The sequence below is a fragment of the Etheostoma spectabile genome, chromosome 16 (assembly GCF_008692095.1).
Source record: "Etheostoma spectabile isolate EspeVRDwgs_2016 chromosome 16, UIUC_Espe_1.0, whole genome shotgun sequence".
NCBI classification, from domain to species: Eukaryota; Metazoa; Chordata; class Actinopteri; order Perciformes; family Percidae; genus Etheostoma; species Etheostoma spectabile.
This window is the reverse complement of record NC_045748.1, coordinates 25,728,990-25,801,078: the sequence shown is the minus strand read 5'-3', so window position 1 is coordinate 25,801,078 and position 72,089 is coordinate 25,728,990. Positions and strand designations below refer to the sequence as shown.

The window sequence follows — 72,089 nt, the reverse complement described above, 5'->3', positions numbered from 1 at the left end:
TGTGAAGTCCACATCGTCACCCCAAAACACAATGAACACTGAAGCGAAACTGAAGCTCTGTGAACCGTATCTAATGATTTTAATTAACTGTAAACTGATGAGCTTGTCACAAGAGAGAATGTAGCCAGAGCAAACATTTAGCCTGTGTGAAATGAAGCAGTCGCTACCATCTTTGAGTTATTCTTAGTAATGAAGACGAGTAGTGTGTGTGTGTGTGTGAGTGAGTGTGTCTCATGACACGCTAGGAACCTCAGAGGAAACGAAAGGACATGCTGCTGCGTGTCCTTTCATTTCCTCTGAGGTTCTCAGTGGCTCACAACTGAATGCACAAAGTCCTCTAAACCACACGACGCTATATCGGCCGTGTATTCTTATCCTCTAACACAGCCCACAGGAGCAGTTTCATAAATTGGCACCCCCTAGAGGACGCAGGACATATGACCCACAGGACTTCTATTCGTCACTCATGTTGTCCTTGGGTCAAATTGACCCTTTATCTTACATCAATGGATGAATTCCCACAGGAGGAGACTCCTTAAACCTGCTTTCTATCTGAATTCCTGCAGGGGGAGACTCCTTAAACCTGCTTTCTATCTGAATTCCTGCAGGGGGAGACTCCTTAAACCTGCTTTCTATCTGGTCTCCTGCAGGGGGGGACTCCTTAAACCTGCTTTCTATCTGAATTTCTGCAGGGGGAGACTCCTCAAACTTGCTTTCTATCTGAATTCCCATTAGGGGGGGGGACTCCTTAAACCTGCTTTCTATCTGAATTCCCATTAGGGGGGGACTCCTTAAACCTGCTTTCTATCTGAATTCCAGCAGGGGGAGACTCCTTAAACCTGCTTTCTATCTGAATTCCTGCAGGGGGAGCACCTTAAACCTGCTTTCTATCTGATCTCAAGCAGGGGGGGACTCCTTAAACCTGCTTTCTATCTGAATTCCTGCAGGGGGAGACTCCTTAAACCTGCTTTCTATCTGGTCTCCTGCAGGGGGAGACTCCTTAAACCTGCTTTCTATCTGAATTCCTGCAGGGGGAGCACCTTAAACCTGCTTTCTATCTGGTCTCCTGCAGGGGGGGACTCCTTAAACCTGCTTTCTATCTGAATTCCTGCAGGGGGAGACTCCTTAAACCTGCTTTCTATCTGGTCTCCTGCAGGGGGAGACTCCTTAAACCTGCTTTCTATCTGGTCTCCTGCAGGGGGAGACTCCTTAAACCTGCTTTCTATCTGGTCTCCTGCAGGGGGAGACTCCTTAAACCTGCTTTCTATCTGGTCTCCTGCAGGGGGAGACTCCTCAAACTTGCTTTCTATCTGAATTCCCATTAGGGGGGGGGACTCCTTAAACCTGCTTTCTATCTGAATTCCAGCAGGGGGAGCACCTTAAACCTGCTTTCTATCTGAATTCCCATTAGGGGGGGAGACTCCTTAAACCTGCTTTCTATCTGGTCTCCTGCAGGGGGAGACTCCTCAAACTTGCTTTCTATCTGAATTCCCATTAGGGGGGGGACTCCTTAAACCTGCTTTCTATCTGAATTCCTACAGGGGGAGACTCCTTAAACCTGCTTTCTATCTGAATCCCAGCAAGGGGCGAGACATGCTGTTGTAAAGGAGGTCTGTTTCTGTGAAAGTCTTTGAGAAACACTTGAATTTATTACCTCAGTCAACATTTTCATGAGTTCATGGTCTCAATCGCTGGTTTGAAGTTTTCTGCAACACAGAATGACGTTCCTTTTTTTGAATATATGGTCTCATTAATTTTAAAATCGGCAACAAAGCAAGAGGTGTTTCAGGGCGTGGCTATGATGGGATTGCCAGTGAAAGCTTCTGTACCTCATCCTTATGACAGGGTGAAAAGCTTGCAGAGATCAGTGAGGAGGGCCAGAGCTATAGGTTAAGTCGTCTGGCTTTTGTGTCAAGTTTTAATTTTAGTTGATTGCATGTTTTCTGTTTGTTTTCATGGACTTCCTGTTTTATTTTGAAATCCACTGTTTGTCTTCATTCTCTTCACTTGTCTTCCTGCCTTTGTCTACTTCTCGGCTGTGTGATTACCCCCCAGCTCCTTATGTGCCTCACCTGTGTGTGATCATCATCACCTGTTCCCCTAGTAGAACTACTCACCACATTCACTTACCTTCCCAGTGTTTTCTCGACTGTTTTGCCACAATCCTGCCGATGATTTCGCCTGCCGACTTTGTACCGTTGCCTCATTGTTCTTTGAATAATAAACTTCACTAACCTGTTTACCTGTTTCTCAAACACAGGAGCACTTTCAGAGCAACGCTTATTCCCCCAGAATGCACCACAGAGCGCCACAGGAAGTCATTCCTGCCTGTGGCCATCAAACTTTATAACTCCTCCCTCTAAGTGTCTGACACACACACACACTTAGTGAGTTTGAAATATTGACAATAATACCTGTCTTGTGCAATAGCACCGGCTTAAAATTTGTGCAATACTCTGCTGCTACTATTTATTCATTATTACTGTTCACCATTACAACTCCTCAAATAAGTAAATACTGTATCATAAAAATTCCTTTAACTATGTAAATCCTATACATAGCCCCACTGCTTATTTATATTTCTACTCTGATACATAAATACTTCTTGCAACTGTAACACCGAATTTCCCTTCGGGGATCAATAAAGTATTTCTGATTCTGATTCGGATCTTAAGTCCTGAGTCGAGCCTTTGAGTCCGCCTGTTGTACCCTGACGCCGCCCCTCTCTGCCATTCGTCATGTTGCCACTGAGCAGTGCAATACATGGAGGGGTGTCCCTCTTTTGATGATGTATTTCAAAGACGGAGGCGCAACCTGGCAGAATACAAAAGAGAAAGTTGTCCCTTTTGTATTCTGAATGATTCTGAATGGCAGATTCCACACTTGGTGAGAATACTTTGATTAGTTGGTGGAAGTAATTACACATGAATGTGTATGTTTGTGCATATTTCTGAAAAAAACAAAAAAGGTTTTTCTTAAGAATGAACTCAAACAATCAAACAATGCAGCGTTAAGATTTTTCCTGTAACCTTTTTTTCATTCGTCAGTGTAATCTGCTTGTCTGTTGTGAGATTTTTCATAAGTGAACGTCATTTCATGTTTATGGCTCTGTCTTTCTGTCCTCCAGCAGAAGAACCGTGCAACAATACTGTAGTTGCCTGGCCTTTAAAAACCGTCTCTGTCTCTTTTTCACTTCTCCTCCTCACTCCGTCCCACTTAGCAGTGCAGTATAAAGATGTGTCCTTGTGTGTGTAATAAATGTGTCAGTCAGCAGCATTTGGTCCAACAAAAAAACTCATGAAGCCTGCAGACTCTGCTCCGTTGCTGACTCTTCTTTCTTTCTGTGCCTTTACGTTGTATAGTCGTTCATTTGTCATTCATTCCTTCCGCTCCTTGCTAAAATATGATCTCTCATCATCTCTCTCTCTCTCTGTCTTTGCAGGGAGGCTTTTAATAAGGTCAATTCAGAAAAAGCTCAAAGCTTAGACGAAGAAATGGGAAATAAATATCTCATCTACACACACATACAAACACACACAAAAATGCAAATGCAGGAGCCATTTAAGCTCAATTTGACCCCATTGTCCTGCTGCTTTAATATTCAGTAATCCTCTCAGAAAGATGCTTGAAATCCTGAAAGCTTGTTCATACCCAGCCTCCGTTCTGTCCAAATAACTCACACACACACACACACACACACACACACACACACACAGAGTTCGGTTTGTCCTGGAGAACCGATCGCGTTAAAATCTCATTATTTCACCAGAGGTTTGTGGCTGGTGGGCACCGAGGTTTTTAAAAAGTTACGATTTTCTACTAAAGGCAGACTCTCACATGTGTGGGGTGATAGCTAATCCACGTCATTCCTGGTGTTTAAAAGAAAAACTTCTGCCAACAATTGGCAAATTAAAACAATAGCATTTGCCAACGAGCCAATCAAATTGCAGCGAGGCATCAGGCAATCCGCTCCACTTGGCATCAAATTTGCGCCGTTCACTTTTATGGCAAAAGCCTTTGAGCATGCATATTGTTATTTTCTCACACTCGGCGCATGGGGAGAGCCAAATGCATTTAAAACACCATTTCAAAACTCTTCTATCAGCACTGACCTTAAACTGTTGAGGAATGATAAATAAAAGCAGCAGACATTTTTTAAACATCATGCATTAATCCAGAGTTATAGCCCTACGAAGACAATGGTACAGAAGGGACTGGGCTCACCGTTATGAGCAAAACCATTTCACATTGCACACAATTATTTGATCCATTGTTGATTTAAAAATATCTTTCAGCACAAACCTGCCCCGAAGCCAGATGACGATATTTTCACCTCAAACTGTGTGTTGCACTGATTTGGACAAAAATAGACTTGAAGGATAAAACGATGTTAGTCGCTGCTATGTTCATAAATGCCGAGGATACACTGATTAAAACTGAGTAAGAGCTAAAACAGCTGGAATTCACTGTACCCATCAGCCAGTCTGCTGCCCCACTGCAACACCGGGATGGACTTTGTGTTCATTCAAACTCAAAGAAGTGATTTATGTCCTTTCTCTGACAGTTTAGAGTAAGAAAAGATATACACTTTGTTATTGTTGATGGGAAACTTGTGTTGGACACAGCGTAACTATTCCTTTTCAAACAGGTACTGGCTTCTTTTTCTCCCATCTTTTTAAGACACTCACATTTACACAGAAAAAAAAGTTAAGAGTGACAAAAATAATTAACACAATGACCAAATCAATTTATTTTTGCATGTGCGACAGCTTAGTGACTCACAGACGCACACACACACACACAATGGTCGGAGCTGAAATAACACAACGCTAAGCTTCCCAAAACTCCGGATGTGGTTGTGTGCACGCTGCGTGGGCTTTACTCAAATCCCTGTTTAAACCTCAGCTCTCCCTGGGAATTAAAAAATTAATAAGCTTTATTACTGAGCTGGCAAATAGAATGCAGGGCTTAATATCAATATCATCGAGCTTAAGCAAGAATTCAATAAAGAAAGAAGTAACTCAGCTCAAATTCAGTGTCCGAGGAAAGTAAGGAAAGGATGTACAAACTAACAAACAGCAGTACTGAGACTATAGAGGAATATGGGTGCTGCGTTACCTGGGCGCTTGTAAAGGGCTGTTTCAAAGTTTGTGTTGATCACTCAATGAATTCTCATGATTGGGTTCATAAGATCTTGTATGAAATCTTATGCACACCAATTCATATGATATCTGTTATGACCCTGGGGTCATTTTGTGTTATGTCTCTCACCCTGCTATAGAAGGTGATCTCCTACCACAGATAATAGAGAACAGATGCGCACATTTGCGTAATTCTAGTGTTTTTTAACGGTTAAATTCAGCCGCCAGTCGGGAGTTGGGTATAGAGCACCAGGAGGCCCCGCTAGTTTGAGCGGCCGTTATAGTAAAGGTGACCGCCATGCGACGATGATAGTTAAAGAACCCCTATTGTGCTTCTTTGGATTTTTCATTTGGACGCCCGGGTAGCTCGGTTGGTGGAGTGGGCGCCCGTGTGGTGTTTAGAGATTTGCTCCTCAACGGGGCGCGCCTGGGTTCGACTCCAACCTGCGGCCCTTTGCTACATGTTGTTCCCCCCCTCTCTCTTCCCTTTCAGCTGTCCTGTCAATGAAAAAAGGCCTAAAAATGCCCCAAAAAAAAATTTAAAAAGCCTGTCATTTCCTTGCTAGGCTCTTTAAGAAAGGTGCTCCCCTGGTATGTTGAGGAACAACACCAACTCATACAGCGGATTATGTAGGTAGCTGTTAGTAGTCCTGGTTTGGAGTACGAATGGCCGTTGAGATGTGTGTTATGTGGAAGAAAATGGTGAAAGTGAATGTCTATATCATTCTCATGTACTCTGGATTAGTGAGCATTTGGTCTCCTTAATTCACAAAGTTACAAAAAATCCTACTTTGAGAGTTCCTTCCTGGTGACCTCAATAACAATGAGGATGTGTTTTTTGTTATCTAAGTTACATATAAATGTGTAATAAGAACATGCCTCACACTGAAATGAAGCCGTTTTAACCTGGTAAATCACCAAAACAGTGCTTACTGGGAGCTTTAAAGGGGAACAACGCAGTTTTTTAAGCTTAATTTACCTTAAGTGAACAGCTTCAAAATCATTGGAATAGTTATATGACTTTTTTCGGGTTGAATAGTGGTCGTCTTGCTCCCCTCTAGCATGGACGGGAGCGGAAAAACCACCCACCACAACTTTCCCAACACTGCAAACATACACACCCCCATTCAGGAACCGGCTAATAAGGTAGAGATGGAGTTTTTCACACTATCGTCACGGCTGAGCCAGCAAAAAAGAAACGGAAAGCTAGGAAAGCAGCAGACTGACCGAGGACGGGTCAACACAAGTAAACATAGAGCTGTAGGGGGCTCAATAGAAACCTGTAGGGGGGCTCTGTAGAAACCTCTAGGGGGCTCTATAGAGAAACCTGTAGGGGGGGCTCTAGGAGAAACCTGTAGGGGGCTCTGTAGAGAAACCTGTAGGGGGGCTCTAAGAAACCTCAAGGGGGGCTATAGAGAACTGTAGTGGGGTCTTATGGAAACCTGTAGGTGGGGCTCTGTAGAGAAACTGTAGGGGGGGCTCATATAGAAACCTATAGGAGGGGCTCTATGAGAAACCTGTAGGGGGGTCTGTAGAAAACTATAGGGTCTCTGTAGAGAAACCTGTAGGGGGGCTCTGTAGAGAAACCTGTAGGGGGCTCTGTAGAGAAACCTATAGGGGGGCTCTGTAGAGAAACCTGTAGGGGAGGCTCTATGGAGAAACCTGTAGTGGGGGGCTCTAAAGAGAAACCTGTAGTGGGGGCTCTAAGAGAAACCTGTAGGGGGGGCTCTATAGAGAAACCTGTAGGGGGGCTCTATGAGAAACCTGTAGGGGGGCTCTGTAGAGAAACCTGTAGGGGGGCTCTTAGAGAAACCTGTAGGGGGCTCTTGGAGAAACCTGTAGGGGGGACTCTAAAGAGAAACCTGTAGGGGGGCGCTAAAGAGAAACCTGTAGTGGGGGGCTCTAAGAGAAACCTGTAGGGGGGCTCTAAAGAGAAACCTGTAGAGGGGGCTCTAAAAAGAAACCTGCCAGCAAAAAGAGAAAACTCCAAAGAAATGACTGCATAGCGCCCCTATAAAACACATTCTTGGGAGAGCGTCCTGTAATCTCAGATACTTTACCGCAGGTTTTTAATGAAGCCGAAGACAGGCTTCTCCTTCCCTACTCTCAAAGGAATTTACTTTGCTTTGAAATCCTCAATTATGCTGAGTCTACACACTGAGACCCTTCTCACCAGGCGGGCATATGAGGAAACTAAGACATGCAAATATAATTCAGAATAAATGAATGGAATGGACATGGCAGGACAGTACAGGCAGAAACAACAGGCTTATGAAACACTGAAAGATTTGCAGGGACCCCATGAGGCCTAAAATAATATCCAGGGATGAGCAAGACTTATTTGATTTCCTCCTTCCATCTTTCACCTTGTTCTCTGCTCCTGCATGGCTGGAGCTGATATTCCGGCTGGACAATGAGCGCCATGCAAGGCTTTTAATCTTCACGCAGAGTTATAGAAAAATGTTCATCTTCAGGTTTAAGACCCAAACACCAACTCCAGACGTGCTGTCAGTCGCAATGCTCTGGCAAAATCATTTGTCAGGCATCTGGTGGACATTGGAGGCTATTAGGGGTATATATTTCACTTCTAAGGGCTTTTGGTGTGTCCTGTTTATGTGTTTGTGCGTTACATCATATCCTGGTTGTAGATACCTGAGTAAGGTTTGAGAGGTGGCAGTAGCTCAGTCCATAGGGAGCTGGGTTGGGAACTGGAGGGTTGCTGGTTCAAGTATCTGTAAGGACCAAACCCCAGGGTGGGGATTGGTAGCTGGAGAGATGCCAGTTCACCTCCTAGGCCAAGCAAGGCACCTGTTCAGCAGTCCCAGCCCACTCACTCTGATATCTCTCAATTGCATGTATAGGACCTGAGCATGTGTGTGTATTTCAGGCCTGTGTGTGGTTTGTAATAAAAAATTGTAACCCTCCTGTGTCCTGGGGTCAAATTTACCCAGTTTCTAAAAGTTTCTACATACATCAGAAATTTGAGATTCTTTCATCCAAAAGGTCCAAATATCACATGTATCACAAATATCTATTTTACAAAAGACAAAAAAATGATTTCCTTTCATATAAATGAGGTTTCTTGACCATGAATTTGAAAAAGAAAATAGTGTAAAACTAGTGGTGATATATTGGTGTTAGTGATGTGTACAGTATACTGATGGCAATGTTACAAAAATGTTGAAAAAAAGCTTCAAAAGTGATAAAACCGATCTCAAAAGCATCAAAAAAGCATCAAAAAGTGTTGAAAAAGCATAAAAAGTTTTGACCTGGGAGGACAACACAAGGGTTAACCCCCTTTATAAAAAAGGGACTCTTTGGTGTGTGTTTTCTGTATTTTCATACTGACTAGAAAAGATCAGTATGGAGGAGAAAAGCTTGGCAACTGCATTGGGAAACAGTCATCTGCTGCGTGAATGTTGCCTTTGAGATCAGGACAGTCCACGTCTCTTACGAGGGATCCCCTGTAATTTCCCACCCTGTATGCACACAGACAAAAAGCTCAAATGAGCCAATTTCTCAAGAATAGCCAACAATGAAAGTGGGAATTAAACTCTTAAATGTGTCACTGTCCATGGCACAGAGAGAATAGGACATTAGACCACAGGGAGTTGAAGAGACTGTGAGTACCTCACAGGGACTCTAAAGTTAGGGCCAGACCACACAGGGAGTGACTGATGAGGGTCTGGAACTACCAGAGGAACTGCAAAAAAGCTCTTCTCTAAAGGGCTCAGGAGGTTATGGTATGACACATCAGGATCTGGTCTGGGTTCGGGAGATGAATCATTGCTGCCGTACTCTGCAGGGCATGAGAACACAGCGCTGCACAGTGGGAAGGTTAGCCTTTAGTTTAGAGGCCTCGGAGCGTGGTTGATAACTTTCTTTCCTCTGGTTTTTACATTTTTCTAGGTCCCATCGGGGAAGTAAAGGCACATGTCTGGTGCTCTGTTGGCCAACTGTGCAGCTACTGTTGTCTCATTCTTTACAGGTGCTTCTGCAGTTCAAGTGTCCCTTGTGAAATGTTGCATTAAAGCTTCAGTGCGTAACTTTTTCATATTAATGAACGTCCGTTTCATACAAGCCATTGCCAAATGTATTGATACAAAGCTAATTACGACTATCAGCTACACAAAACTTGTGTTTTTTTTTTAAACCTCCGTGTCCTCCTTGGCTACTAGCAACTGCGTGGTGGAGGGGTGGGTGTGGTGCGCAATCACGGAAGGCTTGTATCATGTGGATGCGCCAACACTTATGTTGTCATTACTTAGTATTTCTCATTTTTGTATTCCCAACTTGGATATATTCAAATATTTGTTCTTGTATTGTATCCTATTATTTAATGTATATTGCATGTATGTACTGTATGTTGTAGCCTAGTATTTCATTTACTGCAACACCGTAATTTCCCATTTTATTGGGATCAATATCTATCTATCTATCTATCTATCTATCTATCTATCTATCTATCTATCTATCTATCTATGGGGGAGACAAAAACTACGCACTATAGCTTTAAGTCATGTCTAAACCACGGACGTGGACGTGGCATTAGCAATGTCACCTTTTCGCTTGCAGACTATGGTTTCAAAGCCCCCGAGTTTGCCAATATGGACGTTGCCATCATCGGGTTTTTTCGACGAATTTTGCCAAGACGAGAGGGTGGAGCTGGGGACTATGACACGGCCAAGTCAGTGTTGTTTAAGGTTGCAATGACGCTAAGCTAAGCTAAATGAGGGAAAGTTGCCACATCTGCATGTATGAAAGTAAAGAAATGTGGCAACCTTCCCCTTAAGTTACCAGCTAAGGCTATTGCTAGCTAACTAGCTTGGCTGGCAGAATGCAGAACAAAACATTTATCGGCATCCAAAACGTTTTAATTAACTTTGATGAATAACTTACTCTCACTTTTGCAGCACCCCAAAACAAGTTCCCGGCCATTTTAATGTACACAGTGTCATGGTTAGTGTCACGTCCCTAAATTATCCCCTGCTTTATCATTTATTTCAAAATAAATGGCTTATATATGTACAAAATGAACATCCTGCTGTATTGTAGAAGACTTGAGACTAGCGATTGAGACCATGAAATCATTGTGAAAATGTTTACTGAGGTAATTAAGTTGGCTCATTTTCTTTTAGATTTGTATAGAAACAGACCGTTCTTTTTGCAAACAGTGGAGTCGCCGCCTGCTGGGAATTAGATAGAATACAGGCAAGTTCAAATGGTTTTAGGAGCTAAAAGGTCTATGAGGGGCTGTCCTATTTCATGTTTCTGTTTCCTGTTTTATTTTAAAAGTTCTCTGTTTTCCCTTGTGTTGTCTTGTTTTACTTCCTGTTATTGGTGTCCCCACCCTAATGTGTTTCACCCGTGTCTCATTGCCTCCCATGTCCAGTGTATTTAAGTTCCACTTACCCCAGTGTGAGATGGTGTTCTGAGTTCCTGGTTTCCCTGGATTTTGTCCATTGCCTGTTTTTTTCTGGATTTCCCTGTTGCTGGAGTTCATTAGCTTGCTAATAAAACCATTGCATTTTACGTACATGAGTTGTGTATCTGTGGGTCCATTTCCCTGTGTGCGTGATAGGGGCCCTGTGGTCTCGGAGTCAAACAAGCCTTTAACCGCTTCCGTTAAACCACTTGCTCCCCAGGTTTCATCAGCCACCTATTCATGTGCACAAGCTGTTGAAAACCCCATTTAAAACCACAAGGTTCCCTCTGCTATTCATTCATGTATTCATATCTCCTGTTAAACTCATTTACACATCAAGCGGGCTGAGTGAAGCAATCTAATTGGCCAAAGACTCATTCCAACCATGCTGATAACCCCTCTTAAGCATTCACAGCTACGGTTATTATTTTTTTGTTGTTTCGTCTGGTGCTAAGTAATGAGCTGATTAGCAGTTTTTTCCTGCTCTCTCCTGCTGCGTATTATTATTATTATTCATGTGTGCTGCCTTGAGGAAAGTCAGTACACACATTTTGATGGCTGTTGAATGAAAGCCGTTCAGAAAAACCTTGAGGAATGATCATTGGGACTTTCTTTCTGCTCACGGTACGAGCAGAAAGGAAAGAAAGTGACTAACCGAGAGCACTGATACAACATTTTACCCATTTTAAGGTGCTGGTTTGGTTCCCATCCCACTTTAACCATACTGTTTTCTGCAATCAGTTAATTAAGGGGTCTAAAAAAGGTGGTTGTCATCAATGTTTTTGCTTCATATTGAATGACTTTTCCTCATTTTATGGGGACTCGTAAAAGGTAAACATCAAATTTACATGATGTATTTTCAATGTCCTGTCTGCATTTTGTACACAGTGGGCTCCTCGGGCTCAATGTGACCCCAGGCTGTTGTAGCTTTAGAAAAAATATAGGAAATATGACATTTTACACACATTTTTGTATGTTGTTTTGGCTGACATTTAGGTCGCTATAACATGCAACTTCATAATGTTTAACCTGAGATACCTGTAGTAGTGTGAGAAGCCCTGATGTGTCCCACACTGTGAGGGTGGGGAAATCTGGTTCTTGGGAGGACATCGATGAATTCACGCATACACACAACATAGGGGGGGGGGTCAAACTCAACTGTACTGCAGCCTTCCTAACCATCTTTCTTGATGCTTTGTGTGCTTTCTCTTCATACTCTCTCCATTGAGAGTGAGGAACGTTGATGAGTGTTGCAATTATGTGGCATACTCCTCTGAGAATCCCTTAAGAAACGCGTCAAGGAAAAATTTCTTCATATTGTTGATAATTTTGTAAATGCTACAATTTGTGCTGGGATTGTTTATTTGTTGTTTGGGTTTTGTTCGTTTTGTTTGTCAAAGGTAAATTGAGTTTTGGAGTTTTGTTAATTATTGTATGTTTTATTGTTTTCGGGCCCCCTCTGAAAAGCTTTTAGTAGCTTATTTGGGGTTCCCCATTTCATGCGTCCTGTATGTGATTGTTGTGCCTCATGGAATTGTGTTTGAATGTACAGTGATGACGTGTGAAATAAAAACGAAACGAAACGAGAATGAGACTGTTGGGTGTCCAACCCTCCTGTGTTGCGTTTTATGTCTTGGCAGCCCACTTTACAGGCCACAAGTTGTAAAATTGTTGAATCTGTATTCATAATTGGTGTCTGTTAAATTGCAAAACGTCCGGCTGTCTTGGCCATGATACTTTAATGTTTCTTGAGCAATCCCCCTGGTGACTAAGCAAAAGAGCTGATGAACCGAAGGCGTCACTATCATCAAAGAACAATCTGGAGTCTGTCTGCAGCTGCAATCTGGGGAACCCCTCGACAGTTAAAAATAAAAGGCCCCTTTTCATTTTTAAAGTTTGGAAGGACAGTGTTGCATCAGAGCAATGAAGAAAGTCTTTCAAGGGTCTCATGCCACGCATAATAAAAGCTGTGTTTCAATAATTCAACATTTAGCTTCTAGCACTTATACAGCATCTCAGGGGACTACATCTGTGAGATCAGTGGCCGCATGATCGTCTATTTGTGTCAAAACTCGATCTTGGAATAACCTTCGCCGTGAAATACCACTGTGTCCCGTTTCATGCATTAAGCGTGGCCCCAGTCGGTGCCAAGCCCAACATGTCTGCTGGTTAGAGAATTAATGGGGAAACCATGTCTGTGTGGGCTCAGAGCTGCTGGTGTTCAGGGCTCCGTGACTGTGGGGGTCATCAGGAACATGTTGGAGCAGCTCGGAGGGGCTTCTCTGTGGACCACAGTCTCTTAGCTGACTAATACAACATGACTATTTGGTCTTCCTCACATCTCTGTCTGCCTCTCTGTATTTCTATTTCTTTTTTTATATATACATGTCTCTTGGGGGGCAACAGACACCAGCATATTTAAAAAAAATCATAATTTAAGGCCCGTAGCACATACTGGACGAGTCATACACAGAGTGGTCTCGCATCGTGGAGGAGGGTCTGAGGGTCTGAGCTTGTACATGTGAAAGGAGCAACCAGTCTTTTTATCCTGTTTTTGGAATTATGTCCTAATTGCCGTCAATATTCACCTTACCCTGATTAGCGAGTTAACTGTAAAGTCCAAACGACAGCAGCACCACAACACAGGTGCGTCATGTGTTATGTGGCACATATTAAAAGAAAAATGAATCAGGAAACAGTCAGAAATTCTATTTCCTCTCTGTTTTGAGTGTCAGACAGCCGAACACAGCTGATGAGGTTGTCCACACAGTTAGAGGAACATTTCCCCCTTTAAGAATCAGAAGAACATGGTATTTCTAAAAAGGGAAAATCGGGACGCCCAGATAGCTCAGTTGGTAGAGTGGGTGTCAATATATAGAGGTTTACACCTCAACGCAGAAGGTTCAACTCCCCCTTTGTTGCATATCATTCCCTCCTCTCTCTCCGCTTTCATATCTTCATCTGTCCTGTCAAAATAAAGGCCAAAAATCTTTAAAAAAGGGAAAATCGGACAGAGCAGAATTTCCCAAAAACACAACCATAAATTGGACAATTCAGGCAAAAAGCTTTTCAAATATATCATCAGGACTGATACAAACCTCCAAGTGTGTGTGTTTGTGTGTGCGCATGCGTGCGTGCGTGCGTTTGTGTGTGTGTGTCTCTGTCGGACTCAGTGGGTGTATTCATTACCTTCACCAAGGAGGTTGTGTGTTCGGTTAGCTTTCTTTTGTTTCTTTATCAGCATGATTACGGACAGACTATACCTGATTTCTATAATATTTAGTGGATGGGTGTCGCACGGTCCAAGTGAGATCCCTAAACAGATTGTTTTGAGGTGTTTTTTTTTTTGGTTCTTGTTGTTAGTGCATGCAATTCTAAATGATTGTGTACCTCTCTCATCTCTCTGCACGTCCTTCCCCTGGCAGCTGTTTGATGTCATGACCCAACATACAATTATGTGTAAGGATAGAGATGTCAGAGGGCCTGCAATTCCCACAACCAGACACACACACACACACACACACACACACACACACACACACACACACACACACACACACACACACACACACACACACACACACACCAGGAGGGTGATATGACAAGATAATTGGGAAAGGGAGGTAACTCTGCAGAGATGGAAAATGAAATGAAGACAGGGAAAGGGAGACATGCGGGAGGGGTGTGTGCGCGTGGGTGGGGGGGGGGGGGAGTGCTGCCATTAGGGCGGCACAATATATATATTTTTTAATCGTCACTGCAATACCAACTGCCGCAATGAGTACATCGCGAAAGGCTGCGACACATCACGAAAGACACTTTTTTTAGATTTTGTTAGTTGAAAGAAAATCTAAGTAGATTCAGGGAACAGATAGTAGTCTTAGTAGATCTCCAGTTTAACAAGCCATTTGTTGTATTATTACAGACTACTGAAAGCAGCAGCAACGCAGAACTGAGTACACTTTAACATCTGTTTATTTCTCACGCAAGTAATATCGTTTTTGCGATATTCAACAACGTTATTGCATATTTTGCTCGTATTCTGCAGCGCTAGCTGCCATCTACATAACATCACGTTGTAGACATGATCTAATAAACACTTTTCCCCACTCATTTCTCCTCAGTGGCTGGAGCTGACAGAGGAGGTAGCAGTTCATTTTCACATTCACGACCAGGGCTTCAAATTAACATGTTTGACTTTTTTTCAATTTAAAAATCCACCGGGCACAGTCACATTTTACCAGCCAGTCTTTTTTTCCTCATAAAGGTGAAAAACAGGAATTGCTGTGTCTCTGTGATCCGATCCTGTCCTTTTCATGGTAGCCTACTCGTGGACATCGTGCTGTAGTAGGGGGGTTCCCCCTTCATAATCCAGCACAAAGGCCTCCTGTCCTATCCTGGGCTGGGACACATTCATACGGTTTGATAAAGTACTCATTGGACTTTATTGTAGGTGCAATGATAAATTAATGTAGCTGTCCTCAATTTAGGTCGTCCTGTACATCTCATCTGCGTTTTTTCCCTGCGTCCACCGTGAGTGATTGTGTGTGTTTTTTGTGTGTGTTTGTGCGTCGGTCGCGGGGGGGAAAGAGCAGCAGCCCCGCCCGCATGATCTCTCTTTCTCTCTATCTTTCTCTCTCTCTCTCATGGGTGGGCTTAATTCTCTGGGCAGGCAAAGCAGAAAAAGGGGAGGTAACATTGCCCCTTATGACCTCATAAGGAGCAAGAGTCCAGATCGGCCCATCTGAGCTTTCATTCATTCACTCAAAGGCAGAGCAGGATACCCAGGGCTCGGTCTATACCTATCACCATTTCTAGCCACTGGGGGGCATAGACAGGCTGGGGGAACTCATGTTAATGTTAAAAACAACCTCAAAGTGACGTTTTCATGCCACGGGACCTTTAATTCTGCTTTATTGACATTAATCCAGTAGAGCCAACTTTGCTAAATGATTTAAGCCCATTATTATATTTTCATTAGAAGTGGATCAAGAGATATAAAGGGAGAGTTCGGAGGACATGATTTAAATTAAAAAAGATCAACTACAGGGCTCAGAAACGCTGATTTTATCTACTGAGATGATGAAAAAGTTTGGGTAAAATGAAATTAACAGAAACTCTTTGCTTTCAGTCCTTCTTTTTCCTTCCTCGGCATCACTCCTCTTATCTCTCCTCTCCAACCTTTTTTTGTAATGTCTTCTTTTCTTCCTCTTCCCTTCCTCTCCTCTCCTCTACATCACCCATCCACCTCTCTTTGACTGTCCTTTCGCCACGACTCTCGTCTTTCTATCCCTCCCCTCTCTCCTCTCGCCTGCTCTTTTTTCTCCCGTCTCCCTCCCTCTCTCATCCTTTTACATCACCCTCTCACCCTTCTTACATCCTCCAGTCTTTTTTACATTTCAATTCCCAAAAGTCCCTCTTTGACTCTCCTGCCTCCGTTTCCTCATCTCTCGTCCTTTTTTCATCACCTCGCTCTCCTGCAGTCTTTTTTTCTTTAACACCACTCTCTCATCTCATCTTCCAAATTCGATCAACCCTCCTTCTTTCTCCCTTCTTTTTTCTCTCTTTCACCAACGGTCCCAGGCCCTTAGTCATTACCACTTCTACCTCCTTTTCTTGCTCCCTCGCCCTCTCCCTCTCCCTGTTTCTCTCTCTCTCTTTCTGTCCCTCTCTCTCTCTCCCTGGGGTTTAATATTGGAGTGATAACTAGTGTCGGTGCTGTCTTACAGTGTTGTTAGCTTATCTTAGGAAGGCTTACACCCCCAGAAAACACACACACCGACCCCACTGTACACACACACACACACACACACACGCACTAACACGCATGCATACACACAGACAAACAATACAGGACTCTCAACCTGGAGACCGGGGTTTGTGTCCCGTGTTTTAGGTTTCCTAAACCCAACCGTCCCAATCTTGTCCCACGTGTTATACAAACCTACCTTTTATAATCCCACCAACGATCTTTTCCTAAACCTAATTGTGTCAAAAGTGACGCCAATAGTCCCGACAAAGTGCATTTTAGATAAGAGACTTTTTTTGCGTCACTTACAACGCCAAATGTAAATGTGCTGTATTTATATAGCGCTTTCTGTCTTAAAGACTCTCAAAGCGCTTTTAAAATCATACAGGATTCATTCACCATTCACCAATTCATCACTGGGGCCGAGACTGTGCCACCTGCTCAATTAGATACACACTCACCACATCACAAATCTGATGCGCAGCCGGGGGCAAATCGGGTTCAGTGTCTTGGCCCCAAGGACACTTTGACGTGGGACTGCAGGGCCAGGGATCGAACCACCACCCTTCCCATTGGCAGGTAACCGCTCTTACCCCTGAGGCCCGCCGCCAAAGGCCCCTGACCAAGTTGGATTATCTAAAAGTCCAGTGTGTAGAATTTCTATCCAATCAATATATCTCGCCCCGCAGTCAAAAGTAAAATGTGAAAAATGTAAATTTAATGTGAAATGTGAAATGTCAAGCCAATAGGAATAGTTGGAACTGATGGTGGTGGTAAATATTTATAAAATATGGGTAGTTGTCTGCTGTAGCAGAAGAAGTTCCAGCAGCTCTTTTACCTGGACTTAGTTAAAATACAGGACGTTTGAAGAAAAAAAAAAACTTAAAAAATGTCGAAATAAAAGCAACAAATCACGGAAAAAGCCACAAAAACCTCAGACATAGCGTCAAAGAGGTCAAGAAAAGTGGACTATGTTGAATTTAATCTCCCACAACTACCCTCTGTGGTGGACAAAGGTTATTGGAACACAACTTATACAATTTGAAAAGAACAACAAGAACAAAAATTCATCTGTAAAACACATTCTTTGAAAAATTTCTGTTAAGATATAAAGTCATACAACACGCAGATATTTCTTAAAGCGTATGTTCCTTTCAGTGGACCCTGTTGTCATGGAGTTAGCAGTGTTCGCCCTGGACTTACAACATGAATCCAGGCACGTCTCGCTATCAAAACTACTTCAGTTTACTGGTGATGTACTTTGAATCACAACTTCAAGAGCTTAAACCTAAAAAACAAAAGGTTGAAGTAGAAAAATGAAAACTCTCACCCAAATCTCAGTCTCTGATTTACTATTTGAACCGCATTGGCTTCATGCAACAGCTATGCAATAGACAACAAATTTAGTTAACTTCCATTTTTCAAAAAGAGGATTTTCACAGCTGTTGTTTGAGGACATTTTTCTTCACCAATGCAGAAGATGTTTTTTTGTAATTGTTGATTTGTGCCACATAGGCGTATTTCCTTGCTTTCTTTATCCAATAAAACCCACGATTACAGACTGTCAGTCACTTTCTTTGCATGAGGGGGTCAATGCTTTATTGACCCAGAAGATGATGTTATGAAAAAGTAATAAAAAACTGACTGACAGCACGCTGACCATGTCGGCCAATATGAGCTTTAGCTGCAGTAAACAGACAGCAGACGTCTTTCACAGCTTCATAAAACTTCAGATTAGATTGACTGAGAAAGATTGTTCCAGGTACCTTGGCTGCAGGAACAATTACGTTGTCACCAAAACAAATAACAGAACGCAACCGAAGGAAAGTGTGAAGTGAACAGGACTGGAGGAAACGGAGGAGAAGTATGATTTTAAAACCTGAGAATTCTGTTGATGTTCTAGTAAGTTTGAGTATTAGTTACTCAAATTAATGTACTTTAAAGGTATAGTGCGTAGTTTCTGTCGCCCCCGTGAGGAATTCTAAGTAATAAAAACAGAACTGTTTTGGTGCGTCAACATGACAAGCCTTATGTGACCCCATCCCTCCTCCACACAGTTTGCTAGTAGCCAAGGAGGACACGGAGGATTAAAAAAACATGGACTCTTCAGAAGAGGTCATTATCTTCACTCGAGTTTCTGCACGTGAAAGTCACCGGACCTCATAATCTTCTAAACATAGTCACACTGAGAAATCCAGAGAGAGTTGTGTGGAGCTGATGGTCTTAATTAGCTTTGTAGCAACTCATTTGGCAATGGCTTGAATGTAACAGACGTTCATTAATATCAAAAAGTTACACAAAGCCTTAAAGGTCCAATGTGTAGGATTTCTCCCATCTAGCGTTGAGATCATATATCTCTCGCGCCACACAGTTCAAATTACGTATTACAGCTGCGATAGCCTTCACGCTTCAATAAGCCGGTCTCTTGCTCTTTTCAATCTCCTTTTTCTTTTTCTGGGCGAAGAAGAAGACTCCTGTTCCTGGAATGTTGATTTTGAATACACGTGGTCCTCCATGATTCCTTCTTTAAACTTGCCGGGGCCGGGAAGCGACGATACCCGTTAGCAGCGTTAGCATCACCTGGGAGTTTATCATGTGACAGCGAAAACGCAAAAGGCAGAGCAGTACGTCCTGTATGTCCCTCACCGGCTAACGTATTTCAAGATGGCGCACGAATGTGAAGCGTCTACCCCAGTTTGTGTGAATGCAAATGTAAATTCAAGCCATTAGGAATAGATGGAACTGATGGTGGTGATAAATATTCATGAAAAAAGAAAAGTTTGTGAACGGACAAGACAGATTTTGATAATGAACAACTGAACATGTTACACACTGGACCTTTAATGAGTTAGATTAATTTGTGCAAAGAGTTGAGGTTAGTACCAGGGTTAGCGTGTGTTTACTACTTAATCTGCAATCTTGCTTTTTTTCTTGTTTTGAAGCCATAATTGCAAATATTTCATGCTGCTATCAAACAGTGATTATTGTTATTGGAAAAATGTCCTCACTGCCCGAAGAAATCAACATACCTTTGTGTGTGTGTGTGTGTGTGTGTGTGTGTGTGTGTGTGTGTGTGTGTGTGTGTGTGTGTGTGTGTGTGTTTTGATCCATTATACATCAGAGGCACCTCTGTAGCCAGACTGAAGAATGAAAAAAAATAATATAAAAGAAGACAGCAGAGAAGCACAGAGGGATGAAGGTAGAAAACAGAGATGGAAAAAGAGAGAGAGGACAGGTGAAAGACAGAACTGGCTACAGTGTCATTCTTTCACTCCATTTTAAGTAAGTAAGTAAGTAAATTTGCACATTGCAAAGTCATCCAGTGGGTGTGATTGGACCCTTTGTCGGGCATATGTTTGACAACCTTGACTTAAGGGGACTGGTGTTTGAACGTAAACCCCAATCCATCTTTCTAATCTTAACTAGTCGTTTTGGTTTCTAAACTTAACTGTCATCACCGCATTTAACTCTAAAGACTGCTAAACTTAACTGTCATCACCGCATTTAACTCTAAGACCGCTAAACTTAACTGTGATCACCACATTTAACTCTAAGACGGCTAAATTTAACTGTCATCACCGCATTTAACTCTAAAGACTGCTAAACTTAACTGTCCTCACCACATTTAACTCTAAAGACTGCTAAACTTAACTGTCATCACCACATTTAACTCTAAAGACTGCTAAACTTAACTGTGATCACCGTATTTAAATCTAAAGACTGCTAAACTTAACTGTGATCACCACATTTAACTCTAAGACCGCTAAACTTAACTGTGATCACCACATTTAACTCTAAAAACTGCTAAACTTAACTGTGATCACCGTATTTAAATCTAAAGACTGCTAAACTTAACTGTGATCACCACATTTAACTCTAAGACCGCTAAATTTAACTGTCATGGTACCCATCGTCGGTCGCCGTAATTTTGTAGGATATCATACGAATTGGGCGTAGGTTTTGCAAGATATCACACCAACCTCTTAATGAGAATGCATCGACACTGTTAAGCAAACCCCAAGGTGCGTGTGTGTGTGTGTGTGTGGGTGGGAGGGCAGGTGAGAAAGTGTGTGTTGTTTGTCAGCCTCTAAACAATGTCAGGTCGACAGCTGCTAAGTTGGCTGTCAGTCATTAATGCGGCGACACAATCACACCTCTGGTATTCAGTCCCACAGGAGGCTGAGTCGTGACAGACTGATGTTTTCATTGTTCCACACTGGAGGAAAGTTGAGATTCAGACTGCAGTTTTTCAAACACTCAATTCCTGTCAACTTCAGCTGTGTTTTGATCTTAAAGTGCCCATATTATAAAAATAAATCACTTTTTCTGGGATTTGGGGTGTTATTTCGTGTCTCTGGTGCTTCCACACACATACACACTTGGAAAAAAACGACCCATGCTGTTTTGAGTGAGATTTCTAAATGTCCTCTGTCTTCAGTCTCCGGGTGAGCTGTTTAAAACCTGCACGGCTTTCTACGTCACTAGCCGAGACGAGGTGGCTAACCGTAGCATGCTAGCTCGTTCTCAATGGCAAAACACAGCTACAACACACACTAGATCACCATAATCTCCAAAAGAACTACTTACATGTCCCTGTTCTGCAGGTATTCCACATTACCGAGCTACTGAGCATGTGCAACTCCCAACAAAGATATTAAAGAAGTGAGATGTCTCATTCTGGAGCTAGAACAGAGACCTTAACACACAGGGTGAAAACTGGATCTGCAGCAATGTGCAGTACCACAAAGATATTATTTTTTTTTTTTAATGAAACCATGTAAACCTATTCTGGTACAACCTAAAAATACAAATATGAACCTGAAAATGGGAATAATATGGGCGCTTTAATGTTAACACTGAATCTGGTAGGTTTACATTCACCATAATATTCCATTGTTACTCCAATCATGACAAAATTCCAAATTTAACACAGGTCATGTAAACACCATATTCCGTTTATGTAAGGGCTCTTTCAAATTTAGCATTTTGCGATGAAGACATGTGGGATATGCTGGTATTATTCAGGTTTCAGAAGCATGCTTTGAGCATGTATACAGCGCCAGTCGGGACAGTTAAAAGCCTGTTTTAGAAGAACAGCTACTTTTAAACATTATCAAGAACTATTATCTATTTAAAGGTTTTTAGATATGCGCACACATCGATGCGCTGACCTTTTTAAGAAGGTCTGCCACCACAGAAAAAAAAATCCCATTTTTTTGCACAGTTGCATGTAAATGGGAATATTATTGGAATGTATTCTGCATGTCAACAGCTTAGTTGTAATACTTTTTTTTCAGAATAAAGGCAATAACCTGAATAGTATGTCACATACTATTCAGGTTATTGCCCTCATTCTCGTCCTGGACATAGACTAACATGCACATACTGCATGTTAGTCTAAATCCACAAAATTCCACACACGTTCCACCAAAACAAGTTCCTTCCTGAGGCTTTTCTGCAGAGGCACCATGACGCTATCCTGGGCTTAGCGCCGCCCAAGACAATTGAGATTGGTTTAAAGAAATGCCAAAAAACAAGAGCATGTTTTTCTCTCATCCCAGAATTCTGTGTGGACTACCCAGACCCTCCTTCACAGCGCTGTGGAGGAAGGTCCGGCCATGTGAGACTATGTACATGCAAATGTAGTCATTGCCATCTGCTCTGTGGTTGTATTGTGACAGCTTGGTACTGGACTCCATGATGGTGCCAAGTCTTTCTTGTGTTGAATAAAACAGCCACAAGTAGAAATGATCTATTTTAAAAAGTTGTTGTTTATGATGGTCCCCTCTGCCCCTGGATTGATCTGCTTGTGGTTTTTAGAAGCCACAATGTTATCAGCTCTCTGTCTCTGAAAAGCTCAAGAAGAAACTGGCAGATGGAAGACTGAAATATTTGATTTTCTGACAATGAGAAACCACAGAGACTCTGGTTTGCACCTGTCAAAGTTATCGGTCTATGATGGGCTTCAGCCCACAAACCACCAGTGAAGTCAACAGTACTTTTAACCCTTGTATGGTATTCGGGTCAAATTGACCCATTTCAAAAATTTTACAAGAAGAAAAAAATCAACGGCCTTACCTTATTTCCAGTGATAAACATGTATTCCTGACTCATTTCAGAACATTATTCTGGATATGACACTTATGTTTTTTCCATAGTGGATTTTTAACACGAGATATGACCTCATGACAAAAAACGAACCCCACTTCCGTTTTTAACCCTTGCGTTGTCCTCGGGTCAAACTGACCCATTTCTAATTGTTTTATATTAGAAATATTAGATTTCTTTCAACCAAATAACATAGCATTTTTTTTTTTTTTTTTTAATGGTTTCAAAACAGTATCCGGACTAAACTTTGACATCTACCCATCTGAGATCCACTCAACATCCTCAGATCTTATCTATTAGCTAAAATAATTTATAATTTCTGCCTTTTTAACTAAAAACGTATGTCAAATTTGATATAAATGAGGTTTGTTGACCATGAATTCCAAGAATAAGTGTAAAACCTGTTATTAAACCAGGTCAGGTTTTTAAAAAATTCAATTCAACAATATTTATAACAATATAACAATTCAATTTCGACCTGGTAGGGCAGGTTCATGGTTTTGGGGAAGACAACACAAGGGTTAACAGACAATATTGGGAATGTTGGGTTTACTATGACCTGAAAAACTCTGTATGTGTCATGTTCTGCCATGCTTTTATTCTGTGTTTCATTGTTGTCATCAGTATTTCCGGTTTTATTTTGTAGTAATCATCCGCTCTCATTTCAGGTCTTTAGTCTTCCTCCCTTTGTCTGCTTTCCCGCCCATTTGATTACTGTCTCCGCCCCTAATTTGATTCACCTGTTTGTTTTCAGCTTCCCCATTTCCCGGGGCTTAAATACTCACCATTCCCACTCACCGTTGCCAGATTGTAGTTTTACTTATGTTACTCCCACCAGCAGTTTCCCTCGTGATTGTGCTCCCAGTGTAATTGGACTTTTGCCTGTTTCCTGTCACTGATTATTGCCTGCTCCTGTTCTACCTTTGTCTACATCAGTGTTATTGGACTTTTGCCTGTTTCCTGTCACCGATTATTGCCTGCTCCTGTTGTACTTTTGCCTGCATTGTTCTTGGAACAATAAATCTACTTCCTGTTATGGTTTGGGGTTTTGTCTCGTCTTTATGTGGCCGTTTGTTTTCCTGTGTTTATTTCTTAGCCTGGTTACTGTCAGGTCTTGTGATTATTGCATGGAGTTATTTTTAGTCTTGTATATGTTCTGTTTCTGGTTTTATTTGGAAGTCTGGGTCTTTGTCTCGTCTTGTCTTCAGTTTTAATGCCTGTTATTACCTTGTTACCATCATTATTTAGTCTTGGTGCTTTCCTTGTCCTGTGTCAGATCATTGTGTATTTTCTGTTTATGAGTTAGCCTGTTTTTGTCTCTGTGTTACTATTTCTTGTGGTTCCTGTCCTTCTTTGTTACTTTTGTTATTTTGGACACCTGGCCTCCTGTTTTCTGGACACTTTCTATTGTATGGATTCTACTGCTCAGCTTTAGCTTGCCTCCTCTCTGCACTCGGGTCCTCCATTCCACGCAGTACATGGCTGAAACATAAAACAGGAAACAGAACATCTACAAGACGAGACCAAAAATAACTCCATACAATAATCACAAGACAGGACAGCAAACCAGGCTAAGAAATAAACCCAGGTAAACAGACTACCGCAATGAGACAGGACCAACCAAAGTCGGGAATTTGAGTCCGCCATTATACCGTAATAGTAAAATTCTGTGAATGTCAGGTTTTAGAGCAGCACAACTGTAAGGATTATTTGGAGAAACCAGGTGGTGTCTTCATGACCACAAAAGCTGTTCTGGGTCAAACTTAAACGTCTGTAGCAGCTACGTGATTTTATGTTTGGTAAAATTGTTTCAGTCTGATTCACAGTTAATCATTTCCTATGAAGTGGCAGCCCTATTTTTAACAACACTACAAATTACTGCTTTCGCATAACAGTTAATGTGCAGCCATGCCTGTGAGGTTAAAGGATAATTCCATTTTATCACAACTTGGGTCTAATTTATATTACTATCTGCAATCTTCCAATCAGTTACAAAGAGATTGCACTCGTCAGATCTGTGATTCAGAGAACTAGAGTTATTCAGTCCTTTCTACGACAGGTTGCAAAAATAAACAAGGGCAAGTCATTTTATTTAAGTTTGTTTGGGTGGTTAGTATCGTTTTGTGGCCACAGTTTCAAAGACATAGGCATACAAATACATACAAATGGCACACGGCCTACAATTTAGTGGGCAAGGATGCTATTTGTGTAATCAAGTTTCTGTTTTACAATATCAGAAACTTGTCATCGGGCTAGAAGGGGGGGCATGGGGTGGCACCGCCCCTCCCCCCCTCCTGAAATATGATCCATTGGGCTAGACTGCGGTCAATCTTGGGGTCAAAATTGGGATTTCAATTGGATCAGAGTATGCTCAGTTGACTGCCTGTTCTGCCAATTTTCCCGGTCCTTGTCACATGACCAATTAACGTTTCCATGACAACAGTCCAAAATTCTGATACCATGGAACCAGCCCTGATACAGTTTTAGTGGCAGACTGAGCCTATAGTATAGAACATGTGTATTGTCTTCTGATATGCAATTTTAACTTCAAATTAAAACAAGTGAAATGAATAACAAAGATGTTTCCTTTAGCAGAATTACATTGTTATTCAATCCTTTCCATTACCATCTCCCCCCCCCCCAACCTAGAATCACCCCTGCCTGTCATAGACATAGACATGATGACACAAACAGCTGCTCGCTATAATCCTTTTTTGCACCTCAGCAACTTCCGACCTATTTGAACTTCCATAAATTATTTTTACATCATTGTGTGTTATAGTGGGTACCTGAAACCAGCCTTGCACATCAGCTATGTCTGACAAATGGCTGACTGTCATTCTTTTGTGTTTTTTTTTTGTGTGGCCCCACATATAGAATAACCGTATCATCGCCTCTCATTCATCAAACCCTCGTCCCTCTAAGTCTTGGGCACATTTCTGCCTTGTAAGGACATTGATAGTCACTCAGTGTTACAGAACCGCGGCTGATATGCACAATGTGGTGGAGAAATGAGATGAATGAGAGTGACGCCTGCGGTGTTACAGGAGACATTAAAGGCTTTGCAGACATAATTGGGTTTCTGGGCTTCGGCTCTATGGGCTGAAAATAATAAAAAGGAAAAGATTTGCCGTTCCTGAGTTCTCCATCATCAATCAGGGGAATCACAATCTATATTTCTTGTCTTTTCCTGCCTCTCTTTTTATTGCTCCTCTCTCCTTCTCAATCAAGCTTTGTTCCGTCATTCTTCCCGTCTCTGTCTGTCTTCACCTTGTCTTGTTTTTAAACAGTTTTTTTTCTTAATCCCTTGTCCATCTCTTTCTCCACATGTTGGTCCTTTTGATTTCCACCATTGTCACTGCTCCACTTATATTTCCTCTTTGCAATGTCCACTTATGTCTCTTTAAGGCCCATCTCTTCCTCTCACTTATCACCTTTTCTGTCTCCTCTTAAGCTAAGTCTATTTTGTGCCACAAGCTAAAGCTATTGGTAGAAATTCCAGAAACACCATGTTTTAGTATGATGAGATTAATGGAAAACTTAGACAACATCAGGTCACTCATAGGTCACAGGCCAGGGGACGAGAATATTCACCCAGTCTATAATAACCAAACCTGTTCATGTATGATTATGTTTGTCTCTCTACAGATTCAGGGACTCTAGGCAGCATGATAAGGGAATGTTTTGTCTCAGGACTGTCTCCTTTTGGAGGTCGGTGGCCCTGCCACTCTTTAGCATACTTCCCAGAGAAAGATAGGCTGAACTAGGCTTTAGCATCTAGGTTTTATGTGCCTGTAACATTTTATTTTACCTTGATGGTTGAGTTAAACCATGTGTCTAAGACTCACTGCCCGGGGGCCGATTGAGGCACATAGGATGATATTTTGTGGCCCCCTACTTGACCCACTTGACATTATTATTAGTGCGGCCCGCGGGTTGTTCTGTAGCGCACCTTTTTGTCATTGCATTGCCAAAGTTAGCCTCCTGACAGCAGAGTTTTTTGTCAATGGTTGTCAAGGCAACCAACCATAACTCACCTGGGGAAGTGTCAACGTTCCGTCACTTGGTTGAAACGTGTTCCAGAGTGACGGAAAATACATCCCATCACCCAGTTCCAGTCACGTCTCTCTCAAAACGTGCCATGAAGAGAGAGGTTGGCGAAGAGCACAGGCAATTTCAGGGAACCGGGGACAGAGCCGAGGGGCACTCCTACATGTCTCGTATGCAAAGAGAAAGTCGAGGTGTACAAGGAATATAACATCAGACTCAACTAAACATGATGAGGAGTATACAAAATGCCAGGGAGATGAGAGAAATGAGATGCAACAAAGAGAATGAAGCAGCAGTTGAAGCAGTATTGAGGAAATCGAGTCAGAATATGAGGGCGTGCTCTACTTCACGAGGTACATTGGCTCAGTAGGGGAAACGTCTTTTGGTTCTTTTAAGGTTTTTTGAGTTGAGAGCAGAAATGAAAGCCTGTTTTTTTGGTCCTGTCTTGTCTTCTCGTGTTTGTATCCTTATTTTCTCCCTGGTCTTGTGTTGGGCCTGTCTTGTGTTCCCTTGAGTGTCTGCATGTTCTGTTTCCTGTTTTATTTTGATAGTCCGGGTCTCTGTCTTGTCCTGTCTAATTTTACTACCTGTCTTCTGTTCTCCCGCTTCTGTGATTGTCGTCCCCGCCCTGATGTGATTCACCTGGTGTTGCTTGTAGCTCGTTACCTCTTGTATTTAACCTCTGTGTTCCCCTCCTCTCTCGTCAGATCGTTGTGTGAGTTTGTATGTTCCAGATGGTGTGTTTGTCGTCCTCCCTGTGATCCGTTTTTCCAGTTCAGTGTTCCTGTTTTTGGCTTTCTTTTCTTTGGACCTTTTTTTGGATATTTAGATAATTGACTCTGTTTTTTGCATTCGTTGGATCCTGTGTTGGTGTGGACTTTCTGTTTTTTGTGTGAAAATAAAGCCTTGTGAATTAAACCCCCCATCATCACATGCCCCTCACCATACCTAGAGATTGGCAGGTTTTATTCCAGTTAGACTAATAGCCGGTTTGTTTTGCATTGAGAGATGATTTTATGGAAAGTTCCCCATGCCGATCTCTATGGATGGTGAAGGGTATGTGATGATGTGGGGCCAAGGTAACTTTATCAGGATCCATAGTATCCTGATCTATGAAATAACTGGCCTTTAAAAATAAAAATCAGCCTGTCTCTGGTAATTTAACATGGGGGTGCGTATACTTATGCCCCCTGTATTTGAAGGAAGAACATATGATACATGATACATTCTCAAAGAAAATCGTCCTGAAAAGTTTGGATTTCCTGCAAAATAATTTTTTACATAAGGCATTTAGGTCCATTTCCAAAAGATTCCTTTTTTCTTTTATTCCTCTTTTTAATCAACTTTAGCATGGGTGTGTAAACATATGCAAACCACTGTCTGTGAAAGAAGTTGTGCTGCTCCTGAGTTTTTCCTTCACAAAGCTAAGCAGTCAAGTTTACAGTTTTTTGAAAATAATCCTGCCTTCATTAAGGTTGTCATTACCATCATTTCTGAGGCTGTGATGTTATTCTGAAAGCAGTTTCCAACATTTTGTCCACCCCATTCAAATCAACAAGGGTAGATTAAACATTAGAAACATCTCTGTCGCTTACACAGCCACACACACACACACACACACACACACACACACCACACACACACCACACACCACCACACACACACACACCACACACACACACACACAACCGAGGTCGTTGATGGTCATCTGGACCTCGATAACATCACCATCAACCAGCCAGAAATCTCTTATTACATGCTGTGTGTTGTTTGTGTGTGTGTGTGTGTGTGTGTGTGTGTGTGTGTGTGTGTGTGTGTGTGTGTGTGTGTGTGTGTTTGTTAAGCATTGACCTTTGATGTCCTGATAATTTTGATCATTGTTTGCCAAAAAACTCCAAAAAGTCATCAGGTGATCGTAGCTGGAAGAGATCACAGCGGCAGAGTGCACACTGGTGTCAGCATATAATTGTTGACCTTAAACCTTTCTACCAAAGACGGCACCTTCACACCTTCGTAAAATTCACCAAAATTGAAATAAAATCCCACATGAACAAATGCAGGACAGTTAAAAATCAATGGCAAACTTTTCTCTGCAGCTTAGTTTTGTATTTTCAGCTGCATCTTTACTTCTCTGAACTTTAGCATGGCCACATTCTTTCAATATTTTCTGAATAATACAACCATATTGCATGGGAATAAATTAGCATTCACTCTGAATTGATCGCCGTGGCTTCATTCATTCACACCGGAGACATCCACTGCTCTCGAAATGCTTTGAGCAGTAAGTGTTTTAGGAAAGTCAAATGTCCCCTGATTGGATTCAGCTCTGCTGTCTATCTCTCTATGAAGCTCATTTACTCACAGGAGTAAAACTCTATGTTCACATTAACTTATTCTAATGCTCTCTTAGCTGATCTGCAGGTCAAAAGACGCCAGACCGTAGACAATATAATGAAAGGATACAAACAGAGTTGATATACTCAGAGAGCAACAAAAAACAAAATAGATGCTGTAACAATGTAACAATCTAATGTTAATCCACACAACTGACTTTATGAACTCATCATGATATAATGAGTGCTGGACAATATCTGTTTTGTGCAATAGCACCGGCTTAAAATTTCTGCAATACTCTGCTGCTACTATTTATTCATTATTACTGTTAAAAATTCCTTTAAATTTGTAAATACCGTACAGGATGCCTGGGAGGAGGCCTCTGGGAAGACCCAGGACTAGGTGGAGGGACGTCCAGCTGGGAGGAGGCCTCGGGGAAGACACAGGACTAGGTGGAGGGACGTCCAGCTGGGAGGAGGCCTCTGGGAAGACCTAGGACTAGGTGGAGGGACGTCCAGCTGGAGGAGGCCTCGGGGAAGACACAGGACTAGGTGGAGGACGTCCAGCTGGGAGGAGGCCTCGGGAAGACCCAGGACTAGGTGGGGACGTCCACTGGGAGGAGCCTCGGGGAAGACCCAGGACTAGGTGGAGGGGCGTCCAGCTGGGAGGAGGCCTCGGGGAAGACCCAGGACTAGGTGGAGGGGCGTCCAGCTGGGAGGAGGTTTCGGGGAAGACCCAGGACTAGGTGGAGGGATTATATCTCCAACCTGGCCTGGGAACGCAGTCAGAGCTGGTTGATGTGGCTCGGGAAAGGGAAGTTTGGGGTCCCCTGCTGGAGCTGCTGCCCCCGCGATCCGTTTACCGGATAAGCGGATCAAGATGGATGGATGAAATACCGTACATATCCACACTCCTTATATTTCTTTATTTATATACTCTTGCAACTGTAACACAGAATGTCCCTCTGGGGATCAATAAAGTATTTCTGATTCTGATGATCTTGAGCTTCCTGTTACCTGTTTCCAGATTACATGCTTACCTCAGGACACTTTTTGTTGTAAGCTGTTTTTCCTAAATGAATCTTCAAGATATTCATCGCACCAGTCTGCATTTTGGGTCCAAAACTGTTATTTTATGTCGTGAGAAAAATCACTCTCTCTCTCTCTCGTTTTTCTGCTCCACTCTTTCACTTCCACTTTCCATTATGCTGTGTTGTTTTAAATTCAGCACAGTCACGACACTGTGTGTCTGTGCGTGCTTGCGTGCCTGCTGGCGTCCTTTCTGCAGCTCTAGTCATAAAAACTGAGATAATCCATTCCTTTGAATAATTTACATCCTATCAGATGGCTCTATCCGCTCTGTAGCTGGGCAAAGACTTGGCAGGATAACACCACAATTGCCTCTGTTTTGTTTTCAGGTAGCACAATTTGCTTTTAGTGAATTTTCTTTTACTGGACAAGGAATGTTATGCCGTTAAATCTGTGTTTTATATATTTTAAGTGTGAGCTTTTCCATGAAATAATGCATCTGGAACAGTGTGTGTAAAGATTAAAACCCTGTCTCTGAAAATGACGTTGCCATACAACTTGATGGCATTCTCAATTATGTTTTGAGGTTAGCATTCCTGCTGGTATCATGCAGCTATATACACAGGGTAACATTAGCTTACCTGTTGGTATCATGCAGCTGTAGACACAGGGTAACATTAGCTTACTTGTTGGTATCATGCAGCTGTGGACACAGGGTAACATTAGCTTACCTGCTGGTATCATGCAGCTAAAGACACAGGGTAACATTAGCTTACCTGCTGGTATCATGCAGCTGTAGACACAGGGTAACATTAGCTTACCTGTTGGTATCATGCAGCTGTGGACACAGGGTAACATTAGCTTACCTGCTGGTATCATGCAGCTAAAGACACAGGGTAACATTAGCTTACCTGCTGGTATCATGCAGCTAAAGACACAGGGTAACATTAGCTTACCTGCTGGTATCATGCAGCTAAAGACACAGGGTAACATTAGCTTACCTGCTGGTATCATGCAGCTAAAGACACAGGGTAACATTAGCTTACCTGCTGGTATCATGCAGCTAAAGACACAGGGTAACATTAGCTTACCTGCTGGTATCATGCAGCTAAAGACACAGGGTAACATTAGCTTACCTGCTGGTATCATGCAGCTGTAGACACAGGGTAACATTAGCTTACCTGTTGGTATCATGCAGCTAAAGACACAGGGTAACATTAGCTTACCTGCTGGTATCATGCAGCTAAAGACACAGGGTAACATTAGCTTACCTGCTGGTATCATGCAGCTAAAGACACAGGGTAACAACAGCTTAGCGGTATCTTGCAGCTGCTCTTTTCCAGACACCATGGCCACTGCTGGACTTGTAGTTGACAGAGAAACAACAGAACTAGAAAATCCTGCTTCACTAATGTCACCGTGTGGCGACTCCCCACCCCACCATGTGTGAGTTATGGAAACAAGCAACAAAAGTGAAGCATGTGGGCTCCGACGGGACTCCATGGTGCCTTTATTACTGATGGCTTTTAACTGTTGATGGGAAGTACCCTTCTGCTATATAGTGGCTCTCATTTCCAGAAAATATTTAAACTAAAAATTGAAGTGTGACATGAAAATCAAAAGTCCAATTGAATCAACATTTTGGATAATTGTGACAACCCTAAGCTCTGAGCAAGCCAAAGTTCACACAGATTGTTTTATAATTTTTGTGGAAGTTAAACCTACAATATTGGAAAGAATCTCTGTCTGACAAAAGCACGGCAAAGCTCAAAGGTGAACAAGGAAGTTGGTCTTTAATAGGTGAAGGATGTGTACAACCAACAGTTTTGCTCATCATTTTAACAGGACCAAGAGTCACGGTGGACACAATTATGAGGTTGGAAAATACTAGTTAAAAATACATGTTGTGGTTGTGTAATAACAGGGAGGTTGTAACAGAAAATATCAGGTTTGGACAAGAGCTCTGACTGCTGCCATTGTCAAACAGCACACACTGTGTACTTCACTCCAACCGTTGGGATGAAAGCACAAAGCAGCTGAGTGTTGTCCGTGGTGCTGAAATGGATGGGCTGCATTTTCAAAGTAAAAAAAAAAGGAAATGTATAGTGTTTACAAAGGTGTGTCACCAGAAAAGCACACACACACACAAATATAATAAGTAAAAGCCACTCAGGGACACCGCGGGTTGCAATCTCACATGCACGTAAAGAAACACAAACTGTAGACTTCAGTTTATTGTCCCTGTTTTTTGACTTTCTTCAGAAGAAACCAACTATCAGCTATTAACTCTCATGTTGTCCTTGGGTCAAGTTGTCCTGTTTTCCTTTATCAATGTTCTACCCGAATTGTTATTTCCCAAAATAACATGATTGATTCCACACAAGGTATAATTTGTTATAAATGAGGTTTATTGACCATAAATTCCAAAAAATAACGTAAAATAACGTAAAACTAAAGTCAATGAGTTAGCGTTACGTAGTGTTGAAAAGGTCAAAAAAAGTGACAAACATCGGGGGAAAAAAGCATCAAAAGTGTTGATTTTCAATTTCAACGGTAAAGATAACAAGGGTTAAAAACACGGATACACATTTTCAATCTCCCACAACAGTCCTAAAGTGTTGATGATTGTTTTAGCAGTATTTAAGAATTGGCCATTGGTTTAAGTTCATGGAGATTACACTACATTGTACTTATTTGGAATTTATGCATGTCTTTTGTTCTGATTAGCTTTTCACACAGCCTCCATTAAAAAGGCCATCAAATCAGCTCATGTCTTGGCCACTTTCTTGGGAGAGTGTTCCACTCGCTGCAGAGCCACGTACCGACGCGTGATGAGTGCTGCAGACAGGACACGGATGATTGAATGTGAAGATGTTCAACTATCAAAGTGTGTGTGTGTGTGTGTGTGGGGTGTGTGTGTGTGTGTGTGTGTGTGTGTGTGAGAGAGAGAGAGAGAGAGAGAGAGAGAGAGAAGAGAGAGAGAGAGAGAGAGGAGAGATAGGAAGGAGGAGGAGGGGAGAGAGAGAGAGATAAGGTAAGGTAGAGGAGTGTTTTGTGGTGAAACGACAGATCATTGTGTCACCTCTTCAGTTCATGGCTGCACACACACACAAACACACACACACGCACACGCAACACTGAACACAAAGTACCATTATACCCACTTAACCTCCACTCCAGTGATATATACCCAATTTGGAAAGAAGAAAATTAATTCCAGAAAGTCATCATTCAACAAGTCTCCAGAGAAAAAGTGATTTTTTTTTTTTTTCAAATTGTCATCAAAGCTCAGGATGGTAATACTTCTCTGAGCTGGATTTCCAAGAGATGACCATCAATCAAAGATTGGTGTCTGATGAAACCTCGCAGGCTTTCTGACTGAGATGGACACAGGACCAAAAACTTCTTGTTTAGATGTGTATAGTTGTGAATTTTTGCCACTGGAATGTGTCATTGGGGTTATTGTTCCTCATGCTACCTTGGACCTATAACACGTCTCATTTCAAGAGCAACTGAACCGACTGAATCATTGGAACGGCATTTAGTAAAGGTCCTTGCAACCTGAGTCTAAAAAAATTATAACCTTACTTTGTGTCATTCACAATTACACACTGGCTCCAAAACTGTAAAAAATATCAGATCTGGTTCAATTTTCTGCATTTTGAGGTGATTTGACACTTGCTTGTGTGTGTGTGTGTGTGTGTGTGTGTGTGTGTGTGGTCCATACCTTAGACACGCTGCCAGCCTCTGGTCAGGATCCATTGGTGGTCTTCTTTTTATTGTGGCTCCAGTATCGCTAGCTAAGCATCCCACTGAGCCCCCGACATGCTGAAGTAAAGTTTGAATGGATCCGTGCAGCTTCTTGATAAGGTGGAAGAACTCTCCCTTGCTCAGGATATTTCCTTTTTCTTTTTTTCTTTTTCCAAGAAGAGAGAGAACACAACGAATCATCCTTACTGCGTGAAGATTTTTGTATTGTTTTGCGAAATCTTCCACAACGGAATAATTAACACGCATTGCAATCGGGGATATCGGTCAAAAGGGTTGGACTGTCTTCATTAATTCATAGGTGTGTTTTGGGCGTAACATGCAGTCAACCAATCAGAGTGTCATCTCCCATTCCCTTAAACAGCCAGGCGCCTTTTTACCTTGGCGCACTGCACCGTCATGTTTTTATTTGTAATCTTTTGCATGTTTGTGTGCTGCTGCGCTTCCCTGTGTGTGTGTGTGTGTGTGTGTGTGTGTGTGTGTGTGTGTGTCTAAGGATCCCAAAAAGAAGGAAAAATGCATTATGCTGCTAGCTGCCTGTCCCCTGAACACACTGTAAAAAAAACAGCAAAGCAGGGAGAGAACAACAAGCAGAGAAGCTTAACTCTAAAAGAGTGGGAGTGTTTTTTTGTTTTTTTTAATATTGTAAACTGGCTGCATTCTCCGTCTGAATCAGCGAAGGGTTTCAAGATGCAGCCTCAGGCTACATGGCGCTTTATCAACATGAGTGTTGATGTAGGAACACACCAAACGGAGGAGGATACGTACCGCTCCACAGCAGAAACGTTGCACATAAATACTTGGATTCAGTGTTTCTTAGCTCGGGCCTTTTCGATGCATTTCCTTTCACATCAAGGTTGTAGTGTCATTTCAATCAGGAGAGACATGTTGGCAGAAATAAGATGTATTGTACAGCTCAAATCAAATGTACAAAATCTTAGGCGATTAGACTCCATCGCTATGTGAATCTTTTGTATATCTATATATAGGGATAGAGAACCATCAGACCCCCCCCCCGATGGAATGTAGACACCGATGGTGCTGACAATGGAGCCTGAAGACCAGACCGAAGGAGGCTCCGGACCGGTCAGCTGGAGTAGAGGACTGGAGGTGAAAGGGGGGGGTGGAGGGTTGCACTCTTTGCCTGCAATGACAGCCGATAGCAAAGAGAGAAACTGATTTAAAGCAGGGTTGGGAATCTGTGATTGGCTTTTTCCAATGTGTAACGATTCTGATTGGTTTAGCAGGAAGGTGAACGCCTCCACCAGCTGATTGGAGTTGGGTGGAGCATTGATTAACCCTTGTGTTGTCTTCCCGTCAATCATGACAAAAAAACATTTTGGTCTCTGTTTTCCCAACATTATTATCGCTTTTTCCGACATTTCTGTCACTTTTTCAATGTTGTGGGTGCTTTTCTTGATGTTTTTTCCAACTTGTTTGATATTTTTAACGTGGACATTTTCAGAACTTATTTCACTGGCCCTTTTTTTATGACAAAAAAAATTTAAAAAATAACTGAAAATGGGTTAATTGCACCCAAGGACAACATGAGGGTTAAGAGTGAGGTCTTCCTGAAAGGATTTACGCTGAGCTACATTTAAATCAGAAGAGATAGTTGCACATATGCAACATTTATAGTCAACATGATAAAATATACATTTATTAGGATAACAGCTGAAGGGATTTAGGAGAGCATCGATTAAAAGTTAGGTCTCACTGAGAGAATTTACGCTGAGCTACATTACATTTCATTCATGCAGTAAAGCATTCACCTTTTGATTGCGAAATCATCTTATTTACTGTGCTGTCCTGCTGTAAAAGTCCACCAAGGCCGTCTTGTCTCCAGATGTTAGTGTGTTTCTGCTGAAGGCTTCTGATTCTAGGTACAAAGGATGGATTTTCAGGTCTATTAGACGTTATGTTTGTGTCACCCGTGCACGTCTTGTTTTTGAATTAAAGTGGAGAAGAGGGAAGAGGAGTTCAGGACCTTTTCTCTCCTTTCCCCGACAGCAGGCTGCGCTGTGATTGACCCCGAGCCGCCCATTTAACACCAGAGGCAAACCAACAGCAGACAGGAAATATCTCTACATTCTTTTTTCAAGTTTCACTGATATCTTCTGACAAAATATCTCATATCCTCACTGGGATTAATGTTCAATAATCATTTATTCTTTATTTTTCTCATTGATTCATGGTTTTCTTCTTTAATTTGATCCATTATGCTGCATTCTTTTAAATTCTGCATAATCAATTGTGAACGTGTGATACTAATGTACAGTACACTGTATTAATCCTGCAAGGGGAAATTACAATTTACACTCTGTTGTTATTACACACAGACCTGAATTACACACAGACCTGAATTACACACAGACCTGAATTGCACACACATCGACTAAATGGAGAGATGTCAGAGTGGGGGGGCTGCACTGAGCAGTTGGCAGAGGTGGGTAGAGTAGCCAAAAATTGTACTCAAGTAAAAGTACTGTTACTTCAGAATAATATGACTCAAGTAAAAGTTAAAGTAGTCATACAATTAATTACTTGAGTAGTTTTTTCATCAAGCACTTTTTTTACTCTTACTCAAGTAGTGAGTAACTGTTGAGTAACGTCTGATTTATTTCTTAACACAAGCATCAATCAGACAGACAAAAATACAAAATAATCATCTTTAGGCAAACTATTGTTCATCCAATCAATTAAATAAATTAAAATCAATTTATTAATTACAAAATAGCTTATTTGAGAGACTTGTCACATCAAATTAGGATGGATACTGCATGTGTAAAACATACTGTATGTAACCTAGAAGACAATAATAAGCATATTAGCATATTAGCATACCGCTAGCAGATCAGCTCCAACAGATGTCTGCTTTTCTGATGGCATCTGTAGATGCAGAAATCTTTGACAGGTTCACAATGTGAGAGGGCAAAACAAATAAAACCATGAAATATTGCACTTAAAGCCAGTAAGTGCATAAAATGTACTAATCTGTGGTTTCTTTTCATCCGTACGTTTCTTCTTACGGCAAAACTGTCAGAGGCAGAGATCAGTAGTAAGAGTGAGTGAATGAAACAGAAAGAAAGTCATTGCAAGAGGAGTAATAGCAGCTAAGCAGACAAACACTGGAAAGAGAAATCAAATTAACACGGCTCCACGAAGGAATGAGGAAGTGTTAGCACTCGATGTCTCGGAAACTACACCTCGTGGAAGTGAAACCTCGCTGTGGATTTCTTTGGTGACGTTGAACTAAAAGGCAATTAACGTTTTGAGACTTCTTTAAACACCATACAGTTTCTAGACTTTAAAAACCAATGCGTGCTATATTGAGGCATTTTAAATGTTGCATAACAGGGGCTTTTTTATTTTTACATCTTTGGTTTGGGTGTTAAGAAGTTGTTGCTTTTGGCGCACACAGCATGCACCAAATTAGCTGACCTGGCTGCGTCGATCATAGACAGCTGTTAATTAATGTCTCTCCTCCATTTAGCTTTTTAAACAACACCGTGACAAACACTCAATAAATCTGACTGATTATGCATTGAAAAATCATGAGTGTGCAGTCAATTCCCTAACGAGCCATCAGCAGATTCTATTCAGTTAATAATTCAAACAGTGGTATTAAAACTGCAACTGTGGACTGACTGACAGCACCCCCTGCAGCATTGTGGCTTTCATGCATTTCAGGTCCCAGCTTCCTGTTGGCTATAGCCCTCCACTCGAGCCCCTTGCAGCGTTTCAAGTCGTGTCCTTGAATGCTTAAAGCCTTCAGACTCCTGAAGCCTGTGTTTCCCAAGTCTCAAAGCTCAGCCCGGAGGCTACAATCAATTACTGAGTACAGACCCCGCGTGCAGTGCAGGCTCTCATCTTCTGGAGTTCACATGCACTTCATGTTCCTGTTGGATCTGCGGTCATTATTAACCAAACCGGTTCATGTCTAATTATGTCTCTCTTCAGGTTTAGTGAGTGTAGACAGCTGCATGACAAGTGAATGGTTTGGTTCAGGACTTTCTCCCTTTGTTGGTCAGTGGCCCTGGCACTCTTCAGCATCTGATACTTCCCAGTGAGAGATAGAGCGAGGCTGAACTAGGCCTTAGCATCTGATACTCCCCAATGAGAGAGAGAGGCTGAACTGGGACTCAGCCTCTGATTCTTCACAGAGAGAGAGGCTGAACTGGGACTCAGCATCTCATTCTTCACAGAGAGACAGGCTGAACTAGGACTCAGCCTCTGACTCTTCACAGAGAGAGAGGCTGAACTGAGACTCAGCATCTGATTCTTCACAGAGAGAGAGGCTGAACTGGGACTCAGCATCTGATTCTTCACAGAGAGAGAGGCTGAACTGGGACTCAGCATCTCATTCTTCACAGAGAGACAGGCTGAACTAGGACTCAGCCTCTGACTCTTCACAGAGAGAGAGGCTGAACTGAGACTCAGCATCTGATTCTTCACAGAGAGAGAGGCTGAACTGAGACTCAGCATCTGATTCTTCACAAAGAGAGAGGCTGAACTGGGACTCAGCATCTGATTCTTCACAGAGAGAGAGGCTGAACTGAGACTCAGCATCTGATTCTTCACAGAGAGAGAGGCTGAACTGGGACTCAGCATCTGATTCTTCACAGAGAGAGAGGCTGAACTGGGACCCAGCATCTGATTCTTCACAGAGAGAGTGAGAGATAGGCTGAACCAGGCTTTAGGATCTGGGTTTTAGGCAACTGCAATATCCTTGTTTACCTTAATGGTTCAGCTAAACGTAACGCCTCCGGCATGACTTGAAATACACCTTCAAGAAGACAGGAACTTCAGAGAGTTGGGACGTTACTGCACAATAACACATTGTGGTTAAAATGTTTACTGCCTGCTCAATTGTCTCCTCAATTGAGTTCATTAAATGCTCCTGTGGAAGTCGTCATGGTCTCCGGAACATTCCTCCAGCCAGGCTGTTCTCATGAACAATTCATACATGTTGCTAGAAAAAGTAAATGCACTTTAATTAGTATGAATGCTGCTGTTTAAGACCGCTCCAGTCCACATAGTGGGGAGGTTAGGGGGGGATGGATGGGTCAAAAAAGACAGGGAGGAGCGGAGTTTGTGTCCTGGGGAGTAAACACGAGTTAGGGTCCCGGGACTAATACGTACTGTAAGTGAACTGGTGTTGTAATCCAACCTAGGATCTTTGTTTTTTCTATTCTGAACTAGTTGTTTTGGTGTCTAAACTGTCACTGCTCAACTTTAACTAGCAACATGACATTTGTCTCTTCTCAGCAGTAAAGTCAAATCAAAGTTCACCTCTGACGTTAAAGCTCGTGGCTGTGCGTGTCTGAGCTTCAGGCCCACAGGGATAAAAGTACAAACACACACACACACACACACACACACACACACACACAACACACACACACACCACACACACACACACACACACACACACCCTGTGCTGTGGCCCTTCTCAGCAGGTGTCCCTCTTCTATGAGCTTCAGGGCCCACAGGGATAAAAATACACACATACATACATACATACATACATACATACATATACATACACACACACACACACACACACACACCACACACACACACACACACACACACACACACACACACACACACACACACACCCTGTGGCCCTTCTCAGCAGGTGTCCCTCTCTATGAGCTTCAGGGCCCACAGGATAAAAATACACACGGTACACACACACACACACACACACACACACACACACACACACACACACACACACACACACACACACCTGTGGCCCTTCTCAGCAGGTGTCCCTCTTCTACCAGCAGAAGCTGTCAGCTTGCTCATGAAACTGTCATTAAAGTTAAAAAGATAAGTTAGAAACAGATTACATTGCATGTCATTTAGATGACACTTTTATCCAAAGCAACTGACAATTGCAATATATTTCAGGGGCCGCACACCCCTGGAGCAACTAGGGGTTGAGTGTCTTCCTCAGGGACACATTGTATGTATTGCAATGGGAATTGAACCCAGGTCTCCCACACCAAAGGAGCATGTCACATCCGCTGCACCATCACCAGCCACTACTTTGTTTTAATTTATCCCGATAACAGACGTAGGTCGAGGTTGCTAACTGGTCAGTCTTCTTGATAATAGTGCTGTACAAATTGTCTCTTAAGAAAAAGTAGCAGCTTTAAAACCTGAAGACATTCATGCTGGATCAAACACTTGTTTACTTACACTTGCTATTTCGAGTACGTGGTACGGTCACATTAATGAAACATGGCCAAATGCAGCGTTTGTGATTGAAAACGGCAAATAAATTAACTATATAAATGTAATATGAATTCTTTTCAATTTTTTTTTTAGATAACTCCACTATACTTGAGTCAGATAGTGAGAAAAGTCAATATATGTTTTGGCGGGCGACTACTGGTGGAGGGTAATGTTTCGCCCTTTAGTTTACCATTAAAAAGAAGACGTAGTGAATAACAGCCAACAGTACCCTGTCCAAATTTGATTTGGTCTGCACAAAAAAATAAAACCAACACAGGTGCACACCGATATTATCAGGCAACCTGCACTGAAGCCACAGATGCTGTGGAGGTGCTGCATGGGAAGGTCAGGCTGTTATTTATCAAAAAAATAAAAGCTACAGATTGCCATCTTTACATTCCGGTTTGTGTACAGCATGTGTGTCAAACTCAATTTCCGTAACGGCAACACTGAAAAGTGAAAATCACATGACGTGCCAGACATGAGTTTATTGACATGTTTTTTTTTCATCAAGGAAGTCAAATATCATTGACTGAATTACTGAATGTTTCATATCGATCATAACCAAGACCAGAGTGTATCGATATAGAGGCAAGACCGAGACTTTGAGGGGTTTGAGATCGAGACAAGACCGAGACTTTGAGGGGTTTGAGACCGAGACTTTGAGGGGTTTGAGACAGAGACAAGACCGAGACTTTGAGGGGTTTGAGATCGAGACAAGACCGAGACTTTGAGGGGTTTGAGACCGAGACTTTGAGGTGTTGAGACCAAGACAAGACTGAGATTTTGAGGGGTTTGAGACTGAGACTTTGAGGGGTTTGAGACCGAGACAAGACCGGGACTTTGAGGGGTTTGAGACCAAGACAAGACTAAAATGTCGAAAACGTGACTGACAAAACGTCAAAATAAAGGGACAAAAACAATACAAATGTGAAGAGAAAAAACACGTAATACTTTTTTTTTTAAAGCAACAAAACATTGAGATAGGGACAACAAAAGTGTTCTTTCATTGTTGATGGAAAGACAACACAAGGGTTAACAAAAACTAGCATAGCTAGCATCACTTCCAGTTACCTTTCTTCAAACTTCCTTATTAAGTCGACCCAGCTGTGTCTGTTAGCGTGACATTGTAAAATACACCTTCCTCCACAGCGCTGTGAAAGAAGGTCTGGCAATGCGAGACAGAGCAGGAGGGGGACGGGGGATTCCGAGACTGAAACCTTCCAAAAGTGGTCTACAACACTCCCTGGTCACCCTATCAAACTGTTAATATCATTGAATGACCCTGAAATGATATTGAAAATACCTTATAGTGTCAATCAGATGACAGTGTCCCTGTCCTGCAGTGACATGAGACACGTCTGATTTTGACGTAGGTGCACAAACGCAGCACCTTCAGACTGAACCATGCAGAGAGTTCCAGAAATCTGAATGTCAAAAGAGTTATTTTTATAAAACGCAGGGGAGGAAAACCTTTAAATTGGGCTTAGACAAAAGAGGATGAAAAGCCTTTCTGGTGCTGAAACATTGTCCTATATTTTCAGGAGCCTGCTGTTTGGAAGGGAAAATATTTTTCTTTCATAGAGGGCTTTTATTCCTTTTGTTACTGAATATCTACTAATCTGCACCTGCTCTCCTCTTATATGAGACAGACTTTGGCACCGAACATGCCATAAATTAACATTTGCTCTCCGCCTACATGGCCTATACTTGTATTCCTCTTATCTCTTGTTGGCCTTTTATCTCTCTCTCTCTCTCTCTCTCTCTCTCTCTCTCTCTCTCTCTCTCTCTCTCTCTCTCTCTCTCTCTCTCTCTCTCTCTCTCTCTCTCTCTTCATCCTACTCAGTCTCATTTTCTCAACCTCTCACTCCCACCTTTGTCCTTCCCTCCCTCCTGTTATCTCTCTCTTTGCTGTTTCTCCTCCTCTCTCTATTCCCATCTGGCCGTGTTTCATTTCACAACCCGGGCCAATGTAGTGGTTATCTGTTTGTGCGTGCATTTACAAAGTCGTTGTTTTTTTTGTTCTTTTAGTTCAAGTTAAAGACCTTTGTTTGTCCCCGAGGGACGATTCATTTTTCTGCAGTGGCAAAGAAATTGACATTCAGTACATGACAACAAAGACGACAACATCAATTAAAAATACAGTATCAGACCAAATGGGGAAATAAATACCACAACATTAAAAGTTTAAGGCCCAGTGCGTTATGTGCAGACGTTACCTTTTCTTTCCAGAGTTAAGCAGAGAGATAGCAGAGGGAACGAAGGAGAATTTCCATCTATTGGTTTTGGCTGGTGGCTGACTGAAGAGGGAACCAGAGGGCAGCAACTTAAGTTCTGCATTTTACTTATCAAAGTAGATCTATTTCAAAGGATTTTCACATAAGGTGGCCCCCATCTTGCACCCGGCGCAGCGCAAAGCCCAACACAAGTGTCTTTACTAGTTTAAAAAGGACAAAGTTGTCAAATTCTTGCCCACGTTGTGTAAATAGCAAATGCACCCATCGGTGCACCCGTGGGCGTGCTGGTCTTACAGGGAGGTGCGTTCAAGTGCATTCTGGGAGTGCTGGTCTTACAGGGAGGTGCGTTCAGGTGCATTCTGGGCATATTGCTATCTCGAGGCAGCAGAAAGTGATCGCACCATTGACCAACACAACCCTTGTCTAAAGTCAGTAATGCAGCATTTCCTTGTTATTTTAACAGCATGTTAATAAAATGCTCCTAGGCTCACGCACAGTATGCACACACATATGCAAAACAAAACATTACAATGTGAAATAGTATTATGATGTGATCAGCTAAGCGCTTTCACTTCACACACGAGCACATCACTTTCTTCTCTTGAAAATCTCTCCTTCCTGCTCAGGGAATCCGCCATCATAACAGCAATATGCCGAGGTACAAAGGCGGCTGGCTTTTAAAGGGAATGGGAGATGATGCTCTGATTGGTTGATTGCATGTTGCGCCCAGATCACACCTATGATCAATGAAGACACTAAGTACAACCCTTCTGAACCACGCGCCCGCTGTCAAACCAGCAAGCGCCCCCTAAACGCACCTCACCTTCACTCTATGTGCTCACATCGATAAACTAGGGCCCGTGCACTCACTTCAATGACGGTATAATATTGAATATTTCTGGTGATGAAATGTGAGTCTATTTGGAAATGTTACAAACTCCTCCCATGCAAACGTTGTCTCAGACAAATTCAGATATAGAGAACAACAGCCCAGCCATTTAATTCTGCATATAATCATGAAGAGTATAGTTTTTATTCGTGTAACTTTTACTGAATCTTAAATAATAACTAAGTACTTTCTCCTATTTCAGTGTGTGTGTGTGTATAATATACTGTATATCTATACACACACATGTAAATAGAAATAGGAATATATACTGTATATATGAATGACTGTATAATCCCTCCAATGTTCAAAATTTGCACCACTGTACATACTGTATGGTTATTAATAACCATAGTCATAGCCTGTACATACCTGTAGTGATAGACACTCATATAGACACATACTGTATATTTTTACATATCATTTAATTCCTTATAATTAATAATCTGTATATACTGTAGCATATGTTCTCTCTGCTTAAAATACTTCTGGTTAGACGCTAACTACATTGTGTTGCTATGTACTGTTCTTGTGGCATGTGCAGTGACAATAAAGTTTAATAAGAGAATAAAAAATACGATCCAGGAAGTCCAGAAAGAGAAGGGCTTAAATCAATACCAATAGAATATTTAATATTTATTATTAAAGGTTATTGCGTGCTGACCTCTATGAAATACACCTAGCTAGACGTTACCCCACCCCAGACTGTATAGGCTGTAGCTTCTGCGAGAGTGGTCCAATCACATGTCACATTAGATCAAAAAAGGCTTACAGTGATTGGCTGTGAGCAAAATCATACAGATACACATGTTTTTCTAGATATGGGTACAAAAAGGAGGAAATGTTGGTATCTCTTGACTCAGAAAATGTTCATACTACTTGGTAGTGGGTTATTTAAATCTATATCTTTGAGTACCAATACTCAGGCCTCATTACTGTACATGTGCCTGTGCCTGTGCGTGTGTGTGTGTGTGTGGTGTGTGTGTGTGTGTGTGTGTGTGTGTGTGTGTGTGTGTGTGTGTGTGGTCTCAAATGTTTGCTGTTCGCTAAAGACAGAAACGGTTGCATCTATTTACAGACTGGTGTTCTGAAGTAGATTTTTACAAAGTTTCACTGGCCTTGAGCTGATGTTTGATGTTCAATTTGATTTACATTCAAAAAAGCTGTTTATTATTCTTGTGTATTATATTTTTCAAACGCTGGATTTCTCCCTTTTTGGACTCTGGACCTCCTCCTTCGCACCTCTAAGAAGCTACAAAAGCTTACTAAATGTCCTCAATGCTGAATAATAGCAGGATGCAAATTGGCTCTCGACAACAAAGTCCGAAGCTCCAAACGAGCGGCGTCGCTTCCCTCCTTCCCGCCACATTTAAAGCACAAAGAAACATCCTCAAGGCTCATGCGGCACTCGCTCAGCTTCAAACGTTCACGGCTGGGGATTTTTCAAAAGAAAAAAATTCTTTAAATGTGACTGCAGAGGATGCCATGGAGCCATTGTTTAACGATGAAATATAAAGTTAGCCGGGCTAAAGCTAAAAATAAAAATCTGAAAATGAGAATGATTTTTGGAAGACTGACAGATCGCCTAAGAAGCTGTGATGTAGCTCATCTCGTAGCTTTCTTTCCTGATTGTCTCCTCTTCACACCAGAGACCCATGTGTCCAGCAGGAAAGGAAGCGCCTGATAAGGCAACAAGCTACACCTGAACCCCATTAACCTGTCCTATATATATTTTATATTGCTTGTAAGTAGCAAAGGAGCCTTGGGACAGAGGAGGTGAGGAGCTGGGTTCTTACCTAACAGGTGGAGAATTGCCTCAAAACAGAAGGATTATGATATTTCTCCTGGCTGCAGAAATACATCATACATACATCCATATGTCACTGAATGTTGTTTTCTTTATCCTCAATAGTGCTATACTGAAAAGATGTGAAAAGACTTTTATAAATGACACTTTTTCTCGTGTTTGTCACATGCTGTTGATGTGTAATCTCTGCTAGTGTCCCGATGCTTTCTCAGCTACGCATGGCACTCGAAAAAAACTAAATATAAAAGCTCATATTTCAGATCTAGCTGTATGTATGGTGTCTTTTTGATTACGATGTGTGTATTTTCACCTGTATTAATGATTTTTTTTTTTTTTAAATGTTGCTTCTTCCTGCCATGGTCTAAAATCGTCTGGCCAAAGGACTGCGGTTGAAAATTAGCCGACTGGCTAACACTGGCAAATTTACAGAAATGTTGATTAATGTGTGTTGTCCTTTTATGAATAAAAAACACAACTGTTACAGTTGAAGTATTATAAAATCATTTGGACATAAGATACTTGAGGTTTTTGGGGGACTTTCCCAGGAGGCCGCTGGCTGTCTGGTAGGGTTGTACCCGACTCAAATATTTTCAGTCAGATTTAGCTGTTTAATACAAATATTGGATTATTTTTTCCCGTGGCATAAGCCTGTTGTATTTGTGTCTTGCTAGACGGCTTCTCGGTATGTATTAAAGGCACAGACCACCTTCTCCTCTCTCCTCTGTTAAACCGACTTTGACTATTAACAGACTTTGACTATTAACACTTCACACGTTCATAAAAACCATCAAGCATCGCTTTATTGAACTGCCAGAAGTCATTCCTACTACAGGCACTTAAACCTTTTTAACACTTCATCCCTGGGTGTAATATAAGACTCTGAGACACCACCATACTGCACTAAGTGCAACCTGCACAATAGTTTTATCATATTTATCATTCTATTTAAGCAGTTGCACATTTTTGTATTGCCAACTTGTATATATTCAAATATTTGTTCTTGTAATTTATCCTATTATTATTTCATGTATATTGTATCCTAGTATTTCATTTATATTTAAATTCTGTGCTGTGTGACTGGTAGTGCTGCTGTAACACTGTAATTTCCCATTTTATTGGGATCTATGTATCTATCTATCAGATTTTTGACCAGGGTTCGATAGGGCATTGAGGGTGATTTACAAAATACAGTGAACGAGCCAGGAAAGGTCCTGGGAACACCCAACTAATGATGAATCATCCACTGGAGACCATGAATATCCAAACCCAACTTCATGGTTACTTGGACATTACCAGCGGAGATATGGTCCTGATTCGCCACCAATGATACATGGAACCAGGGCTACGGTCAAGACCACCTTAGTCGAGTCCAAGACAAGTCCAAGACCAGGACTAGTCGAGTTCAAGTCAAGACCGAGTCCAAAAAGGTTTGAGTCTGAGTCAAGACCAAGTCTAGGACAGAAAAAAAGTTATTTTGCATGACAGTATCAAGACAATCATTTTGGGTTTCACTTTCCCTCCAATATTAATATCAACATAATAAAGACACCTGGACTCGGTCCAGACCAAAAGCCATATTGGGCAAGACCAGTGGCCGACACGAGACAAGGCCGAGTCCAAATACTAGCGAGTACGAGACAAGTCCGAGACCATAGAAAAACGGTCTTGAGTCCAAGACTGGACTCGAGTACTACAGCCCTGCATGGAACAAGTAGTAATGAGGTCAAAAGTCACCGTTACAAAGACGTCTTATAACACTCTTGGGAGAGAAATTAGAGAAAACTCAAAAAAGCTATGAAACATCTCAGGAAAGCGAATGAAGTCGAGGAGAGGGGGAGGAAGAGTGCTTATGATTCAGAGCAGAAACTGTCAGGATGTATTTTTTGAAGACGTGAAATGACACTGCTGCTCTGACGCATGTTACAATATCCGCGTGAAGGGTTTTCAGAGAGCAGCAGATCTAAATAGATTTTGAAAGAAAACCAAGGTACTCTGCTGCTTTCATGCAACACTGAAACGCCTTTATTTACGTGTCAGAGCAAAACAGGGACGTTAAAAAGAAAAAACACATTTGCTCCGCTCACTCCTTTCAGCTGGAGACACTTCAGCTGTGTGTTACACCACATAAATATAATACAGCCATTTTTATTTAGACATGGTAAAAGCAGGTGATTTGGTTTGTTTTTTTGAAAGACAGATTTAAAAGTCCTAAGCCTTCTGCTTAGCACAGTCTTATCAGCTCTGGCACGGCTCCATTTTCTTGTCATCCTGCTGTGATGCTGAGAGAAATAAATGGATTAATAAAGGAAAGACCTAACTGTTTATCATTGCCCTCCTAAATCAAATCAGCTGTTATCCAAATATCTGTTGTGATGGGAAAATTACTTTTAAGCATGATGTCAAATGTCCTATAATGTGCATGTGTTTATTCATATAATTATTCACAATGCTTTTCAGGGTGTATGACTTTTGAATCTCTCTTCGTGTGTCCTCCATGAAGGAGAAGACATCTTTGCATTTTTTCTCCAAGGACAAATACCACAAAGTCTAACAGAAAACAACTGTCCAGAGCTATGTTTATCAATTTATCATGCTGTGTATAACTGTATATTATATATATCTGCATATTAGTCTCTTCTGACTGAAATATAGCTCAGCGTAAATTCTTTTAGCAAATTCTAACTCCAATCAGCTGGGGGAGGCGTTCACCTTCCTGCTAAACCAATCAGAATCATACACAAGTTGCAAGGGCCAATTACAGAGTCACAACCCTGCTTTAAAATCCGTTTCTCCCTTTGCTATCAGCTGTTGTTGCAGGCCAAGAGTGCAACCCTCCACCCCCCCCCCCCCCCTAGATTCCATCGGGGGGTTTAGATGGTTTTCAACCCCTATATACGAACTATTAGTATATCAATGGAGTCTAATCTCCAAAGACTTTGTACTTTTTATTATGCTGTACAATAAATCTTTTTGCATATCTGCAAACATGTTTCCTGAATAAAAGGGCAGTTGATGTGAAATTTGGAGATATATGTAATCGGCAAAACTTGGTTATTTCTGTTGTAATGTTCGGCCATTACTGTAACCTTTAAAGATACATAGTTAAACGCAGAGGTCCAACCTATTTTATTTATTTTCTGCGTGGCTTTGCTCGCGTTCTTAATCTAGTGACAGGAACAGCAACATCACGACTGTTGTGATTGGGTCTATTGGGAATAATTCAGAGTGGATTTGAACAGGCTTCAGTACTGAAAGGTCATGATCCTCAACTCATGAAGGATTATGGGAACTTTCAAGACAGCATTAAATGATGGGGTTCAATGTCTACTATGTCAATGAAGTGGTGGTCTATATAGATGACGTTTTATTTCCAGGATTGGTCAGGTGCCGCCGGAAATTCCGCCGGATGTCCCTCATTTCCCGCAGGGTAAATCCAGACAGCTAGCTAGACTATCTGTCCAATCTGAGGACTATGGTTACCTGGTCCTCAGATCTCTGCAGGGTAAATCCAGACAGCTAGCTAGACTATCTGTCCAATCTGAGGACTATGGTTACCTGGTCCTCAGATCTCTGCAGGGTAAAACCAGACAGCTAGCTAGACTATCTGTCCAATCTGAGGACTATGGTTACCTGGTCCTCAGATCCCTGCAGGGTAAATCCAGACAGCTAGCTAGACTATCTGTCCAATCTGAGGACTATGGTTACCTGGTCCTCAGATCTCTGCAGGGTAAATCCAGACAGCTAGCTAGACTATCTGTCCAATCTGAGGACTATGGTTACCTGGTCCTCAGATCTCTGCAGGGTAAAACCAGACAGCTAGCTAGACTATCTGTCCAATCTGAGGACTATGGTTACCTGGTCCTCAGATCCCTGCAGGGTAAATCCAGACAGCTAGCTAGACTATCTGTCCAATCTGAGGACTATGGTTACCTGGTCCTCAGATCTCTGCAGGGTAAATCCAGACAGCTAGCTAGACTATCTGTCCAATCTGAGGACTATGGTTACCTGGTCCTCAGATCTCTGCAGGGTAAAACCAGACAGCTAGCTAGACTATCTGTCCAATCTGAGGACTATGGTTACCTGGTCCTCAGATCCCTGCAGGGTAAAACCAGACAGCTAGCTAGACTATCTGTCCAATCTGAGTTTTCTATTGCACGACTAAAACAACCTTTGAACGTACACATGTTCCACCAAAACAAGTTCCCAGAGGCTATTTTGCCGACTCATTGTGTCCGCTGCTTACTGCCGCCCAAGATGATTTGATTGGTTTAAAGAAAGGTAAATAAACCAAAGCATGCTTTTCTCCCATGCCAGTATGATGTGTGGACTAGCCAGACCCTCCTCCATGCAAGACCAATGAAGTGGTGTTTGGGTGTAAGGCGGTACAGGGTATATGGTGCAACCACTTACTCCCAATCGCACTTCCTTTTTATACCCCTACCCAAAGTTCCAAATTCAATTTTATTTATAGTATCAATTCATAAAAAGAGTTATCTCAAGACACCTACAGAGTCACTGGTTTACAATCTGGACCGCACTCTATAATTTACCCAAGGACCCAACAATTCTAGCAATTCCCCCAAGAGCAAGCAGTGGCAAGGAAGAACTCCCTTTTAGGAAGAAACCTCGGAAAGATGCTACACATTTTAACAGCAGGGAAACAGATTTAGACGGGTCACAGATTTTAGTGCAACACCGGCCGTGTCTCCATGAAAATGGCTTTAAAAATTGAAACAACCTGATACGATGATACATTTGTGGGTTTCTTTTTTGCTTGTGCAGCTTTACAAGGTTGAGTTTAAATATTTTCCCCAACTATAATCCTGCCATAGTCTCACGCAGATACTGCAGAAAACCCCCCAAAATTTAAATTCTGGATTAAGTGTAATCTGTGGGATCGTCCAGTATTAACGCTCATACCCGGCGAAGGTTGTTATTTACTCCTCCCTTCCTCCTTTCTTTCCTTTTCTCTATCCATCTCTACTCTTGTCCTTCTGTTCTTCCATCTCACACTCACCGGTCAGTCCCTCTTTCACCTCCCTTCCTTCTGATCTACGACCTCGGGTCCTAGCCCCTTTCTTCCCTCCTTGCCCCTTTTTAAGTCCACCTTTTGCCTACATCCTTCCTTTATTCCTCTGTTCCCTCTCTCTGCCTCTGCTCCCCGGGGTGTCAGCGCTGAGAGTGTTTGCATTCTCCTGGAGACTCCTCCTGTCAGTCGACTTGTACAAGCCCCAGGGAGAACAGACCGGATTAATAACAACCTGCTTCAGCCTGTCATCTCCGGGGGGGGGGGGGTAAGGTAGGCAAAAGGGGGAAAGTGAGAACACAAGAGACAAGTAAGAAAGAAAAAGGACTGGTAAAGAGAAGGACTAATAATAGAATGAAAAGAGGGAAGAGAGTGAGAAGCAGGAGCAAAGGGATTTTTATAGGAAGGGAGGAAGAACATATGGAAGGTAAGAAAGAGAAAGAAAGAAGGCAGATAACAAGGAAGGCTTATGAAAGAAAAAAGGATGGGAGGAATAGAAGCTTTGAAGAAAAGAGAGGGAAAAGGAGTGAATGAAAAGGAAAATATGATGGATGGACAGATGCAGAGGGGCACAAGGAGGAGAGGTGTTATGACGTATCAAGTGTAGAAGTAAAGGAAAGGAGGGATAACTGGAGGGAGGGATGGTGAGACATCAGGACGCCTGCAGGGAGAACTACAGAGGGACCAACCCGGAGGAGTGTTAATGAGGAAATTATTTTCTCCTTCCCCTCTTTATTAGCACCCAGTTTTCGGTGTCATCCTGTGGTTCTCCTCCCTTTTGTGTGTGTCTGTAAGCTGTGTTCGACACCATCCCTAGATTCACTCACTCACTATTCCCTATTTAGTGTCCAATAAATAGACAGGGATTTATAGATACAGATAAATATAGATATATAGGGAACAACCAAACCAGATTTTGAATATTTACTGAAAGTATTGTAGCGTCGGTCGGTGCTCCATCTATTATTTGTGTGATGGAGCATCATGCAACCAAACTGAAACGAAACACTTCTAATGCGTCCCTGAAACCAACCGAACACTATAGTTAAGAGGATATTTAAAGGTTATACATTATACATGTTGCATGTTACATTTCCTCTGTTAAGAAACGAAAGCTCGCTCCATTTTTCACGGGTACAGCTGCTTCATGACTGAAATGCATCGTGGGTTACAGGAGTCGGATGTAGGTTATATCGTAGGTACACTTAAATTAGCTGTGCATTGTGGAGTTTTTTTTTTTTAGTGGACTATATTGTGAATGAAACGACCCACAGAGAATTTGAACCTCACTACAAAATGGTGAAGACACTCTATAGTGCACTATTGGAGTGGGGAACGGTTTCCAACACAGCTCTTTTTTGTCTGTTTGTGGGTGGCACCTTGGTCTGTGACACACCTGTGGATCATCACCAATCAACACACCTGACAGTCTTTTCCAATCAACCATCCAATCTACAATCCTGCTCAAAGACTTCGCGTTTCCTGACGTCCGCTGCCAGATTATTCAATCAAGTTGTGGAGAACTACAGCCGTCTTCTGCACTCAGAATCAAAGTCTGTAAAATCTAGTTTATGTTTTGGTTTCTACAGCCTGTTCCTTTTTCGTCACGATACTCCAACCTGGAGGATGGATACCCGACGGGACCCGTCTCCCCTGGTTTTCTGACCATGGTCAGAAACGACGCAATCAGGAAAGGTTGACACATTGAACCTTTTAAATTAAACCGCGTATTAATGTGCGCTTGTTGCCCCGTGTGCGCTGATGCACTCATCCGACTGCCTTCCTACAGTTGCTCACCAAAAGCTTTCCACACAAACAAACATACATGTTTCATTAGTATGAGAAAAAAAAAATGAGATTTTAACGCTCGGGCTCGGATAGAAATATCTTAATGCTCGTTGGGCTTGGGTCGGGTTAAGACAGAAAAACGCAGCCCGATCCGAACTCGACTCCAACCACGTCGTCTGAAACCTGGATCTCACCAACTACCAGCACACCGGCCCCTCGCTCCATCCTGTTTTTTTTGTTGTGGACTGAACTTCACCTTGTAAAATAAAACACTTAACTTAATTATCTGTCTGTGGTCACCTGTCTCCGCTGATATTGTTGGCAGATGTACAGTATATATATATAACTCTCCACACATTCACAAGATACAAAAAAATATATATTAGGCTTCAAGTCAAGCAAAGGCTTCAACCACAGGATGTCGTCACTGTTCTGCCAGGGTGTTGAGGTAGAAGAAGGTATACTTTATTAATCTCTCAAGGGGAAGGCAAGGGAAATTGCATTCAAAAATCAGCTTCTATAATTTCATGGATCAAAAACACAAACGCACACCATCACACACACATTTCCTCTGACCTTTAGTTGAACCTTGGTCATCTCTGACTGTGTTGCTGAGATGTACACACACAAACACCTTATTGTTGATCTGATGAAAGCAGAAACCTGTTCTGTTATCACTTAGAAACACACACACACACGACCTATTCAGCACAAATGGAGAGCTGTCAGAGTGAGTGGGCTGCTGGTGCTGGACCAGCGCCCTGAACAGATGGAGCAGTACGGTGCCTTGCTCAAGAGCACCCGGCAGTGCCCAGAAGGTGAACTGGCATCTCTCCAGCTACCGTTCCACACTCTGTACTTTAGTCTATACTGGGACTTGAACCGGCGACTCTCCGGTTCCCAACCCAACCTAACTCCCTACACTGGCCGCCATTGCACCTTGTTAAATAGAAGGGTCACAAACTATCCTTCACGTAACGGTGACAATCACGTAGGACTCGCCGTTTCACAGCGTTCAGTATAAACGCCATATTTCGTACGATAACACATGAATCCGCTGATGAAAATATAATTGCCAAATGACTCAGAAGTCATGTCCTCGTCAAAAATTTGCCAGTTTCACACAGTTTTTTAAAAGTTGGTGCATGCTTCAAGACTTTTAAACTCCCATAATTACTGAACTGTCTATGATAACTATGTGTGTGACTATGTGTGCTGATTACAAGATTACTCCAGTTGGAAATAATCATTGCAACGATGATTGAGATTTTCAACAAACACGTGGAATGTCACTGCGTGTCTTGTTTTTGGGAAAGATAAAATTACACATGCTGTCATAAGGGCACAGCGTGGTCCACATGCATCAGAGAAATCTTCTGCATCTCATTAGAACTGTTGGCATGTTAATGTGAGGGTGCACCCAATCTCAGATGAGGTACTGATTACAAAATTATTCCAGATTGAAAGATCTGTGACTCGTTGAATGATTGCAACAAAACCTGCTTCCACTTTTAATATTAAATATTAATTCAATTGTCGAAGCCCCTGGTTGATGAGCTGGTTAATGTGGCTCGGGAAAGGGAAGTTTTGGGGTCCCCTGCTGGAGCGGTTGTCACGCAACCCGATACCGGATAAGTGGATGGATGGATAGATGGATTAATTCAATTGAATTGTACACATTTGTTTTAGTGTCTCACATATTTTTATTGTAATATGTCAATTCTTCATTCATGTTCAAGTCTGTTGCAGTACTTCCTAACTGTTTATTCCATTGTAAATTGTTTATCTATGCACCAAACACCAGTAGGCGGTGCTTGTATACCGCTTGATCTCTATTTTCGACCATAACCTGCTCCCAAGCAGCATAAGTTGAAAGGAATGTAATGTCCGCAACACTGCTTTAAACTCCCATATTTAATGCAAAGGCAACGCTTCGGCCCTGCGGGGTCTTCTTCAGGCAAATGGTGGACACATTTGATGAAGGGATCTATGCAGGCCTAACAATCAGCTGACCCACCCTGTGTATTAAATTAGTTTCATTAGGTCTAAAATACCTAATGGCCCCACTCATGACTCAATTAGGCGAACACTTTCATATAGGTTTTTTAACACCCATACATCATCATACAAGAGGGCTTTTAAAAATTCAATATCCCCAAAGGAGTAAGTAACATTGCTATCCACAGAAATGAAAAAGGAGAAAAGAAAGAAAAACAATCAGTGGAAAAAAAACAGTTCCACATATACAAGCCTATCCCAAACAATTTAAAGAACATTACCCCACACATTCAGCTTTGAGCTATTCTATTTTTTAATCAGTGTTGTTTTGCTGCCGAGCCTTAATTAACACATCAAAGAGCGCCAGCGTCCTCTGATGCCATCACCCCGAGGACAAGTAATTTGAAACACCTTTGAAATGAAATTAAACTGTGAACTGTGAGGATCTTATTGTGGTCTGTGGTAGCTGTCTTGACATTAGAAACATTGCAATTTAAATCTGCCGTGTTTCGACCGTCCCAGTTCACGCTGCTCCACCCCCTAAATGTTCCCATGAGGAGCTTCAGTGGTGAGTAGTGTTGACGAACTGTCGGGTTAATTAACCCGACTCGTGTCACTGAACCGGGACAATCGAGTGCCATGTGTCAAAGAACAGACTCACTCCTGGTTGTTTTTTTTGTTACCTCATTAGCGGCTCCATTGGAGTGGTGGTAGAATCAATCATGAAATGGGCTACCGCTAGCCGAGGAGGGAGTTGTTGAATGGAGACCGCGCACCAGGCTACCGGACCAGTGTTGTTATTTTCTGAGCCCACTAGATGGAGCTCTTATGAGAAAGCTTTAAGAGAAAGGCCTAAATCATTGCAATTCAGTGTATCCTCAACACTTTGTTGAACAGAGATCGCCATCTAGTGGGTTCAGAAAATAACGACACTGGTTCACGAAGCTTCATTTGGCCATCACTACTGAACGAGACCGAATCAAGCGGTGTCTTGGTTCTTGGCAAGTTCAAGTTATTAGCCAAGCCTTGTGCCCATCTAATGCATATCAGATGATTTTGTTCATGGCAATTCACACTTTATCAATGGGGAAGTACAGTACGTCACATACAACTACACGTCGTGTTATGTTGGTAGTTAGGTTAAGTTAAATGTGTTAAGGTAGGTAGGCGGTCCCGAGGAGACCGCGCCCCAGGCTGCTGAACGAGACCGAATGTAACCCCGCAACACATTTTGCTTTACGATGAAACATGCACAATTTAAAAGAGCTGATGGGAAAACATTTCACTAGAAATGTACCTTTAAAATACTTAAAATTCTCTGATTAAGAGAAACTGGAGAGTTGCTGTGTTCGTTGAGCTCGGAAGTCGGAGGTCGCACCTAGGAATGATATAACCCCCGAATTTATTGCATGCCAGTTACAGACATATACATACATCATGAAGTGGAGCCATTGTATTGAAAGGGAAAGCTGTATGAATATACTGTCTTACTTGTGTCTCATTAAATCATCCATACACACAGTTTTGTCCATTTTCTGTCCCTAGACATGTTGTTGTGGTGTTTGCTTGAACACAATGCCACATAGTGATTGTTATAAACTTATACTGCTAATAATGGCTAATGGCTACAGTACAGTATAGAGTGGATTACGTACTGCATTCCTCACTAGTATGCTGGTTGAAAGTGTTAAATGGATTAGATGGACATAATGCAGAGAAAAAGCTAAAATGGCTTTACAAAGTGGGTGTTAATTCTCCCAAATACAGCAGAAAAAAGTGCTTGCTCACTTGTTTTAAGCTGTCCAGCTGGATATGAACACCAGCTAAATGAGTTTGTTAAGTGAAGATGACCCCGAAGGGGAAGGTAATTAAACTATAATTGGGTTGAACACGCTGGTGTGTGTGGTGGTGTGTGTGTGTGGTGTGTGTGTGTGGTGTTTTGGGTGTGGGGGTTTTGTTTCTTTTGGTTTTTAGGGTGATATGTGGCATTTTTAACAGCTATTTTTTGAGGGTTTGGGGGTTTTCTGTGTTTTTTCTTTGTTTGATGTTTACCTTTTGAAGTAATTAAAAAAAGAGGGGGGTTTTAAAATTTAATTGTGTTACACCCCCCCCCCCTTTGGCTAACCAGCAGCAGAGTTTTATTTATTTCAGTTGAAATTTGCCATCAGATGACACCAGCGTGGAGAGCAGGGTCCCAGGTTTTCCCCCGCGCATTTTTACTTCAAAATTTGTTGCCTGGATAGTTTGTCTGTGTACTGTATATGTTACAAAAAACTTTTTTTTAAAAACAATTTTTGGCATATCTTTTTTTACTGGAGTTTCAAATTCAAACCCAAAATTTGATAGTTGCGGCTATCATTTGGGAAATGCATTTTCTGTTGCTAAAATTTGGGGGTCTGAATTTTTTTTTTGGATCGTTTAGTTTCACCTTTTCGTTGTCTTTTGTCTTTGTACGTTCACAGTTGGAAAGGGAAAAGGGAAAAGTTTTCATGAATCCCAAAAAAAATTTACGCCTTGTGTTTTTTGGAGAACTGTGAGTTTGAAGAAGAATCGTTACAAGGAAGCAACTTGTTTTGTACCAGGATATGTGGACGCTGTGTTTTTCCCAATTTTTTACCCCCCCCCCCCCAGTTTAATGATGGTTGGTTAAGGTGACTGCGAACGGGTTGGGGAGGTGGAAAAAAAGGGGGACAAAAAAAGGGGAGTACTGGTTCCCGGCCGAGGGGGTTAGGTTTTGTCTTTTAGTCTTTTTTTTTTTGCGCACAAAAGGGTTTTTTGATTTTAAATAAATTATTAAAAGAAACCACCCGGGACCTCAATTTTTTTAAAAATGTGGTTTTGGGTTGTGGTGGGGTGTGTGGTTTTGTAGGTAGGTGATGTGGTGGTGGGGTGGGAAGATTTTTGTGCACCTTCAACGACCCATGGGCTAAAAGGTGAACAGCCGATTCTTTGGGCCCAGTCCTTTAGTTCCCCCAACACACAACACACCACACACCAAAACACCCACGCCGCATTCATGAAAAGGGCCCTTTTGGGGCCCCCTTTTTACAGGGAAAAAAAATTGAAAACGCCAGTAAAGGCACGCATGTTTGTCATTTGCTACATAAAACCGGAAAAAAACGTGCAGCAGCTACGGTCACAAAATTTTAAAAAAAGGCTTTCAAATAAATTTTAAATGTACCAAGTGGGATTTGAAATACAAATGTTTTTGTGGGAGTCTTCAGCTGGTAAAACCGCGTGGCCACGACTCATTAAGACCCCCGCAAAACCCTTTTCATGGCGTTTATGTCCATGAAAAACTCTTGATGAAAAAACAACAGGATAATGGTCAACAGATAAAAAAGCCTAAAAAAAGACAGTCTATCCCAAACCCAAATCAATTATACTGGGAAAAAATTGAGGTTTTAGTGCTCTTCCAAAATTTCAATGTCCCCTTTTTAATGTAAAACCCAAACTTGTGCAAAAGGCTAAAGGGAATGGGCTTTTTTACAGATTTTAACCCCTTTAAAAATTTTTAAGCCTTACACCTAGTTAATTTCTCCAAGCACTTAAAAATGTCCCAAAATTTAATTAGGGATAATTACAAAGTATCAAATTTGGGTTTTTAAAATGTGGTCCGGGCGAATCAAAATTAGAAGAGGGAATGTGACAGACGACGTTTTGGGGGTTTTTCCTGACGGCATTTCCCTCCCTGACAAAAGGAAAGGGGGAAAAAAATAATAATTAAGATTTTTTCAGGGGCAGAAAAATTTGTTTCCTGCAGAAAAAGACAGGTAACCCCTTTTAACCATTTACATGACACACGCTAAATGTAATCTAAAAACGTGAACATTTGCAAAATTTTTTTAGGACAGGGGGGGGGGGGGGGGGGGGTTTTGGTGTCAATCGTGAATAATGGATCCAATTTTAAGAAATTGTCAGAATTTGTTCAGTCTAAATGAATATCTTTTTTGTTTTTTGGAGATCGGTCATTTGATTGTTGAGACAATTGGGGATATTCTGAAACATATTTATAAACACATTTAAAAGAAAAAATCTTTATGAAATTTAAGTGCTTTTGCGCAGTGCTAACCAAAACAAAGAAGGCAATCTATGTGTATTTTTTTCACGGAACAGTGTTTAGGCTTTTCGGTGTGGATTGACACATCGCTAAAAAATGCAAGAAAAGAATTTAGGCAAACTATGGATCTATGAGCCCAAAAAATGACCCCCCCAAGTCTCCTTGAAGATCAATCAAAACACCTTGAGAGATATCAACAAAGATGTGATGCCTTAGGAGGCTGGCCCCCGTCTTTAAGGTCCAGGTGGCCACGCTTTCCTTTGCCTGGAACCCTCAGCCTTTTGGAACAAGGAGGTGGTCTAGTTCGGTCTATAGATCATAGTACAGTTACGTTTATTTTGCCCACAAAGGAGCACCCGGTTTTTTTACCTTGGAGAAAGTCCCATCAGGTCCTTTCCAGGAGAGGGACATCGTCAGAAGTTTTAGCCCTCCTGGAAGGTTGCGTGGATGGGTTTTCTGCTGGTGGGGAGGCCCCGGGGTTTTTAAGGGGGGAACGATTTTTGGGATTTTTTACCATACCTCTGCTTCCCTAAGTTCTGAACAGGGTGCCATGGACAATGTAGGTGTGTTTATAGCTCCTCAATAGCCCCGGAGGCTTGTTTTGGGTCCTTTTCCTCGTTTGGAGAGCCTGGGCCCTGGGTAAGCAGACCCGCTTTTTAGGGGGAGGGGGAGGGGAACCCCCAAAGCCGGCGTTCAGTCGGGCTTGGCCCTTTCAGTCCCCCTTTCAGGGGCAGTGAGGCGGTCCCCTTTCCCTTTTTTAACAGTCTCCCAAAGGAGTAATTTCCCCAAAATCTCACAAAAGGGGAAAAAAAAAATAAAAAAATCGACCCCAGGGCCCCCCCGGGGAAAAACGGGTCCCAAAGGGTAACAGTTGATTTTAAAAAAAAAAAACCCCAAAAACCCGTAAACAAAAAAAAAAAACACCCATACAAGTGACGAGCGAATGGGGAATAAATCAAACAATTAAAGTTTTTTTCTGTGAGCAAAAAAAAAAAACCTGAAAAAAAAAAAGTAGGCATTTAAAGAAACTGCAAGCCCCACAAAAATTTCACTACCAAAAATGAGAAAAAAATAACACAAACCATGCAAAAAATTTCCCGTCCCCGAAATGCAAAAAAAAGGGAAAAAAACCCCACACAAAACTCAGGGACACAAAGGGACCGCACAAAAAAAGGGCGGATTTACAGCAAACAGAGTCCCCAAAAGGTGCTTAAGAAAAACATCTCGGAATAAAAAAGTTTAAAACGAAGGGGGGGAAAAGGCGGGACCCCGGGCCTTTTGGACGGGGGCCCGGCCTCCAAGTCGTCACATGACTTTTTTGATAGCTTTGGAAAGGTTAAAGGGCTGTATATTCAAGGTAAATACCATGTGGGGTGGGGGTTGAAATATTCGAAAATGGAGGTCTTTGGTTAAAAAAAAAAGGGAAAAAAACCGGGGGGAAAGTGGGAAAAGTGTAAAAATAATGGAAAAAAGAAGAATGGGATGAGAGGGGGCAGGGGGAAAACCACAAAGCAACAGGAATTTTGCTTCCCTTTTTCCAAAATGCCCCGGGACACCAAACCATCGTCAAATAAAGCCCTTTTGAGAAAATAGCAAGCTTTTAAAACCATATGTCAATTTTGGTCTCGGGAGCTCACGTAAAAGGGTCCATTTAAGAACCCTTGTCCCGTAAAGCCACCATTAACTCAAGCAAGACATTTGCCTTTTCAATGGAGCTTTGCTTTCAGTTTGCAAATTAAACACTCAAAAGATCCCCCAAGGCCCAGAACCCCCACTCATTTCATTTGACTAACCTCGGGTACATTAATTTTAGCAAACCCCTAAATCAGGGGCTTCATGTTTCCGGCCGGACCCCAAACTGAGGCAGATGGAGGGGGGACCCCCCTAATTTTATATTGTATAAAAAATTTTGTTATCAAAATGGCCCATAGGAGGTAAATTACTTGTATTTGTGATTCAAAACTAAGATACCAATTTTTCCAGGTTATAATTAGTTTTTTTTTTAAAAAGTGCGAGGCCCATGAGTAGGGGGCCAGCCATGCCATTTATAAAAATAAAAAACAATAAAATGATCCCGCCAAAATCAACAAGTCTGTCAATTGCAGGAATAGCATAAAAGATTTAAAGGACATTTTTTAATTGTAAAGGTATTTTTAAAAAATTTTAAATTGGGAAAAAATTCAGGGGGGGGGGATATAAAAAAAAATTTTCAACCAAAAACTTTCGAACCCTGCAGTACCCCCGTTGAAGGGCCCCGGAAAAAACCAAAACAGTCTTTCATGTTTAAAAGACGGTTGGTGGTTCTAATCCTTGGAATAGCATTTCATCACTAAACACTGTCCACTTAGAAATCTGAGCTATTCTGACCAGATAAGCTGCACTGTAATTTTGTCAAAAAGCTTTCATTTCTTAGCCATATGTCATTTAAATTAGTGCCAAATCATCACACTGGAGCAAATTGATCCAAGCGCAGCCGCTGATCCTTGGGTTAGTTGAACTGGGTGTCAGCGAGATGAGGCTCTTTTTTGGGGGGAAAAATCAAGAGGCACTAGTCTGCTTGAAGGAAGGCTGGTTGTCCATACTTGTCCATACTTGTCCATTTCCCATGGAAAGACCCAAACCAACAATGAACTGATCCTACTAAAAACTATCGCATTCTGGGATGGGAGAAAAACATGCTCTGGTTCATTGGCATTTCTTTGAACCAATCACAATTGTCTTGGTCAGCGATGAGCACCGTAGGGAGCCACAGTGCTTCTGCGAAATTGCCCTTTTTTCGGCATGATGCTATTGCAATTCTTTGTCAGCTTGTCTTGACCCAAGCAGCGCTTGGACATTGGTCCAAATTAGTTGGCACTGAATTTGAAAGAGAATTCATGAAAAGTAACCACTGTTTGATTGTCACTGGCTTTCATGCTGCTTTCCATTGTTTACTAAGCCTGTTTTTTGGCATGTTCGGGATGTTGAGCATGACACACAAGAAAAATGAAGAAGAAAGGCGTGCTCGTCATTGGCTATTTTTAGCAGGTTTACCCATGTTGCATATATGTGCTAATTTTGGTGAAAAAAATAATATTTGACTTTTGTACACTTTAGGCAGGTCAAACGACAGGTTTAAAGCAGTGTTCCTGCAGCACGTCGTACCGAGGCAGAGCAGAGATCTATCTGCTCTGATTTCTCCAGCCTGTCCTGTGATGTTAACCAGTGACTGTTCAGTGACGTGTGCACGCCTCTAACCTCTGACAACATAGCACTGAGATGTTAGAACATTGCCGTCCTGGTCACTGAAGCACAAAGTCATCAGAAATTAGCCTGGCCCTGTCCGTGGAGACTGGAGGGGAATGGACAACTTGTTATGTTGGACGTTGCTGTCCAGTGCAAAGACAAAGATGACATCGGAGCAGTGGAGCGGAGCAGAGGCTATCAGACGACAGGGACTGGCTTCTCGTTAGGTCAGCTCATTAGGGCACCTCATTAGGACACATCGTGCACCATTAGTTTGGGCAGCTCGCCAGACAGAAATGAATGGAAGAAGTTAGCTTGGTTAAAGGAAGGGATGGTTTCTTTCTAAATCTATTACAGATTTATGTGTGTGTGTGTGTGTGTGTTGTGTGTGTGTGACGACCTCATTGTAAGCCCCATTAGCTGATGCCTGCTGGCAAATATAAGTGATGAGAGACAAACAGGGTGGGAGGACGAGACATAATCAGACGAATGTTGCCAATTTGACTTCTGTCGCCTTAAACCTTCAGATCAAACGTGAATCAGACACCATACTTGCTGTCTGATTTGGATAGCATTTGAACAAATCTGAATCCACCAATAGATTCATAATCCTTTCGAATTCTTTTACTGGATGTATTTTTGTTTCTGTTTTCAGCTATCATTTGAAGTTTTTCACCCCCTGAGGATGTAATGCCAAATCCAACAGCATCTACATGTTTATATCATACTCAATATCTCCAGAACAATACTGTGTAGAGAGTTAATGTTTTTGTCTTCAAACTCTACAAATGTTTGTACAGTGGAAGAAAGTGGAGATGAGTCGGCCATTTTACAGTCAGTGGTTTCAACGAGGTCTTCCGTGAGATTGTAGGCCTTCCAGAAGCTTTGTAATCCATCCTGGAACTACAGTGTCTTTGTACAATAAACCCATGATGATGAATCCATAAATCAATTAACATAATGTTAGATATCTCTCCAATGCTTCATTCTTAATTATGCTGAGCCTTTCTAAAGTGGGCTTCCATGCTATTGTGGGCCATCCAGGAGCTTTGTAATCCAGCCTGGAACTGCAGTGTCTTTTAGAGACTTTGCACACAAAAAATGTTTAAAAAACGTAAGTACTTGCGGTTAGCCCGGGCCATCTTAAGTCCCTGTCCCAGTGTTTGTTTTTGTCTAAAGGACAAACATTGTTTTTATGACAATATTTTATCCAACAATTTTAAATTAATAAGACCTAGTAAGACATACTAAGACAAGTACCATAGTCTTACCCATTGTAAGACCCAAGTTTTGATAACCTAGAATTATTCTTAAAGTAGACTTGCAACAAGAACTGGATGTGTCCCTTTAATGGTTTTATATTATTGCTATCTTGGAAGATTTTATTTTCCTCTGATACATTCCAGCCATAAAACTGCCCTCTTCTAATTGAACTGCCTGAGGGTGACATTTTAAACCTAAGATGCAAAAATTACTCACCCACTTAAAAAGAAATGTTAAGTCAAAATTAGAAGGGACAGAGAATAGAGAAGATGTTTCAAATCCAGACTCTCTCTGCAATGCACCTAGATGAAGAATCAAACCATCTATGGATACAAAAAAATGATTTTAAAAGCTGAAATGTTGATCTGATGGGTAAGAACCCAGCATATTTATGATGCAGGGTGTCTCCATTACCCAGTCTCCAAACCAGTCCATTTATCATGAGTGAAATGACCCGGGTGACATTTTCCCCTGACACCACGGTGACAAGTGTCGTAAATCAGATGAAGTGATCCTGCAGTTCTGCTTTTCACCGTGCTGCACACCAGTGCAAATGTCAACAGGATAATGGTCATTTTACAGAATGTGGAACTTTTGCCTTCAGTGAGCGTGAGACGCTGAGGAACCAAAAGGCAATGAGTGAAGACAGAAGCAGGCTGATATTGTGAGTATTTCAGCTACACAGGACGGGGTTTTGTCATGTTATCTCCAAACCTGGAAAACAATGTGTAGAACCACATTCCCTATCTCTCTCTAATGGCTTGTAGTGTAATCGATCCTTGGCCCTACACTCCCATGTCGAAGTGTCCTTGGGCAAGACACTGAACCCTGTGTAAATGTGTGTGAGTGTTTATCTGATGAGAAGGTGGCACCCTGTACGGCAGCCTTGGCCACAGTGTATGAATGGTTCCTGTACTTATGTAACAGCGCTTTGAGTAGTCATTGAAACTAGAAAAGCGCTACATAAGAACAGTGAATGAGTGGAAAGAAGTGGAGGGAGATGAACTGAGAAGACTTTTGAATCCTGCCTACTCCACTTAGCTGGCAATTCTGTCTGATATCAGTGTTTTAAATGAATGCAAAGTCAATTATAGAGTTGTAATTGTCAAAGTAAAAACACCCAAATTCAATCTAAAGCGGCACAAATGGAGATGAAGAAACGTCCATGCGAGTTGGAGTTTAATAAGGTTTCTACTGTACGTAAAGTATGAATTTAAGCTTATTTCAAAGCTATTTAACACCAATTTGTTAACGAACAGAGAAAAGAGTACAAGAAGATCCACTTTCTGTGACAGAATTGTGTCTCCTTTGTGTGTCTTTGTAGTCTCAACACAATGATTCATACAAGTAGGGACGTTCAAACAGTCTTCAGACATTTATGATATTGCCTTCAAATCTTGCTTACTTTGTCACTTCTGCATATTTTGTCCAATCACTGCATAAAGTGAGCATTATTGTCGGTTACAGAACAATTTCAACTTCTGACAGGTAGCCGTAGCCAAGGTGCTTTTTGGCTATCCGACAACCTCTTTGTTTGAAGCATACCACACAACATGTAGCTGCTGTCAAACAGAGAAATGCAATAAAAGTATAATTTCCAACCACTTGTGGCTGCCAACTGTTTGACTTGATGTTGCATATTAAGGAATGGCAGATGAGTGATGCTAAAAGGCCTAAAGAGAGACTGCACCATCATTTTTGTCAGTGCGCTGAGTAGAGATAATGATGAACCCTCAGAATCACAGACAATTCTCACCATATAAAAGCTAAAGATATTCATATTTTGTTTTTCACTGAGGCTTTTGCACACATTGAATTCAGTTTCTAGACTAGCATCATGTCAAGCAACCAGCAGTAAGGTGTGTAAAGTTCAGAAGCAGAGTGTAACCCCTGAATGAACCTTAAATGGAGACGAACGCAAAGAAATTAAGATTATGAAGGTAAATAAAGCTATGGAGACAGGTGGAAGGGATTTCTTGAAAGATTATGCCTGTGTATGTTGTGTCAATGATCTAGGTTGCCTCTCTCCTTCACATTTGTGCTGCTGTCAGCTTTGGTAAAAGAATATCAGGGTTTATTATTACTTTAGAGAAAGCCAATATTGCCAGCTTCACCTAAAAAATGTGTTTTTGCACATGTACTGCAACCCTGAATGTATTGAGACATTACACAGTGGAGCTGTATATGAGAGTGCAAATGCGAATCAGTTGTATCGGACATTAGACAGACTTTATCCTGCCAGCTCCTGAGTGCAAAGTCTGTGTAATGTCCGATTTGGCCCATGTGTGGATAGAGCAGCTCATTGTCCTGAAAATTCACAGCTGACGTTTCTATCATGCCGCTGGCGCCAAACCGTAAGAAAACCAACATCCGAGGGTGGGGAAAAGTAATTTACACAAAGACAGAAATGTAAAAGGCCAAACTGGAGAGAAGATTAGATTTGGAAACCTCTGTCTGTGAGGGCCAACGCCGAAATTGTCAGATAAATTCCAGAAAAGACAAGAGACCACTGTTGACCAATTAGGAAAAGACTCTGAAAGGGGGTGCTGTTATCGCAGCTCTCCCCCGTCTCTATGACAACAGGGTTGTCACTCCACCTTAATCGCAACAGCTACACTATAATCGCTTTTGGCTTTTGACGCTCTGCAGAAAGTTCATTTGGAGTATCCACCCACCTTAAGTCTCTCAGAATTACTAGCTTACATTCTGATCTACAGAGTTTTGGGTCCATTACCCAACAAACATGTCAACCTCTGGTCCCAACACCATCCAGTGTAGAAAATGGTATCAGGATGACCAGGATGCAAAAGAAATTATGTGAAGCAATTACAAGTAGAAATCTGGAGGTCCAAAATCCGATTTCTAAAATGTCCAAAAGGCACAAGTGAATTGATTTTAAGTCGTTGATTAACCTGTTTTCTGTCATGAGATACATAAATTTCCATATATGCAAACACTAATGTGTTGTTGATTTTCTTGCATTTAATTGTGCATTTCGGTTGTCATTTCCTGAAGCTTTTTGGGATACATTTGTCCTAAACATGCTTTATAAATAAACCTGAACTCTGTGACTGCAGAACAGCAGCAGGCATGTGGGACTGAACCATGGCCAACACTAGCTTTCACAATTTGATACAAGGCATTGCAGTCAGCCAGGAGAGGGGAATTTAGGAGAATTGGGTGACATGGGAGAATTTGGGGAGGCAGAATGTGAAACTGGATGCAGCTTTCTGGATGAGTTGTTGCGATTGAAGCGAGTATTTTGGGACAGAAGTGGGGGAGTTGCAGCAGCACAGATGAGAGTTGGACTGATTGCCCAGTGGGAAACAATCGGATGTTTTCCACTGTAAAAAACCTGCAGAAGCTCAACCAGCAGAACAAGTTTGAGGACCGGTGCTGTATAATGTATGCTCTCCTAAAACAGGTCATGGAGTGTCTCATCTCAACTCAGACGCCCTCTTGTGAGGGTTCATCATCCGTCTCTTGCATAATGCATCCAACAACTCAGCCCCCCAAAAGACTGCAACACAGACAAACAGATGATACTAATCCTGTAGAGAAATGGCATTCTGTCTCCTTTCTGATGCCGTGAACACCAGTTTGAAGACAGAGCAAATGTTGGCAAAGTCTGCATCGGCTTTTATAACAACACTCTTTTTAATGTGACCTCTAGATCTCTCTTTGGTTTCACAAGCCAATTATGAAGAAAGGAGGTCCATGTGGAGTCCCAGATTGTGGTCTCTCTTTCTCTTGACTCTATTCTATTTTCTGCTCATTCATCCTTCTCAAGTCTCTCCCCTCTCAATCCCCTTTCTGGCAATTACTCCCTTTTATTTTTGTCTTTCTCACTTCATTCCTCCATAGAGCCAGATGCATAAAAACTCTGTATAGGTTCACAACTAAAAGTCTGTGAGGCCGTTCAATAATAATAATAATATTGTATACTTCATTAATTCCACAAGGGGAAATTACAATTTACACTCTGTGTTGTTATCTCACACACACACGCACTCAGTACCTATACATGCACTAAAGGAGAGATTTCAGAATGGGGGGTCAGAGCGGTTGGGAGTTCGGTGACTTGTTTGAAAGCACCTTGGAGGTAAAACTGGCACCTCTCCAGCTCCCAGTCCACCAGCATACATCCATATGGGGAATTGAACCCACGACCCTGTGGTACCCAACCCAACTCTCTACAGACTGAGATACTGCCACCCCCGATCAATTTTGATTCAATCCATCAACCTCTAGATTATGGGCCCAGCACGTGAACAGGAGTGAACACACACACAGATCCAGTGGACGTGTATAGCCGATGCAACATGACTTTGGACTTTGCTGCTTTTTTCTTTGACATCAATACAACTGTAGAAGCGAAAATCCCTCCCACATTGATTGAGAGTCATGAAAAGTAATTATCTATGTTATATAGCATTTGGTTGGCATACAGATCCTTCTGGAATGTGGGAAATAAAATGGCTATAGACACATACACAAAAGGACCTACATTATAGGATTATGTCTCTGACCTCACTTTTCTCCCATCACCCTCAGATCGCTCTTGAAAATTGTGTGTATGAGTATCTGTCTGTTGTTTTATACATGCCAGCTTTTGTGTAGGGGGAAAGTGCATTTATGTTGTGTGTGTGTTACTGTCAACCCGTAAAACTCAAGCCCAAAAATGTGGACGTTTGGACAGTGGCTGTCAGTGTCTGATGCGACGAAAAAGGCGCAGACACAGGACTTACACCCATTATTGCCGCGTCTCAGGGAACCGTCAGCCCACCCATGAGCTTTTCCTTAACCTAACAGCGTCAAAAGGGACGCCAATAGTCCCGACCAAGAAGACTAAAAGAGACTTTTAGCGTCAATAACAACAACAAGGCACCTGACCAAGCGTCTGTATTTTATGAGATGGGAGTGAGAATGTGTTGTTACTGTTTAGAGTTCTCCCTGTAACTCCAGCTCTTTTAATTTAACATCTTCATTTACCATGTATTATACTTGCTTTCTTGATTTGTTGAACTGTGAAAAGAAATTAGACTTATATGTGCACGTGTGTGTGTAAGTGTGTGTGTGTGTGTGTGTGTTCATGGAGAATTGCCGTTGTACACACATAATTAAGTCTTTTTTTTTCTCTCAGTCAATGGAGATAAAATACTTCAGTAGCAAAATAACGACAATCAATTTCACACTTATCGACTTTACAACCAGCTGCCTCCAGGCAGCTAACTGCTTGTAGCGTGTTGCTGTTTGTTCAATGACAATCCAACTTGTTCACATACACACACACACACACACACACACACATATATAGACAAGCATGCTGCAGCCTAAAGGATTAGAAAAGAAACCCATAATTTAATATCTTCATAGGCAGCATGGTGGCTCAGTGGTTAGCACTTCTGCCTCACAGCAAGACGGTTCTAATAAGGAATCAATAATAAAGCAATCAAATAAATCTACTATAATGGTGGAGGCGTGTCTGTGCGTGCGTGCGTGTGTGTCAATGGTGACCCATCAGGTCATGTTTTCCCAGCGCCCCCTTTGCAGATTACTTGGTCCATACTTCCTACCAGAGAAGTCTCTGAGCTAGAGTCCACATTTTTAGCATTTAGCGCTTCTTTTCTTTCAACCTTGTTGTTGCATGTCCTTTTTAAAGCCAAAGCTTCTGATTAATAGCATCAGCTGTCGGTGCCGTCCACATGTTTGTTGTCTCTCTCATGTGTGGCCACGTGCAGCAGATACCTAACGTAGTACGTCTTACGTAGATGGGTTATAGGTTACGCAGCGAGGGAAAAAACATTCAGCTCATCGGATGTTTTCCCTAAAAATAAAAATTGTTCACGAGTCCCGCACCTCGAGTCCGAGTGTCAAACTCAAGTCCACATCCCTGACACCTAGAATGGTGTGTTCTATCCAGTGTGTCTTCTATTGAAGAAGGGTCTTGAGGGTGTACAGTACAACACTCACGTACCTATGTGCATTGAAAGATTTCTTGTTCAGGAAGTCATTCCTACTCCTACTGGCTTCGTAACACGACAACGTGGTAGAACAAAGACAAAATCTTTGTTTTGTGCATAAAGTTCAGCTGAGGTTAATATGAGGCTTCAGCAGACCGAGTGAGCCAAATGCAGTTGTTACTAGAGAGAGAGAGAGAGAGAGAGAGAGAGAGAGAGAGAGAGAGAGAGAGAGAGAGAGAGAGAGAGAGAGAGGAGAGAGAGAGAGAGAGAGAGAAAGAGAGAAAGAAAGAGAGAGAAGGTCTTTTGTTTCTGTTGTCTGACAACAGAATTCAAGAGAAAACTGCTGATCAAATCAATAACTATTTAACGACCGTTTGAAAAAAACAGCTGTGCTGTGTTAATCAAAATTTGCGGAATCACAGAGAAAATCAGAGGCGGCAAAGCATGTGTTACCAATCCAAATTAGCTGGAAATGTAAGTTTAATTTGCTTGTTAAACATGAAAAATGTCAGTCAAACAATTCTGAACTATATTAGAAAAGTGGCGGCTGAAGAGAGAGGTGCTTCGTTTCTGAAACAATTCTAGTGGACATTGAAACAGGGACTGAACAGTAGACATAAGGCATGACTCTTAACATATAGAGAAACCTGCAGGGGGGCTCTGTAGAGAAACCTGTAGGGGGAGCTCTATAGAGAAACCTGTGGGGGGCTCTATAGAGAAACTTGTAGGGGGCTCTATAGAGAAACCTGTAGGGGGGGGGCTCTATAGAGAAACCTGCGAGAAAACAGCAAAGAAATTGCCAAAACTGCACGCCCCTTTAATTTAGACCAGAGTTTTGTTTCATGCTGTTATTCTGGTTAAAACAATGTCAAATTTCACTACAAAAAATTCTCTTTTTTAACTCTGGCCCGAGAGTTCTACATAGTATATCCATTTTCAGTAAATCCTTATTTAATATTCTCTACAATATAGAGAATTTACATGTTACAATGTTATCAGAAAAGTTCTTCCAGCCTCGCAGGCAGAGGTGGGTAGTAACGAGTTACATTTACTCCGTTACATTTACTTGAGTAAGTTTTTGAAAAAATTGTACTTCTAGGAGTAGTTTTAAATCACTATACTTTTACTTGTACTTGAGTAGATTAGTGAAGAAGAAACTGTACTCTTACTCCGCTACATTAGGCTACAAGGAGCTTGTTACTTTTCTGTTTACCTCTTTGGTATTCTACGCGTCATTTTTTTACCCCAGCGTACGTCTCCTTTTAATGTTTTATTTTGACAGAGAGAGAGAGTCTTCCGCTTAAGGCTCTACCACGTGACTGTGTTCCACCAATCAAACGGCGTTGTGCAGTCACGTGACCATACTCGTTCTCAGCGGCGGGACCATAGACTGTATATATCTATGGGCGGGACGTGTTACCTTACAGTCGTAGCAAAACAAAGAATGTCGTCAAGGCAACACAGACGTGGAGGAACCCAACGGCCTCATAGTGAAAGCATGGTTACCTTTTAGGAAAAGTGTGAAACAGCAGCTACATCATGCGGCGTCTTCTGTGTCGACCAAAACAAGCGGACATGTGAGCGTTCAACAACTCAACCTCTAACCTGAGGAAACATAGCGGTAGTTTTAGTTTCTGCTGTGGAGAGGTGGATGTTTGTCTTTTAGGTTACTTAAAGTATGTTTTACACATGCAGTATCCATCCTAATTTGATGTGACAAGTCTCTCACTGAAGCTATTTTGTAATTAATAAATTAATTTTAATTTATTTTATTGATTGGATGGACTATAATTTGCCTAAATATGATTATTTTGTATTTTTGTCGGTCTGATTGATGCTTGTGTTAAGAAATAAATCAGACGTTACTCAACAGTTACTCACTACTTGAGTAGTTTTTTCATCAAGCACTTTTTTACTCTTACTCAAGTAATTATTTGGATGACTACTTTTACTTTTACTTGAGTCATATTATTCTGAAGTAACAGTACTTTTACTTGAGTAAAATTTTTGGCTACTCTACCCACCTCTGCTCGCAGGAGCACCATCATTTACCTTCAGTTTACAATTTCAGTCTTTTGTTTAAGGGTCACTAACAGATATGACGGATTAAATTAAAGTTATCTGTTTCTCTCTGGATTATTTTCTCTTTGTCCTGGCTCCATGTTCGTTGTAAAGAACCAAAGATAGAAAGTGAAGACACAAAGCAGCGACGGGAGGCTGGGGGAAGATGAAGAAACAGACACTGACTTATTAAAACAGGGAGTCTGTCCGCGAGTCGGGCTAACCAGTGGAAGAGTTATTGTAGTTTATTTTTTCAAAGGGGGGGGGGGTTGAACCAACAACTTTTTAGTCACAAGCTCGCTTTATTAGCTGTTAGTAAAATTACAGTTGCTTTTTTCTTTGCTGTTGATATTAAACTACATGGTAGAAAGTCAAAAAATACTGCTTGCGCTCTCACAAGATAATCATGGGAGCCTCTAATCTGACCTTGTGAAAAGCACAGGATGCTCCTGAGGGCCGAGCAGGAGGAGGCGATGCCCTGCCTGAGATAACATCAACTTCGTATTATGACTTCACTTTTACTCATAGAAAAAGCTGCTGTTTAAAGCTTTCATCGGTTGTTTTCTGTACTTACGCTGTGAGCGCTGTAAAACGGATTCTTCTTCTGATTCTTGGACTGATTCTGTCCATTTCTTGGTAAATAATTATCATAACATTAACCCTCAGGCAACCGCTCCCTAAACTCAAGTGGAAGGTTGTTTTTCCTCACTATTTTAAAGAACAGAGTGAGCAAGAGGTTGTTTTTTTTTATGACTGTTACAAGGAGAGAAAGGGAGAAAATACATCGCTTATCGCCATTTCAAAGAGAGAGAGAGAGAAAAAGAAGCATTGTTATCACTGTTTCAGATAAAGGAAGTTTATCAGTGCTTCAAAGTACACAAAAAGCACATTTATCTGTTTAAGACATGAAAAAAAAGAAAGATGGTTGAATTTAGCACACTTGTTCTCCTTTTATTCAACAATACAGCACTCCTGATTGGAGGGAGGCTGATAACAGCCCCACAATGGGAACAGAGGGGGTTTCATTGTCCAAAAGACCTTTTTAGCGAGGTTGGCTTGTTAACCTTTTTCTGAATTACAAAATGCATTCAATCTACTGCGTTCCTCTTGTTCTTTTACCTTCAGATCTTGAGATCAGCCCTCAAGGCGTACGGTCCCCTGGCAGAGGCCTTTACCCATCCATCCTATCTGGAAGTTATTTACTGTGCAGCCTAAAACCTGTGGTATGGTGTCTAGGCTTTATCAGTTCTTAGTGATATCCGCCCTTCCTACTGAGAGGACCTGGGAACGGGATTGCCCAGGCCGGGGTATCAATCTCGACTGGCTTTCATTCCAGATGTGTCACGCAATCCAGACCATCAGCAGATTCACTACAGTTTCATTCATAGGACATATCTCCCCCATGTGAAAATGCACTACATTAAAATAATTAACAGCCCTTTATGCACTTTCTTCCCAACAAAAGCTCAAGGTACATATCTTAAGCAAATTTAACATTCACTTCCACTGTTACGCCGATGACACCCAGCTCTACCTCTCCACCAAACCCTCGTCCACTCTCCCGCTCACCTCCCTTACAGATTGCATCTCTGAAATAAAAATCTTGCTCACCCAAAACTTCCTCAAATTAAACAGTAATAAAACCGAGGCTCTCCTCATTGGCACCAAAGCCACTCTTTCCAAAACAGACAGTTTTCCTCTCACAATTGACAACTGCTCCGTCTCACCCTCCCCCAAGGTTAAGAGTCTGGGTGTCATCCTTGACAGCACATTAGCCTTTCGACCCCATGTCAATAACATTACCCGGTCTGCCTACTTCCACCTACGTAACATCAATTGCCTCCGCCCCTCCCTTACCCCCAACACTGCTGCAATTCTTGTCCACAGTCTCGTCACTTCCCGTCTCGATTTTTGCAACTCTCTCCT

The 72,089-nt window shown here is 41.8% G+C and overlaps 1 long non-coding RNA gene across 1 annotated transcript; it reads left to right on the top strand.

Moving 5' to 3' along the window:
- Positions 1–15,683: 15,683 nt before the first annotated feature.
- LOC116704647 (uncharacterized) lies at positions 15,684–38,449 on the top strand. Its single transcript, XR_004335737.1, has 4 exons — positions 15,684–15,696; positions 26,770–26,777; positions 34,790–34,793; positions 38,354–38,449. It is a non-coding gene; the product is annotated as an uncharacterized LOC116704647 (long non-coding RNA).
- The last annotated feature ends 33,640 nt before the right edge of the window (positions 38,450–72,089 follow it).